The following is a 63,651-nucleotide window of genomic DNA, read 5'->3' as shown; positions in this document are numbered from 1 at the left end:
TAAAAAAAAAAAAAAAAAAAAAAAAAAAAGAATAGCAACTCTTGGGGCGCCTGGGTGGCTCAGTCGTTGAGCGTCTGCCTTCGGCTCAGGTCATAATCCCGGAGCCCTGGGATCGAGCCCCACATTGGGCTCCCTGCTCAGCGGGAAGCCTGCTTCTCCCTCTCCCACTCCCCCTGCTCGTGTTCCCTCTCTCGCTGTCTGTCAAATAAAAAAAAAAAAAAGAATAGCAACTCTTTATTGAGCACTGTGGTGTGCCAGACATTGTGCTAATACTTTTTGAGATTCTTTTGCTCTATCTGCCCCACAAATCTGTAAGGTCCATACTATAATTATTCCCATTTGAGAGATGATTAAACTGAGGCTGAACTACTGAGAGACACAATGGTTTGCCCAAGGGTCCCCAGCTAGTGAATGACAGAGCAATACTGGTTTCTTTCTTTCTTTTCTTTCTCTTTCTTTCTCTCTCTCTTTCCTTCCTTTTCCAGGTTTTTTTTTTTCTTCAAGTTTTTATTTAAATTCCAGTTAGTTAATATATAGTGTAATATTAGTTTTTCTTTCTATAAGCAGTCACCATACATCCCTGTTTGCCCAGGATAGTCCCAGCTTACATCTTGTATCCTGATTATTATTTCCATCTCAAAAATGGATTCAACAACAAATTATATGGTCACTCTATCTCAAGGTTTTCCCATCCTGGTACTATTGACATTTGAGGCTGGAAAACCCTTTGTTGTGGCTGGCTGTCTTGTGTATTAGAGGGTGTTTAGCAGCATCCTTGGCCTCTACCCATTAGATGCCAGTAGCACGCCCATCCAAGTAACAAAACCCCAAAAATGTCCCCAGATGTTGCCAAATGTCCCCTGCGGAGCAAAACTGCTCCCAGGTGAGAACAACTGCTCATCAAATGTAACTACAGAAGGAAAATATAATCTATTTGTTGCGGAACATAGGCTGTGAACTGAACCTACCTCATACAGTGGCTAGCACACAGCCTGTACTCAATAAAAGTTTAATTCCGGGGCGCCTGGGTGGCTCAGTCGGTTAAGCGTCTGCCTTCGGCTCAGGTCATGATCCCAGGGTCCTGGGATCGAGTCCCACATCGGGCTCCCTGCTCGGCGGGAAGCCTGCTTCTCCCTCTCCCTCTCCCACTCCCCCTGCTTGTGTTCCCTCTCTCGCTGTGTCTCTCTCTGTCAAATAAATAAAATCTTTAAAAAAAAATAAAAATAAAAATAAAAGTTTAATTCCTGTGGGCATTATTTGACTGCCCAATTGTAGAGAGGAGAGAAGGCTAAGCAAGTAATGAATTAAGATGAGCGGAGGGCTCTAGTGATAAAAATCGGTTTGTTGCAATTCTTAATAGAGAAGGCTGAAACCGGGTGTTGGGAAGTGACCCAGAAGCTTCCTGGTTGCCCATTCTGGTCACATGGTGGAGTCTGAGTCTTGATTCCACTGGGTGTTTGGCCTTTAGTGCTGAACACAAAAGCCCGGGAGGTAGCCAGAGAGTGATACCGTGGAAGTCTCATACTGCAGACTTCCTTCAGTGACAACAGCTAATGATAATCAGCGTTCTATTTTTCTCCTACTCTTATACTTAGAAATGACCACCATCTCTTTCATACCACCATTTTCCATTTATTAGCAATAACAGAATAAATACCAATAGCACCAATTAAAAATGAATCCACATGACGTGTTTTATCCTTACAGCTGTAATAACTAGTAACTAACATGGACTGGAAAGCACTTTGCAAATGTAAAAAGTGCTGTACAGATACATTATAATTATCATCATTAATAAATTAGCCCGATTCTCCTAGTATTCAAAAGGCACGTAAGGTCAGATACATGGGTTCAATGGGGCAAAATGATCACAACCTACAATGTAGCAATGGTTCACATGTGTTGGCAACAAGTTTTACCCCATGCAATCCTGCAGAGCTGAAGTTACACACCCTTCAAAATATGGGAGAATGAAGCTAAAAGTAGACAAAACAGGCTTTTTTGGGAGATTTAATGTTTTTGTTTTAATAACAGACTCCTACCTCTTTTCTGATAACTTGGAAAAGATAAACTTCTAAATTGTACATTTTAACAAAATTAAAATTTCTTATCTAAGGTGACAGTAAATTTTATTCTTCTATATGAGCTGATATTCCAGATGTCATTAGAATTTCAAAGCATTCTGCGACTTCAGCGAGGTCAGATTGGTAAATTTTGTGCTTGCGTACCCTTAGGGAATAACTACGGTATTCATTCCAGAATTGTTACTAGAAAAAAACAGCTTTATCCATTCCCTTGCCAGCAGGAGTCTTGGCAAGGGACAGCTCTTGGCTGACCATAAATAAAATTCCTTGAATCACCAGTGTCTTGATTTAAGAAAGAAATTTTACTGTGTCTTTCATACACAAAAGCTGATTAAACAATGGTTAAAAAAACACTACTCCACTTTTTCACAGGTGTACAAAAGGAAATATAATGGAATTACATTCAACAATAAAGCTTAAAGTTCACTCTAGGTAATAGTTGCATTAACATTCACATACACAAGCACAGAGTAAGTATATTTCAGGAGTCTTATAATAGCATACAGCATACATATGGGAGATTGATTTCAGGTAACATCATAGGTGTTAGCAAGATTAGCAATTCAGAGTGTTCTAAAAAAGGCAAACTAAGCCAAAGAAAAGGTGTGGGCTAGCACACCAAGACAAACCACAGAATTCGAGGGTTAAAAAGTCGGCTCACTGTGTGTATGAGAAAACAATGATTTTTCTTCAATTTTGGGGTATTGATATAGTTGGCTAGAGAAGGTTGTGTATTCAAAGTGCACAGAATTGTTTCTTAGAAAAGAGAAAGAGAGAGAGATCCTTTTATTTAGTAATTAATACATGCAAGAGGCAGCCCCAGAGTGACCTGAAAGAGTAAAGCTGTGATTGGCAGGTGTCCAGTATAATACAGATGTTTCAGGCAATTCTCTTAAAGCACTTCTGTAGCAGCAACATCATTTAAATGGCTGTAGACTGGATTCTCTTTTGAGGAGAGTTGAGGGGAACTGTAGTCATCATATTTCTCTTTAAAGATTTATAGTTATAGATTTTTCTCTTTTTTAAATAAATCTATCAAACAACAAACAGCATAAAGTGAGGTGTTGGGGTTTTCTTTCACGTTTGCTTTTGCATATGTGTTGGAAAAGGATCTGGCCTTTTCATAAACATTGTGTGCAAAAGAATTTGTAGTAAAGTGAGCACAAGGACATCCACAGCAAACACCTCAGATCTGCTTCGGTCACCCTGGTCGGCCCCATTCATCATTGAAGTGTTGGCTTGGTGTGATGCGGGTTTTAGGGATCATGACACCACAGCCGACAGATTCGAGGCCTCCTAGAGCCTCGTCAGTGGGGGAGAGTGGCCACTGCCTCTTGAGTTGTAAGATTTAGACAGCCTGGTCCCTTTTCGTTTCGCGATCCCCCCTGGATTGGCAACCCCCGCTGTTCCTTTGCCTTTCTTCCCAGCAGCCCTCCTCGTGCCAACTAAGTCTCATCTGGCCCCTCCCAGCCGATGTCCGGCGCTCACGCACCACCCATGACCACACAAAGCCAGTGGCCACCGAAACCCAAGCTGCTCAATCTCAAAGCCTGTGAGCCTGCCCTGCAAATGTCATCAAGACAGCATCCCCGGAACACAGGGCAGAGAGTCCAACCTCTCACTGGCGGGACTGGGAAGCCTCTCCTTTTCGGCGGAGGAGAAAGGAAACTTGGGTCTGCTTTTTAGGTTCTGAAAACAAGCCAGAATGGAGAGAAAGAGTTAACACCAGACTTAGTAAAGCTTTTAAGACAAAACCTGTTCAATGTGATCTACACAGACGCAGGGCACTTTCTGCAGATTTCTGAGGTCTATAGGAGAGGGCTCATGGAGATAGGAGAAGGGAGTGGGCAGTTGCTACATGGGAGAGATTTGCCATTATTACAAAAACTGGCTAAGTGGCTTGTTTCCATGAGGTGACCTCACTGGTCACTGTTGTCAGTCGTGCTGTTCCCTTTCTCTTTTTTTTCCTGGGTCTTGTTACCCTTCTTCTTTTTCTTCTTTTTCTTGGTCTCCTCCTTTTTGCCGAAGGTTATGAAGTCACTTTTGTCAATTTGGCTGTTAGTAGGCTCCTGCCGGATGGAGATGATTGCAGGAGATCCTGGGATAATGAATTTGTCTGGCAACTCACCGGGACCAGATTGTTTGGGGTTGCCTGGTCCGTATTTAAAGGTCCAACTGTTGCTGTTGACACCAGCGCCGACTGGAGGGGACACCTCTCCGGCCTCCGGTTCTGAAAGACAGAACATCACAAGTCAGCAAGAGTCAACACGCGCCTTCCAGGCCCTGCGAGTGGGCGGGAGACAGGGGAAGCTGCGCAGGTGAGCCTGGCGCCCTGAGAAAGCAGGGGTTCTTTCTTCAAGCCTGAGGGCAAGGTCAGAGTTTGGAAACGATCAGGAGGGCAGATTTCCTCACCAGAGGGTCTGGAAATCTAATTTTCTAGTGACATACTTTTGGTTCCTTGGGAAGAATTTCCTAAAGAATGCGGTTGTGATTATTTTGCCTGAGAATAAGATGGGAAATGTACTAGATCAAAGCAGAATAGGCAATGAAAGAAGTAGGAATCAATTTAACCAAGGAGGTGAAAGACCTGTACTATGAACTCAAAAATATTTATGGAAGAAATCGAAGAAATGACACAAATAAATGGGAAGATATTCTGTACTCATGGACTGGAAGAATTGATATGGTTATAGAGTCAATGTAATCCTTATCAAAATTCCAATGGCATTTTTCACAGAAATAGAACAAACATCTCAAAATTTGTATAGAACCACAAAGGACCCTAACTAGCCAAAGCAATCATGAGAAAAAAGAACAAGCCTGGAGGCATGCTTCCTGATTTCAAGCTATATTACAAAGCTATAGTCATCAAACAGTATAGTATTGGCATAAAAAAAGACACTTAGATCAATGGAACAGAATAGAGAACCCAGAAGTAAACCAACACATATATGGTCAATCAATTTACAACAAAGGAGGCAAGAATATACACTGGGGAGAGGGCAGTTTCTTCAGTAAGTGGTGTTGGGAAAACCGGACAGCTACATGCAAAAGAATGAAACTGGACCCCTGTCTTATACCACACGCGCAAATAAACTCAAAATGGATTAAAGACTCGAACGTAAGACCTGAAAGCATAAAATTCCTAAAAGAAAACATAGGCAATAAGCTCCATGACATGAGTCTTTTTTAATCTGACACTAAAAGCAAAAGCGAAAAAAGCAAAAAGAAGCTATACTACATCTAAAAAGCTGCTGTCCAACAAATTAAACCATCAACAAAATGAAAAGGCAACCTACTGTAGGGGAGAAAATATTTATAAATTGTGTATCTGTTAAGTAGTTAATATCCAAAATATATGAAGAACTCTTACAACTCAACAGCAAAAATGCCTACAATCTGATTAAAAAATAGGCAGAAGATTTGAATAGACTTTTTTCCAAAGAAGACATACACTTGGCCAACAGGTACATGGAATGGTCGTTTTCCACTTGTCAGTATGGCAGTCATCAAAAGGACAAGTGTTGGTGAGGACATGGAGAAAGGGAACCCTTGTGCACAGCTGGTGGGAACACAAACTGGTGTAGCCACTCTGGAAAACAGTATGGGGGCTCCTCAAAAAGTTAAAAATAGAAATACCATAAATCTAGTAACTGTACTTCTGGGTACTGATCCAAAGAAAACACTAGCTTGGGGCACCTGGGTGTTTACAGCCGGTTCAGCCTCCGACTCTTAGATCATGATCTCAGGGTGGTTGAGACTGAGCCCCATGTTGGGCTCTGCAATCAGCACGGATTGTGCTTAAGACTCTTTCTCCCTCTGCTCCTCCCCCAGCTCTCTCTCTCTCTCAAATAAATAAATCATAAAAAAATAAAATTAAAACACTAGCTTGAAAAGATAGGTGCACCCTGGGCGCCTGGGTGGCTCAGGCGTTAAGCGTCTGCCTTCGGCTCAGGTCATGATCCCAGGCTCCTGGGATCAAGCCCCGCATCGGGCTCCCTGCTCCGCGGGAAGCCTGCTTCTCCCTCTCCCACTCCCCCCTGCTTGTGTTCCCGCTCTTGCTGTCTCTCTCTCTGTCAAATAAATAAATAAAATATTTTTTTTAAAAAAGAAAAGATAGGTGCATCCCTATGTTCACTGCAGTGTTATTTACATAGCCAAGATATGGAAACAACCAAGGTGTCCATAGATGGATGAATGGATAAAGAAAATGTAAATATTGTAAAAATGAGTAAAGAAAATCTCATTTAAAATGGTGTCAGGAAGGGCATCTGGCTGGCTCAGTCCCTGGAGCATGAGACTCTCCATCTCCGGGTGGTGAGTTCAAGCCCCAGGTTGCAGGTAGAGCTTACGTTAAAAAAAAGGAGTCAGGAAGCCCTAAGCGGGGAACACTCTCGCATATACCACTCCTAGCAGCCTGCACTACCAGCAGGAAGAAGGAAGGTAATTCTTAACTTGACAAAGAGAGATACTTTTCACATAGGAATTTTATCTCCTGCTTTTTTTTTTTTTTTAAAAAAGGACAATCTCTCCCTGTCCTAGCAACAACACACTAACCACCACCTGCAGCCAAAGAGAAACCACCACAATCTCAGACTCTTGTTCTTTTCCAAAGAACTTTTTTTAGAGGGGGAGAGGCAGAGGGAAAGGAAGTGAGAGAATCTCAAGCAGACTCCCCACAGAGCGTGGAACTGGATGCCGGGCTCAATCCCACAACCCTGAGATCATGACCTGAGCGGAAATCAAGTCATACACTTAACCGACTGAGCCACCCATGCGCCCCCCCCAAAGAACTTTTGTTCGAAACAGCCCTCCCCAATTTCCTCCTAAAACCTAATAAGAGGTGACCTTTCCTTTGTCTCTTTGGACTTGCCTGTGGTTTGTCATAACTTGCTTGTCCCAAATTGCAATTCCTCTGCTATTCCCTAATAAACTCATTTTGCTGGTAAAATAACTGGCTCTTTTATTTTTAGGTTTGACAATCTATATAATGGAATATTATTTGGCCATAAAAAGAATGGAATCTTGCCATTTGCAACAACATGGATGAACTCTCAGGGCATTATTCTAAGCAAAATAAGTCAGAAAGAAAAAGACAAATACTGTATGATCTCACTTATATGTGGAATCTAAAGAACAACCACAGTAACAAAACCAAAGCCAAAAAGCCAAGCTCACTGATACAGAGGACAGACTGGTGGAGGCCAGAGGCAGGAAGGCGACAGGTGTGGGCAAAATGGGTAAAGGAGGGGCGCCTGGGTGGCTCAGTTGGTTAAGCGACTGCCTTCGGCTCAGGTCATGATCCTGGAGTCCTGGGATCGAGTCCCGCATCGGGCTCCCTGCTCAGCAGGGAGTCTGCTTCTCCCTCTGACCCTCCCCCCTCTCATGCTCGCTCTATCTCATTCTCTCTCTCAAATAAATAAATCTTAAAAAAAAAAAAAATGGGTAAAGGAGGTCAAAAAGTACAGACTTCCAGTTATAAATTAGTAAGTCATGGTGACGATAGTTAATACTACTGTATTGCATATTTGAAAGCGACTAAGAGAATAGATCTTCAAGTTCTCATCACACACAAAAAATTTTTTTGTAACTGTATAGTGACATGTCAACTCGACTTAATGTGATCATTTTACAACGTATACAAATATCAAATCATTATACCGTATACCTGAAACTAATATAATGTTATATGTCTATACTTCAGTAAAAAAAAAAATATTAAAGAGAATCTCTTTCAAAAACAGAAACAAAAAACCACAAGACCTGAGGTTCTAAGAGCTGTTGTAAACAGGGCATTCCCTGGAGCAATTAGTGTTGTTAACTTTTTTTAGCCTTTCTACACTGAAAGACGCCCTGGGCATTTGTTCTTGTAAACACCACTGAAATACCTGAATCTCATTTGAAGTCAGGGACCATACTACTGTTTCTCCAGCCACTTCTCAGGGCCTCTGGGGTCTCACGTTTGCTGTCATAATTTTCAAAATGGAGGTTTCGATAATGCTGGTAAACAGAAGAGGCAGCTGAGTAAGTAGACGATGCCCCCCAAACTAAGAACTGCCAAGGGATTGCAGAACATTTGTCTGCAATTATACTCAAAGTGCTTTAATTGTCTTCAGGTGATGGGGAAAAACCTACACAAGAGGTACATGATGCAGTTTCAGATGTGAAAAGAAGGAGAAGAATATGCTAATTCTTAGCATGTGAATTAGAGAACATTTTGGCTACACATGTATTTTGACACCTACTCTGTCCAAAACACAGGATAAATTAGTTGAATCCTAAAAATAAATAATTTGATCCTAACTGTATTACCGTAACCCTGAAGGCCCAGCACAGGAGAAGATCCTGTTGTAAATATGCGTCTATTTGGGCAAAGCACTGGGAGTCAACCTTACTTTCCAAACCCAGTCTCCCTCAGTGTGCTCAGCGTCTAGTTGGGACAGACATTCAAGTGATTATAAGGCAATTGGATAAATGCAATGACCAACGTACATGTGAAATGTTTTTGGGATTCCAGAGAAAATTATTAATTATACTTGAGAAAGTCAAAGGAGATTCCAGAGGAGAGATGAAATTTGGAGTGAGACTGGGGGAAATTATTATGCATCCACAGGGGTTTTTGATGCAAGACTTTCCCAAGAGTCCAGCCGGGAGACACACTGACTTCTAGAAGAGTAAAGGTCAGAGCTAGAGAGGAAGAGTAATGATCTGTCTGGGCAAAGTAATCCCAGTGGCCATGACATTGAAACCCTTTGACATCATAGTAGCGTTCTCGTATCTGACACTGCTCCTTCGGTGGAATCGTGAAAAGTTCTGCCAGAGAAACTGTTAGTGTTTGATTGCAGTTTGGGATTCTCTACATCTGCTCTTTCCATCTCCTGACCTAGCACTTCCCTGCCTCTTCTAATCTGGCATCCGTAAGCACTACTTTTATAACAGTGCTCATGTCAAGCCCACTAATCACGTTATTGTCAAAGCCAGTGGTCACAATTTACTCTGTGCTGTCGTGAACCCCTCAGCGGCATTTGTCAGTCCCTTCTGGAGACACTGGGTTTTACGAGTTCCCTGTCCTGACCTTCCTCTGTTGGCCCTAGACCTTCTTCTCTTCTTTCTCTTCACTCCTGTCGGGATCTCAGCCATGTCCATGGGCATCCACACTGTCCAAATATGCTGATGAGACACAGATTTCTATCTAGAGCCCCTCTTATCCCTCTGTGCTCCAGTCTCATGTCTCCAAATGCCTATCCCATATCTCCTCTGGAAAACCTCATGGAGCATCTCAAGCGGAAGGAACTCCTGATTTCTCTCATCTAGTCCTTTCTACATCTCTCCAGTCTCAATAACTGGTACTCCACTCACCTTAATGCTCCAGCCAGCAACTTCAGAGCCATTCTCCATATATCATCCATCGATACCTGTCGTTCCTGCCTCCTAAATACACCTTGACTTTGTCCTCTTCTCCCCGTTTGAACTGTCACTATCTTTTTCCTGAGAACACCATTATCCCGAACGTGAATTACAGCAAGAGCCCCTCGTTCAGTCTTCCCTCCAGCCCTCCACCCAGGAGCCAGACTTCTCTTCACTCCTTAAGTCTTTCCTCCTTTTTAAAAAACTGAAGTATAACATACATACAGTAAAATCCTTCAAAAATAGAAACCAGATTACATCACTCCCTTGCTTAAAATTATTCAGAAGCTTTCTACTGCCTTAACAACAACAAAAAAAGGCAAACTCCTTAACACGGTGTATAAAGGCCTGCAATAATCTGATCTTTTTTATTCTCCAATCTCATCTACAAGTCTCCCTCTTACCACACAGGCCTTCTTTCAGTTCCTCAAACACCCCTTGGGATTGTTTTTGCCTCAAGTTCTGTACAGTTTCCTTTTGTCTAGAATGATCTCCCCTCCATTCTTAGCGTGACTCCTCGTTCTTCAAGTCTGTGCTTAACTGTAACTCCACTGCAGAGGCCTTTTCTGACCCTCCTAGCCAAGCAGCGACCCCTTCGCCTCCATCTGACACTGTAACATTCACAGAGGCAGAAAACATATCTGTTTTATTCACCACGACACAGCCAACATCTAGCACAATTCCTGGCCCCTAACAGGTGTTTAATAAATACTTGCTAGGGGCGCCTGGGTGGCTCAGTCAGTTGAGCGACTGCCTTCGGCTCGGGTCATGATCCTGGAGTCCCGGGATGGAGTCCCGCGTTGGGCTCCGTGCTCAGCGGGGAGTCTGCTTCTCCCTCTGACCCTCCCCCCTCTCATGTGCTCTCTCTCTCTCTCATTGTCTCTCGCAAATAAATAAAATCTTTAAAAAAAATAAAATTAAATTAAAAATAAATAAATAAATAAATAAATAAATACTTGCTAGGTGGATGAATGAAAAGACTGGTATGAGAAGTGGTAGCCACCCTGGCAGATCAGCAGCTCTCTGCTTATTGCACTTCTGCTGCCCTTAAAGACAGCGAAGTCACGTGTGGAAAGTGCTAAGCCTGATCGCCCGCTTGATGTGACAGCCCAAGAAGCTGAATCACATATGGGCAACTATATATGGCGCAGCTCTTGGGACCAGGAAGGCAGGTTAAGAATATTGCAAATTTAGTCCAAGCTCCAGCAAGCAGGAGGGAAACAAAGCAAGAACCTTTTTTCTCTCCCCCAAATCCCCTTCCCTACACCATGCTTCCCCTGGTGGAGCTTCATCTATAGCTCTTCGGACATAGGGCCATAGATGCTTTTCCTCCAGAACTAAGACTAATTTCTTTGAGTCATCTAAGATAAATCAGCACTTGAGTTCAGCCAGAACCTACCTGTTTACCTTTAAAATGCAGGCCCTGTCCCTGAGAGAACGGAAACAAAAGCAAGACTGGTATGCAAAAGCCTGGGATTTGGCATCTAGGAGAACTGGGTTTCAGTACCACTCCACAGTCCTTGAGTTGCTCTCACATAGCCCAGGATGGAAATTCTTTCCAACCACAGCCAGGACTCTGCGTGAGGCCTCAGGACTGTCATCGGGAGATGCCGAGCTCAGAGATATCTTTATCTTGCAGAATTAAAGGACATTAATGGCCCTGCCTGTTGGCCGACTGAGTCCCTCACAGCAGGACTGCTAAGAGTTAATGAGCTGCTTTTACATGTCATTGAGCTTCTCGGCCTTTGCTGGGAGTCTTGGTTGGTCTGACTCAGCCTTAAACTCCAAGAAGCAATCAGAGAGATCCATTCCGGTGCATCTCCCTCTTATCCAGTTTCTGCAGAGCAGAACGAAATCTGATTTGTCGAGTCTCTCACAGACCATTGTGACTCACCTGTTCTGGTTGATGTGTAAGCAAACATCTCTGGGGGCTCATTCAGGTGAAATAATAGCTTCAGGATCTGACAAACAACATTTACTGACCTCCTAATCTCCAGTACTAGAGACCCTTGGCCGGCTTTGCCTATAAAATGCTGGGACTTTGGGGGCTGAAGCAAGGAGAGACTCCCCTTTCAAGAAGATGAGAAAGGAAAAGACACCAGGACTAGTACCAGCAAATAGTCCATTAAGGGAATGTTTCCTCATTTGGTGCTGCTTCCCTTCCCCCTCCTGTGACTTCCCACAAGTCCCTCTTCTCTGGTCCCAGGGGATTTAGCTCACTGGCAAGGACAAGACTGACAGGTAGTCAAGACTCTGTTAGAGCCCAGGAAGAGGACTTCGGGTACACATCAAGAAGGCGGGGGGGCTGGATTCTTAGGCAGAGCCCTTTCCTGACATTCAGATTACAACCCAGTGGGATTTAAAAGCGTTAATAGCATATAATCATAATTACAGTAAATGGCTTTGCTTTTTTTTTTTTTTTTGGTATTGGCTGATTTCTCCACCATAGGTAGGAATACATTTAAAGATCAGAACAACATACATATTTTTAAAAATGTGTATAGATCTGCAACTTAAAAAACTGCTCTCTGGAGGTAACTGGCCACTACACTTAATCCTATAAGCCACTTCAGACACCTCCCCCCTTAGGCACTGCCCAGGGTCTTTCTGGCAACATTCCCCCACTTTCCTCTTTTCTGCTAAAGGAACTCTGGCCAGAGTTTGCTCAGGGACTGGGAATGAGTGGGCTGGAGTCTGAGCCAATGTAGATGCTGGGGAAGGTCCTGAAAATGGTGAAGCAAATGCCAGACTTGTAAACTCACCCCCAACCCCTATTCTGAACTGCTCTGGACAATCAACTAAGACCAGCACAGCGTTTTTCTGATTTACACTGATCCTCCCTGAAAGAACAACACCAAGTTATTTTGACCAAGGATAGTGTTTTCAGAAAAGCTCTTGGAGGGGGCACAGGCTGGAGGATGCGGAAGAGTAACTGAATTCTCTTTTCCTCCGTTCATCTTGCTTTGCTCTTCTGAACTTAAGAGCTTGCCCTGACTCTCTCACTTAATAGTACTAAGTCCTGGGCAGTTTACATGAATATTTCTGAACTACGGTTTCCTCATCCATAAAATGGAGATGATCACCTTCCTGTCACACCACAAGATTATGATTGTATTTTACATTTACTGGGATCTTCCTTTGTGCGTGGCACTGGGCTAAGCAGATCTGCATGCAATAAAATTTTTGCTCCTCACAAGAACCATAGGAAGTAAATATTGCCAATATCCGTGTCTGTTTTATAGATATATCTTTTTTTTATAAATGAAGAAACGAAGGACCAATGGTCTTGAGGTTACTAACTGGCAGAGCCTAGGACCGGATGGAATCTAGGCAGCCTCACTCCACCCCATCCTGAGCTGTATATGAAGACCCTTGGAAAACCCTGAAGCATTATACAAATGTAGCAATTACTTTGATTCTATTTGTTTTGCCATCATTCGGGAGACAGAGATGCAGGCAGGAACCTCTAAGCTAGAATCAGCAGAAAGGAGTGAAGGCTGGGGGAGGGGCACAGATGCAGGAGTGACAAGCTCAGGAAAATCGCAGCCCATTCTGCAGGTTTCAGCCTTCCTCTTCCCTCCCCATTCATCCCTTTGTTGCCGTCTTTGGGATTTTGGTCCTAAAGTTAATAAAGAGCTTCCAGAAAACCCATCATTTTGATTAAAGCCCAGGCTATCTTGCCAGACAGCACTCTGGAGCCTGCCTCCCGCCCACTCTGCTAGGTCAGTGCAGCCAGCAAAGGCTATTAAATGATTCCAGCCATTTCCGGCCCAGCCAGACAGCTCCCCTGGATTGCTCGGGCTCCGGCTCGGGCTGCTGCTGCTGCCTCTGGCTGCCCAGGGGGGAAAGCCAGAGCACAGATGGTTCTGCGGATTCTGGGTTTGCAGGTGAACATCCAGGCTTTCTGTGTAGGGACACCCTGCTTCTCCCCCTCCTTGACTCCTCTCCACACCCGAGCCAGCCACCGCAGCTCAAGCAGCTCCGAATTGGTTTGTACCCTCCTGGTTTTGAGCAACCATTTCATGTGTCTCTCTCTCAGTCGTGTGTGTGTGTGTGTGTGTGTGTGCGCACGCGCGTGTGCGTGTGTAGCAGAACTTGGCAGATTGTAGAATCATACACGCTCAGCCTGAGCAAAAGGCAAAACCCATCCACCACCAAACCTGTGGAAAGACCAGGCTGTACAGCATCCCTGGCTCCTTCCCCACCCCCATCCTACCATCTGTGGGGCTTGTGGGCTGCTTGAACAAGCTCCGCCTCCTCTTGCTCACTCAGCCTTTATGAATTGGGCAATGTTAATCTGAGTAATTACAGCCCACAAATCACAGGACAACTGCAGTCTGCAACCCAAATCCTGTCCAGGATCAGAGAGAGGGGGAGAAAGCTCAAGCCACCTGGGCTAGCATTTCCACCATTTCCTCATGCTTCTTAGATCTTCAAATGACAGTGGAGAGATTTTTCCATGGAAACAAGACAATGTACAAAGATACTGCCTGTTCTCTAAGACATTAGGCTCTATAATCAGAATAGCAGGTTTAAATATGGCTATACCATATAAATTATGTGATGTTTAGCAAATCATTTAATATCTCAGTTTTCATGTGAAAAGGAGATAATATATCTCTTTATATATTTATATATGTATATCTCTGTATATTTACATATGGAAACTCTTATATATATATATCCCTTATATACACACATACACACACACACATATATGTATATAGAAAAGGGTTTCCATATTATAGGTAAGGAAACTGAAAGCATAATTTACAGCAAGGTGATTTGCCCTAAATCACACAGGGTTTGGTAATAAAGCTGAAAAATTCTTGCACGGATTCCCCAGCTCAGTAATCGATGTGTTATTATTATTTTAATTCTGTGAAGCCTTGACGATGAGGGAGGAGAGAGAGTTGAGCTCATTCACAGACCTAACATTCTGACCCCTAGAGTAGCTGGGAGGGGGTGGTATGAGTGTAATGGGAGACAGGCTGATCTGAATCCACTCCCCAGGGGCTGCCACTCCCGGGTGTTCCGCCTCCTTTGGGGGTGGGGGTGGGAGGGTCTGCATGATCTGGAAGGAGATTTTGTGGCTATTTGTTGCCTCGGGCCACAGCTGGGCTAATTTTCAGTAATCTTGGAGCGGAAGAGATAAATACAGTGGCATATTTTTAAAGCCACAGCTCTTGCTTTGTGCCCAAAATAACTCTACCATTTCTAGGTTAAGAGTATAAAGACATCATGTGCTGTGAACCCAGATTCAAAAACTGGAATGGCTGGTTTCAAATCTTCCAAGCTCTCCATAGTCAGCTACAAAAAAAAAAAAAAAAAAAAAAAAAAAATTCTTTCCATGACCCCCTAACCCAGCAGGGCTCAAACTACAAGGTTTTCTGTACCTTATTCCTGGTTGCTAGAGTCCGCCACAGTCCAAAGGGCAATTTCCCCTTATAGCCTTCTTCTTAAATTGCCCCCAGCCTCAGCAGGCTGTTAAAACCTAGAGGTAGCAGAAGGCTTAAAATGAAGGTTTGGGGGACACACACACGGATTGGAGTTGGAATCTCAGCTTTATCACTTATTTGTTGTGCAACCTTAAGCGAGTCACTTGGCCTCTCAGCCCGCATTCTTTCATATGTAAAATAGAGATAACAATATCCATCTAATGGGACCGTGCGCATTAAGAAGACACAATGGTCGTAAATCACACAGAACAATGCCTGGCATGCAGAAAACGAAATAGAGGATAGGTATTACTATAATGTAGCATTCCTCTGAGGAACCGGACTCCCCACAGACCTCTGCACCAACAATTTATTCTTAGATGCAGTACTTCCAGGAACTCTCTTTTCCAGAGGCCCTCTTCCCATCTGGCTCTGCCCCTCCCAGGGATCATTAAAGAAGTCTAGCTGTGAAGTTTTCCAATTTAGAACTGGTTGCTGGGTAGGGAGCCATTCTCCAGAGCCCTCGGAGGCTGGCGGGAAGGAGGCAGCTTGGACGCAGTGGACCACCCAACGGATGAGGCATCAAAAGCCTTGGGTTCAAATTGCAGCTCTACCATTCTGCTTTCCACTCTTTTCTACTACCCCAACTTGTGGTTTCTTTACCCGTAACATGGATACAGTAGCCACCTCCGAGAGGCACGGTTATGCAACTAAACATCTTTATTATGGACAATAAATAAGACATTGTGCTAGGAACTAGGGACAGGGATATGAATAATATTAGGACACTGAGCCCTGCTCTCAAAGAATTAAAGCGCAGAAAAAGGCAAATGAATAAATACAATATTGTTTTAAGTGAAAGGGGACTTCCACTGCCTCTACCGTGACCTCAGTCGGTACTTTCTGATTAAGTTCTTCCTTCCAGCTTATCTTTCCCAGTGGTCAAAGCGGCCGTGATGGAACTGTAACTGCCCCCTCAAGCATTAACTAAGGCCCTGACTCCAGTTAGACCCTGCGTGATTGACCCCAACACAGTGAGCCACCTGACCTTTATTGCCCAGCACATGTACCCACCGACCTTTGTCCCACTGGAGACGGCAGCATTTTGGAGACAGTCTTTGAGACACTAGTCTGTTGGCCTCCCGGAAATAAATTCTGGTTTCCCCACCCCTCGTCTCTCTGCCTTTGGATTTTGTCAGCAGCGAGTGACGAACCTGGTCTGTTTGGGACCCCCGGGGCCGGGTGCTCCTGTACCCTTGGGCCCCAGGTGATAAACGAATTTTTTTTTTAAGATTTCATTTTTAAGTAATCTCTACACCCAACATGGGGCTTGAACTCAACCCCGAGATAAGAGTTGCATGCTCTTTCAACTGGGCCAGCCAGGCACCCCTGAATGTTTTTTGCTTATTAAAAAAAAGTAGGTTTTCAAAAAGCAAAATAAGGAATAAACAAGGTAGAGAAACTTTGGCAAAGAGATGGCATTAAACTTTCTAGAGACAGTTAAGAGCACTAGCTCAGAAGTTAAAGAACCCTGTTTCAGATCTTGTCCCCACCACTTAACTAGACAGATACGTCGGGACCTTACTGAACCCTAGGTACCTCAATTTCCTAGCCATTAAAATGGGTATAATAATAGACTTATCTCGGGCGCCTGGGTGGCTCAGTTGGTTATGCGACTGCCTTCGGCTCAGGTCATGATCCTGGAGTCCCGGGATCGAGTCCCGCATCGGGCTCCCTGCTCGGCAGGGAGTCTGCTTCTCCCTCTGACCCTCCTCCCTGTCATGCTCTCTGTCTCTCATTCTCTCTCTCTCAAATAAATAAATAAAATCTTAAAAAAAAAAATAATAGACTTATCTCTGGGGGTGGTTATACAGAGTAAAGGGGATATTACATGTAAAGTACTTAGAACAGTGCCTGGCTTAAGTAAACAAAACAGCTTAAGTGCTCAATATGGGTAAGCTATTACCATTTTTATTCACAAGCAAATTATCTCATATTTCTGCTCCAGTATTCTCAAGCCTGAGGGCTAAGTCCCTTGCTGGTGGGATCATTAACTTAAGTGATATAGTGACATACAGTACTAACTAAGGGTGAAGGTCAGAGGGAAGTGTAAAACAAATGCAGTCCAATCCTAGATAGGAGCATGCCAAGTAACCCAGTAACCACACTTCTGTAGTGCATAAGATATATGTATAAGAATGTACATTGCTTTGTTTAAAAAACATGGATACCAATAAGAAACTGGATAAATAAATAATATAGGCATACAACACAGTATGTCCTTATTAAAAAAAAATGAGGTGGGTCTATACGGACTGACTCGAAAAGGTGCTTATTAAAAAACAGCTATATATTGGTATGTGTAACATCTCATTTTGCTTTTTGAAAACCTACTTTTTTTTAATAAGCAAAAAACATTCAGGGGCGCCTGGCTGGCTCAGTTGAATTATGTGATTAAAAATTATTTTGAGGGCGGGGCGCCTGGGTGGCTCAGTCGTTAAGCATCTGCCTTGGGCTCAGGTCATGGTCCCAGGGTCCTGGGATCGAGCCCTGCGTCGGGCTAACTGCTCAGCGAGAAGACTGCTTCTCCCTCTCCCACTCCCCCCGCTTGTGTTCCCTCTCTCGCTGTGTCTCTGTCAAATAAATAAATAAAATCTTAAAAAAAAAATTATTTTGAGGGTGCCCGGGTGGCTCAGTTGGTTAGGCAACTGCCTTCGGCTCAGGTCATGATCAAGTCCCGCATCAGGCTCCCTGCTGGGCAGGGCGTCTGCTTCTCCCTCTGATCCTGCCCCCCTCATGCTCGCACTCTCTCCCTCTCTCTCATTCTCTCTCTCAAATAAATAAATATAATGTTTAGAAAAATTATTTTGAAAAATATTTGGAAGAGCGAATCCTAGTGTAAACGATGGACTCTGGGTGATAGTGCATGTCCTCGTAGGTTCATCGAATGTAACAAATGCACACTGTGGTGCTGGATAGCAATAGTGGGGAATGCTGTGCGGGTGTGGGGATGGGGCCGGATGGGGACTCTCTGTACTTTCCACTCAATTTTTCTGTTGAACCTAAAACTGCTCTAAAAAATTGAGTCTGTTAACTTAAAAAAATATTTTGAGGACACACAAAATTGTTACCAGTGCTGCCTCACTGAAGGGAAGTGGGGTTGAGGGAAATGAATCTTTTCATGCAAATGATGCTGTATTTATTATATTCATATCAACAATATAATTACATGTTGTTTTATTATACAGTACTTTGAATTTTATATTTATAAAAAAGCTGGGGGAGGGGCGCCTGGGTGGCTCAGTCATTGAGCATCTGCCTTCGGCTCAGGTCGTGGTCCCCGAGTCCTGGGATTGAGCCCCACATCCGGCTCCCTGCTCAGTGGGGAGCCTGCTTCTCCCTCTGCTCCTCACTCCACTCTCATCCTCTCTCTCACTCTCTCTCTCTCAAATAAATAGATAAAATCTTTAAAAAAAAAAAAAAAAGCTGGGAGATACACACTAAACTATCGGTAGTGGTTATTTCCTGGGAGCATGACTAGAGATGGGAGGTAAGGTACTAGTCATTTTACTGTAGTTTTGTACAGATTTAATTTGTCACAATTTTTGGCCTTTTATAATTAAATGAGAGAGAGATTAAAAAGATGACTAGCCCAGCCTCTACTTAATCAGCTGCAAATTCAAAAACTGGCTCAAAAACTAGCTGAAACAAAACATCGATGCCCTAGACAGTCTGGACCCAGGACCCGCTACATAACTTGCAGGGCCCATAAAAAATTCCTAAGTACTCAAAGATGGCAACAACATACTATTAAACCGAAGAGGTCTTTCTAGGCCCAAGGCCCCATGAAGCAGCCCGGCTGGACCCAAGAGCCCCCTGCTGGGTCCCTCCTACGACAGGGACTCTTCCTACAGCTTTCACGCTGCCTGCCCCACCTGAAACTGGGAGGCACAGTCCTTTCACCCAACAATAAAACTGCTTCTAGGTGGGTCTGGTTGGGTTTTCAAACTTTTCATCTCTACCCTTCCCCCTCACTTGGTTGCAATCTGCGCTTCTTAAAATCTGGCAGCAATCCCAGGCCGTGTTGCTGTGTCACTTTTCAGCCTTGAGCAACCATTTCTAGCCAAGCAGTGATCTCCCTGCACGGAGGGTATAAAATGGAGGTGCCCTCAGAATGCTACAGGAGAAGGAGGGCAAGAGAAGGAGTACCATCTGGGAAAAACCCTCTCCACCATCACTACCCCCCGACCTTGCACTTCCTATCCCATTTCATTTAATTTAGCAAAACCATTTTGAATCCTGTTTACTGTGTGCCAGGCATTGTGCTAAGTGCCAGGAATATTAATTGAGTAAACATTTTTTGAATGTTTACCATGAGCTAAGGATAGCACTAAGCATTCTGCATGCACTGTTTCATTTAATCCTTACAGCAGCAAAAGGTCTTTCCTCTTTTACACACTAATAAATCTGAGGCACAATGACTGAGCAGTACAACAGGGACCTGAGGCACTCTGCAATGTTGTGCTGCCTCCCTTAAGAAGCAAACCAAGGCAAAATTTAAACAAACCTAGCCTCCCTCTCCACATTTTCTCAGACAAGATCAGATCAAGTCCACCAGCATTAGCTCAGAACATTTCCAAGGCCAGTCCTTTTTACAAAAATGCTGTCATCACCTCCCTTTTGGTTCCACATTTCTAGACAGTTTCCAATCCTACTAGAAATGAAAAAGAAATTTAGGATACAAAATCAATATACAGAAATCTGTTGCATTTCTGTACACTAATAATGAAGTAGCAGAAAGAGAAATTAAGAAAACAGTCCCATCCCTTTTACAATTGCACCAAAACAAAACAAAAAAACCTGCAAACCGCTAGGAATAAACTTAACCAAGGAGTCAAAAGACCTGTACTCTGAAAACTTTAAGACACTGATGAATGAAATCGAAGATGACACAAACAAATGGAAAGATATTCCATGCTCATGGATTGGGAGAACAAATATTTTTAAAATGTCCATACTACCCAAAGCCATCTACAGATTTAATGCAATCTCTATCAAAATACCAGCAGTATTCTGTTTTGTTTTGTTTTGTTTTTAAGGTTTTCTGTATTTATTTGATAGAGAGAGAGAGCACAAGCAGGGGGAGTGGCAGGCAGAGGAGAAGGAGAAGCAGGCTCCCTGCTGAGCAGGACCCTGAGATCATGACCTGAGCCAAAGGGAGATGCTTCACCGACAGAGTCACCCAGGTGCCCCTACCAAGCAGCATTCTTCACAGAACTAGAATAATCCTAAAATTTGGAACCACAAAGGACCCTGAATAGCCAAAGCAATCTTGAAAAAAAGAACAAAACTGGAGGCGCCATAATCACAGATTTCAAGATACACTACACAAAGATGTAGTAATTAAGACAGTATGGTATTGACACATAGACCAATGGAACACATAGATCAATGGAACAAAATAGAGAGCCCAGAAATAAACCCATGATTATATGGTCAATTAATCTTTGACAGAAGAGGTGAGACTGTGCAATGGAAAAAAGACCATCTCTTCAACAAATGGTATTGGGAAAACTGGACAGCTACATGCAAAAGAATGAAAATGGATCACTTGCTTACACCATACACAAAAATAAATTCAAAATGGATTAGGGACCTAAAGGTGAGAACTGAAACCATAAAAATCCTAGAAGAGAACACGGGCAGTAATTTCTCTGACATCAGCGATAGCAACATTTTTCTACATATGTCTCCTGAGGCAAGGAAAACAAAAGCAAAAATAAACTATTGGGACTACATCAAAATAAAAAGCTTCTGCATAGCAAAGGAAACAACCAGCAAAACTAAAAGGCAACCTACTGTATGGGAGAAGATATCTGCAAATGATAGCCAATAAAGGGTTAGTATCCAAAATATATAAAGAATTTATACAACTCAACACCCAAAACCCAAATAATCCAATTAAAAAATGGGCAGAAGACATGGACAGACATTTCTCCAAAGAAGACATTCAGATGGCTAACAGACACATGAAAAGATGCTCAACATCACTCATCATCAGGGAAATGCAAGTCCAAACGACAATGAGATATCACTTTACACCTGTCAGAATGGCTAATATCAAGAACACAAGAAATAACAAGTGTTGGCAAGGATGTGGAGAAAAAGGAAGCCTCATGCACTGTTGGTGGGAACGAAAACTGGTGTGGCCACTGTGGAAAACAGTATGGAGATTCCTCAAAAAATTAAAAATAGAATTACCATTTGATCCAGTAATTCTACTCCTAGGTATTTACCCAAATACAAAAACACTAATTCAAAAAGATATAGGTACCCCTATGTTTATTGCAGCATTATTTACAGTAGCCAAATTATGGAAGCAACTGAGTGTCCATCACCAGATGAATGGATAAAGAAGACATAAAAATTTTTTTTAAAAAGATGTGGTATATGGGGTGCCTGGCTGGCTCAGTTGGTTGAGGGTCTGCCTTTGGTTCAGGTCATGATCCCAGGGTCCTGGGATGGAGCCCCGAGTTGGGCTCCCTACTCAGCAGGGGTCTGCTTCTCCCTCTGCCTCTCCACCCCCTGGCTTGTGCTCTCTCTCTCTCTTGCTCAAATAAAAAAGAATAAAATCTTAAAAAAAAAAAAAAGAAATGGTATATATGTACAATGGAATATTACTCCGCTATAAAAAAGAATGTCATCTTGCCATTTGCAACATGGATGGATCTAGAGGGTAATAATGCTAAGTGAAATAAGTCAGAGAAAGACAAATACCATATGCTTTCACTCCATATGTGGAATTTAAGAAACAGAAAAAAGAAAAAGAGACAAAATAACAGACTCAATTATAGAGAACAAACTGATGGTTACCAGAGGGAAGGTAGGTTGGGGGATGGGAGAACTAGGTGATGGGGTATTAAGAGTATAATTATCATGATGCTAAATAATGTGTAGAATTGCTGAATCACTATATTATACACCTGACACTAATATAACACTGTATGTTAACTATACTGGAATTTAAAGTTTCCAGTCCTTGGTTTAGGTGGGGAAAAACACTAAGTTGATAGTTCATGAGCTTGTCCTGACATATTATAGGATGATTTCTGAAGATTCAGCAGAGGTAAAGGGGCTCAGTAGAGCTTCTTTTCTTAAAAAACCAACCAACCAACCAACCAACCAACCTTCTGGTGGCTCTCCACTGTCAACAGATGAAACTTCAAGATGTTTAGCAGGATTTTGAAGGCCCTACAAAATCTAATTCTTGTCTACCTTCCTTTTTTTTTTTTTAAAGATTTTATTTATTTATTTGAGAGAGAGAGAATGAGAGAGAGCAAGCACATGAGAGGGGGGAGGGTCAGAGGGAGAAGCAGACTCCCTGCCGAGCAGGGAGCCCGATGCAGGACTCGATCCTGGGACTCCAGAATCATGACCTGAGCCGAAGGCAGTCGCTTAACCAACTGAGCCACCCAGGCGCCCTCTTGTCTACCTTTCTGATCTCATTTCCCAACAGTCCTTTATCCCTTCCACCCACCAAGTGTACTCATTCTATTCACCTAGATTATGCATTTCTGATTTTTGTTGTTTTGTTATTGTTGTGTTGTTTTGGGGTTTTTTTTTTGATTGGTTGGTTGGTTTGTTTTCTAGAGAGAGAAAGAGCGCATGCATGCAGACTCTGACATAGGGCTTGATCTCATGACCCTGAGATCATGACCTGAGCTGAAATCAAGAGTCAGATGCCAAACCGACTGAGCCACCCTGATTTTGGTGGGTTTTTTTTTACAGGTATTGTTCACTTTGTCCAGAACTCTCTCTCTTCCATTCCATATCCTACATACCATCCTTCACTACCCAGTATTAAATGTCATAGTCTCTGAGATGGTCCCCTAAATCCCCAATCCCATCTTCTGGGTTTCCACAACATCCAGCATTCATGGTTGCTGAAAGAGGGTTTAGGACCCATGAAAACAATTCTGGGAGCCCTCTCAGGAAAGGTGGACCAGCTTATCACATTTCATGTAGTTTGTACTGATTACAATATAGGTAGACTCTGGGTCCCATTCTGGACTGACAGGCCCTGGTGGTTTGTCCCAGCTTCCTTCCTCCTCATTGGCCCTGCCTGTGCATGGCACTATCATGGTCCTTACCACATGATACTCTAATATTTCTACCTTATTTCCTTACATTTCTATCTTCCCCCACTAAAGTATGAGGACAGGACTGTGTTACTAGATAGGCTAACTTTAAATAGGTGCTTAATGTTTGTTTAATGACTGTACAGAGTGTTCTAACCAAATTCTGTATCAAAGCCAAGCCAAGGAAAGTACTGTTGGATAGGATACTCTAATACTTCACACGTGTGTGTGTGTGTGAGAGAGAGAGAGAGACAGACAGACAGAATGAATGAATGAATAGGGAATTTAAAAGAGAATGCTGGTGGTGGTGAATGGTGGAGTTCTAGGAACCTGCCTGTGAGGTGGGTTTTGTGAGGAGGATCTTTCTAGTGCTCCTCAAATTACAACCATTTAAAGGGTTAGTATCCTAAATGCAGGGTTGCAACCTTGAGTGAGAGAAGACAAAGAAGTAATTTAGATCTCTAAATCCTTAGATTTACAGAGAGCTCATTCTTACTAAAGAAATTTTCCCAAAGCAACTATTAGAATCAATTTATACTTGGTCCAACAGTGGGAAACTGACATGGTACTGATGACTGAAACACAACCCCACTCACTGCAGGCTGCACGGACAACAGCTGGATTAACATCTTGGTGATGCAATCCCCTGTAGAGGGGATGCTGGCCTCCAAGGAGGTTCTTTCATGGGTCTCATGCCTAATCATTGTCAGAGGCATGGGGAGTGATCTGGTCTCCAGTCAGAGCTGCTGAGGATGCTGAGAGGCTCTAGGCTTTGGAGCTATCCAGTTTGTTTGGATCTCAAGGAGGTAGCTAGTATGAGAATAGGTCTTTTATGCAAAACGCTCCTAAAAAACACACAAACAAATCCTGTGTCCTGTGTATCCACAGACCTAACCCCTGTCCCTGAGACAGGACGTCACACTCAGGAAAAGCATGTGAATACTGGCTGAAGTATCTCCTCCTCCGAACTGCCCATAACCCCCAACACACACATGCACACCAATCAGGCTCTGTACTTTCTTCTTCAGGGAAGTCCTGAATACATGTTTCAATCTGTTTTCACCCAGACACAGATGCTAGATGCATACACAGGGCAGGCGATATGCACTGTCCCTATCTCCTGGCCTCACCCCAGGGACAGTGACTTTTCCACTGGCTACCATGCCCTTTAACTGACTCCTTCCAGATCAGGCTGTGGGTGATCCGAAGAGTTCCTGTCCTCTCCTGTCTGGTCTCTAACTCTTGGGAAAATACTCTCAGGCCTGGGGCAGAACAATATCTCTAAGCCTTTAACATAACAATGTACCATCTTCCTCCTGTCTCCCCATTTTCACCTCTGCCCATAGAAAAGAGACACCCAGCAACCAATACTTTCATCCTTAGGCAAGGGCTAGGAAGGGGGCTCTCACCTTTAGCTCCATTTCCATACTTACTCTTCCCAGGAAGAAAAAGTTATCTGTCCAGCTGGGGAGATTACCATAAATCATATTTCAAATGGATCATGCTTTTTTGATTGGGGAAAGTTAGCACTAACAGTCACTGTTTTTTCATAATATACCTCTCCTCTGACTCTTTTCCACTCTCTGCTCTAGCTCTGTTTGGTAATCAAACCAGGACAGTTTCCCCTCCTCACCAAGGGAGTGGTCTGCCATTCTTGATTTTCCTCCCTTGTATTTGGGAGGTAGAGGCCCTGCCATATTCTCCAGACCATCTTTACCAATAATAAATCTGATTCTGAACTTTGATTCCTTAGTTGGCTCCTTGTATCTATTCTTAATTAGTTAAGACTTAGAGGGAAAGAAAGGTGATTAATTAGTCTCCAGCAAAGTTCTGACAATTAATAATAGCCTTCAAAGCTGTGTAAAGTCTGGTCCACACTGGACTCTCTTTACACCTCTTCATGGTCCTAATATGCACTTTATTTTACTTTCACCTCTACTGAAGTTTACAACACACAGATGCACACAGCCACGTCTGCCTGAACATGAAAGACCCTGTGGTAGGCAGATAATGGTTCCCCAAAGACGCCAATATCCTAATTTCTGAAACCTGCGAATGTTATGTTACATGACAAAAGGGACTTTGCAGATGTGACTTAACTGAGGATGTTGAGACAGATTATCCTGGATTATCCAAGTAGGCCCAATGTAATCACCAGGGTCCTTATAAGGGGAAGAGGGAGGCAGGAAAATCACAGTCAGAGAGAGATTTGCAGATGCTATCCTGTTGGCTTGGAAGATGAAGAATCCAGGAGTCCAGAAATGCAGGCAGCCTCTAAAAGCTGGAAAAGACAAGGAAAGAGACCCTCCCCTAGAACCTCTAGAAGGAATGGAACCCTGCTGACATCTTGATTTTAGTGCAGGGAAACCCGTTTTGGACTTCTGATTTCCAGAACTATGAGATAATAAAGTTGTATTGGTTTAAGCCACCTAGTTTACGGTAATTTGGTACAGCAGCCCCGGGAAACTAATACAGATTTTGGTACCTGGAGGTGGGGGTCCTGCTATTAGAAATAACTAAAAATGTTGATGTGGCTTTGGAATTGGGCAATGGTCAGAGATTGAAAGAATTCTAAGAAGCATGAGATCAATTGCCTAACTTACTTTGAACAGACTCTTAGTAGAAAAGTAGCTACTAAGACTCTGCTAGAGAGGACTCAGAAAGACATGAGAAATGTTAGAGAAAACATACCATCATCTTAAGGAATACCTAAATGATCACGAACAGACTGTTAGTAGAAACAGGACATTAAAGAGCCTGTCAGTGACAGCTCTAAGGCAAATGAGAAACAGGTTATTGGAAACTGAAGGAAAGTGGATACTTGTTATATAGTAACAGGAATCCACCTTGATTTTAGCCCAATAAAACTTCTGACCTCCAGGGGCACCTGGGTGGCTCAGTCGGTTAAGCGGCTGACTTCTGCTCAGGTCATGATCCTGGGGTCCTGGGATCAAGCCCCACGTCCGGCTCCCTGCTCAGTGGAGAGCCTACTTTTTCCTCTCCCTCTGCCTGCCACTCTGCCTACTTGTGCTCTCTCTCTATCTCTCTGTCAGATAAATAAATAAAATCTTTAAAAAGAAAGAAAAAACTTCTGACCTCCAGAACTGTACAATAGTAAATTTGCATTGCTTTAAGCCATGAAGTTTGTGGTAACTTGTTATAATAGTAATGAGAAACTAATACAGACCCCACAATCAGCCTGGAACTCAGACAATGAATAGTCCTCTCCAAGTTACCAAAATATTCCCTTCATCTGGCATGTAGGACAAAGTATCAGTAGTGTGTTAGTTAAGAGCACAGCGTTCACCAGCAGGCAGACATGGGTCCAAATATTGCCTTTGTCATTGTATTCATTAATGAGTCATCAGATATTAAGCATCACTGTGTGCTAGACACCTTGCTCGACATTGGGAATAAAACAGTGAGCAAAAAACACTAAACGTGTAGATGTATGGAAGTCACTTAATTCCTGTGAGTCTCAATTTCCTTATCTAAAACATGGGAATAACAATGTGTTTCTCTCCTGTTTAAGTATGCAATGCATATAAAGTGTTATCATAGTTTTAATACACAGTAATTCATTAAGTCTTCCTTTCTCTTGTTCTAAAAGACTGTTTTACAACAACGGGGCAACAGCACAGGATTTAAAGACTCTGAAACTTCAACAACAAAGACCCTCTCATCAACATACATACTTCCTTGCTAATAGGTATGTGTATCCCATGGCTCATCATCAAACACAAAGCCAATATCATAGGCTCAAAGGTGTCCACCTCAGGGCTGTCTACGTACCTGGTGATACTCTTTTGCCCCCAAAACTCTCTGACATGCAATTTGGTGTGCATGATGTAATGTAAATCATCCATTCACACAGGCTGAGGCTTTTAGCCTTGCTACAAACTTTTGGGTAATCCTAGATGATTATGGGAACAGAGATGTGACACATGTGTTTTGGGTGAGACAGCACCTATAGGGCAGAATCAAAAAACATAAAAGAGAAGACTTGGGAAGTGTCACCTCACTATTCAGCCTGGCACATGATGCTGACACGGGATTGGTCCAATGTCGGAAGTAAGCACAAACTGGCAGACTTTCTTGGACTGTCAGCAACAAACTTGTTTGTTCAGACTTTCTTCATTTTTTAAGTTTGTTTGGGTTGTTTTACATTCACTGGCAGCTGTAATCTAGAGGCCCAGGTACACTGTTTGGGATTCAGCAGTCAAGAGCCACAACTCTAGTAACAATAAGCTTCTCATCATCCCTGTTTTCTTGCAGATACAAATTTAGTTCCTAAAAATTGCCTTTTTATACCCTAACCTTCTAGAGTTACACTTGTGAGTCTGACTTCTATAAAGCTCTCAATTTCTGTTTCCATACTGATACAAACATCCTTTTAAAAAATTTATTAAGTTTTAATTTTAATTCCAGTATAGTTAACACACGGTGTTATACTAGTTTCAGGTGTGCCCCTTTCCCCCTTTATTTCTTTTGGTATTGCCATCCTCAGGACTGTCTTCTCCCATCCTTCACCTAGCCCACTCCCCTGGAGATAGACCATTCCAGGCAGGGCTACTGCTGAGGAAACTCTTAGTCTCATTGAGATAAGAGTGGAATGGCATTGATCTCTGCTTCCTCTCCTTTCTTTTTTTTTAAAGATTTTATTTATTTATTTGAGAGAGAGTGAGCAAGAGAGACAGCATGAGCAGGGGCAGAGGGGGAGGGAGAAGCAGACACACTGCTGAGCAGGGAGCCCAGTGTGGGGCTCAATCCCCAGGACCTTGGGATCATGGCCTGAGCCGAAGGCAGACGCTTAACGGAATGAGCCACCCAGGTACCCTCCCTCTCCTTTTTTGACTGGGGGTAACAAGCTCTAAGTGTAGAGACAGAAGACGCTCCTCTCCAGTCCACATGCTCAAGTCCAGGTCTCCCGGCAATGAACTCTCTTATGGCCCTTTCCTAGGGGCCCTTAGGCTCTAGCCAGTGCTTGACCTAAATATGTTTCTCCAAATTAGGCAATGACCTTTTCAACTCAAAGTTGACTGCTTCTGTGAAAATGAACATTTCAAGTTCTTTTGGAATCTGGGCTGAGTTTCTCTGAAAATATTTGTAATTAAAGACCCTTGTTGGGGCGCCTGGGTGGCTCAGTTGGTTAAGCGACTGCCTTCGGCTCAGGTCATGATCCTGGAGTCCCAGGATCGAGTCCCGCATCGGGCTCCCTGCTCGGCAGGGAGTCTGCTTCTCCCTCTGACCCTCCCCCCTCTCATGTGCTCTCTCTCTCTCATTCTCTCTCTCAAATAAATAAATAAAGTCTTTTAAAAAAAAAAAGACCCTTGCTATTGCTGGGGACAGGCTTTCATTTCTATTTTACTAGAATTAGTGAGGCTTCAGGAAATGCTTGCTAGAGCTGCAAGCTTAAAGTAATTACAAGCCATTACCTCTCTTCTGCCCTCAACCCAGGTTATAAGTAGGTACTTTTTGTCTAAGCACCTCTCAGGAAGGAGCTCTGAGCCCACCAATTCCAAACAATCCAAGCCATCTTTCCTCCAGAATGAAGTACAGACTCTCACTTCTACTTTGCCACAGGGCTCTCAGGCTACACAGGTAACCTGTCATCTTTGAGCCAAGTCACGTGGCAGACTTGGTAACCGCTGCCCTTCCTTGATCCTCTGAGACACTAGAATCTTCCCGGTAGAAACCTGAATTTCCCTTTTGATAAGGGGTTTAAAAATTTAGCTACAAACTATGGTGTACAGATAAAACTAGGAGAGAAGGTAATTTGGAAAATCTATTGTCCCATGCAATACTCCTAAACAAAAGAAGGATAAAAGTGTATTATTTTCCTAAGACATTATTCAAAAGTTGTTTCTCATGATGAAGTTTTCAGGGGCCAGACTGTATACTCCAGTGACACATTAAATGGATCAATGATAACCTAAGGAACTATAATGAATATCCATTTCCTGACCCTGCATTAGCTGCTTCTCTGCATCTGTGGGATTTGAAGGAAACTGGAGGCTAAGGGAACAGTTCTTGCTACTCTTCTCTCCTCACTACACCCTCTAAAATGTATGCCCAGGAGCATACACTAGAGTGCAGATGGGACTTGATTTTCAGGAAGCATATGAGCTCTGTTTTGGGCCACTTTTAAAGAAAAAATTTATTTATTTTGTATCATGTTTCCAACCCTGACTATATTCTGCCCAGAGCTAACCAATCCTGGAGAAAATGGTGTAGAAAAAAAATAAGAGCGGTGGAGGAAAAGAATTATCTCAGAATCAGTTTATTAAACAAAAATGTTTAGGGATGCCTGGGTGGCGCATTTGGTTAAGTGTCTGCCTTGGGCTCGGGTCATGATCTCAGGGTCCTGGGATGGAGCCCTGCATCGGGCTCTCTGCTCAGCAGGGAGTCTGCTTCTCCCTCTCCCTCTGTGCTTGTGCTCTCTCTCTCGTTCTCTCTCTCTCAAATAAATAAAATAAAATAATAAATGGAAATGTTAATTTGGTGAAAACCAGAAAGTTTTCATTCTAATTTTTTATTTACATGACCATTAAAAATAGACAGTGCAGGGTGTTCTTCTAAAGGAGGAGGCAAATGTGAATGAATAAAGCCAGCAAAGACTTAAGTTTCATTGCTTCTCCTAGGTAGAGGATTCTAATTCCCTTTTCCCACCCTGTCTTGCTCCCTCCCTCCCTCCAGGCCAGGTCAGAACACAAAACACAAGGTACACAGAGAACTCCAGCAGACATGATGAGACCCAAAGCCCCAAAAAGTAAAAGTGCACCTTACAAGGACTCACATTCCTCAGCTAGAGACCTCTCAACCAGGCTGGCACTCTGGCCCCGAGATGCAGGTGGGAGCGGAGGACGCCAATGCCAATGCGCGAGCTGCCTCACACACACAGATCACTGATCTCATTTTTTTTCCTAATAAGTATCTGTACACACCTCCCAGGTCTGTGATTGCCATGACAACAGCCGAAGTTGAGGGTGAGCAGGTTAGTGGAACAGCAGGCTTTCTAAATTCTCAAACAAGGCCTGAGGCTGCACTCACTCAAGAAGTGGAAAAATTCGTGTTGGCAGTGCTCCTATATGGATTCCAAAAAAACTCAAGGGTCATGGCTTCTTTCTGAGAAGAATCAGAGATGGAGTCTACGTGAAGCCCCTTCTTGGAAAGTTGATTTTGTCAGAGGTAGGAATCCCTAAAACAAATAAAAGCATGAATTCCCCGCCCCCATAAAACTAGGGCACATAAACTGTGTCCATCATCCACAGAATAAAGACATATGGCAAACCAGGGCAAAAACAATCCCTCAGGGACATAAAAAAACAGGCGCGTTAAGAAAAATCTCTAGAACAGAGCTTTCCCACAGAGACTACTCAGAACAAATCAGACCTAAATTCTCAATGTGAAAGACAGACTCATACCTTGAAAAATCCCCAGAAATAGCTACCATCTACCAATCGTTATTCTCTAGGTTCTGTAACATGCGTGTATTATCTCATTTAATTCTTGTTACAACCTTACTAAGTGGACACTACTACTATCTTACAGAGAAACTAGGAATCAGAAAAGTTACATAAGGGACTTTGAACTGTACAGTGACAGAGATAGAATTCAAAGGAGGGTTACTTGACCTGGAGCCTGAACTCTTAGTGATTCTTTCTCTGATACAGGAAAGGGTTCCTGCTTCCTGCAAGAATCATGAGTCGATGCCTTCCTCGCACGACTTCTGGGCCTCCAAAGATATCGCACAACCTCAGGAATATTTACTCTTCATTCTACACCAGTTCTTAAATTTGGGGTACATTGGGATAACACGGAGGGCCTGTTAAAACACAGATTTCTGGGCCCCACTCTGAGAATTTCTGACTCAGTAGGAATTAGGGCAGCTGCTCCAAGTACTATACTTTGCGAACCACTGTCTGGTCACTCTAAACTAAGGTCCCCTCCGCCTCCCTGCCTGCGTCATCTGGCCTGCCTAATTAATCTTCCATTTCCTAGGCCCCCAGCCCCTGGGGTCTTCCCTGACTAGCTACGGCGGCGTTATCTTCGGCAGCGCGGTGTGTTTTGGAATTCCCCGAGCTCTTCTGAAAATAGTATCTCCCACTCCAAAAATAATCTGTTGCCTTAGGTAATGAAAAGTAGAAAAGGAGACCCCTGGAAGAACCAGTAGGGAATAGCAAAGCAGCCTGGTGCACTGAAGCCTGACTGGCTCTCTCAAAGGCAGGAGCAGTCTTCTTATAACCTCTCAGGCTTCCCTCTAGGAACTGATCACAAGAGGGCACTCATTAAAACCTCTTCAGAACATTCACATTGAGAAAGTGAGAGTTGCAAATGTGAATGACTGGCCCTTTAAAGCACCGCCCCCAACACATCCCTCCCTCTGAAGAAGAAGCTGTAACTGGATGCCGCGCTCTCCCTCCTCAGCCCATTTTCTTTCTCTGCTCGGTCTCATGGGAAGCTGCTCAAGAAGAAGCCCTTCGTCCAGGTCTGCTCACACAGAGGCGAGGCTGGAGAAGGGGGCCAGTAATCAGGATTAACCGATTTGATGCCTGACTTGTTTTTCCTGCCAGGAACATCACCTGGTGATGTCCCCATTGATCCTTTCAGAGGGTGACATCTTATCCTAGGTTTTTGTGGACTGTGAAGAGAAATGAACAGTTTAGTGACAAAGCAAAAGAATGCATCAGTGGAGGAAAAACAACCGCAAGGAAGACATGTGAATGAGGACTGGTGCATAGCTGGGCCCTCTCTCTTCATGCCCGCTGGCTACAGCTCTTTTAGGAGTGAGAAGGTAGTGATTCATTGGGGGGGGGGGGGGGTGTCTCAGACACAAGTGTAAGGAGACTCAGGCAACAGGAGGAAGCCTTCTGGAAGCAACTGCACCTTCATCGTGAGGGAGCAACAGCATCAATGAAAGGCAGACTCTTCTTGGGACTGGAAACAACCAGGTTTCTTGAAGCATTTTCCTTTTCTTTGGGCAGAACTAATGAAGCCTCCTCATTCCATCCCCAGAAGGACAGCTGGGGTTGGGGGGTAGGGAGAGTGCCTGGACTGTGCAGATGTCACGATGATCCAGACAACCTTAGAGGGTGTGTCTCTGGGTCCAGAAATGAGAATTACTGAATTCTGGCCACCAGGTCATCAGCCAAGGCCACATCATAGATTGCACAAAACTATTCCAGAAAAAAAAAGAGTGAGAAAATTAGGCATTTATTAATATTATATGTCAAACACTATATTCAACTTTCTTTCTTCTTTAGTAATCATGGCAACTCACTAAGATGGGTGTTATCATTATACCCAGTTTATAGTTGGGGTAATTAGGAAAACATGAATTTAAGCAATGTGCTTATTCAGCTGACTCCAAATCATAACCTTAATCCTTATGCCATATTCCCTAATGACAGCGCAGAACATATTTTGAGTCCTAAAACCTGAAAGTGTCAAAAGGACAGAGCAGAAGGCAGAGGGGCATCCTTTGAACTCTATGTCACCGGTGAGGAGGTGTGCTGAAAAGTATGGTTAGATCACCCATGGGCTACTTGCAAGACGGAAGCTCTGTCCAGCCCAGTCCATGAGGACTGTGACTCATGAGGCAGGAACCAGGCACAGTCCTGGACAGAAGGGATTAGACAAGAGGGGTTGGGACAATAGAGGAGGGGAGCAGTGGAGACTCCTTCCTTATCTTCTGTCAAGAAGATGGGTTCCTAACATTCTTTCAAATCTGAAGCAAAGAGACCTGGGCCAGATGCAGATGAAATAATCAGCGGACAGTTGCTATTGCCCATTTGCCTAGGAATGTACACCCACCAGCATCATCAAGGAAAGGGAGAATGTATTCAGACTTAGTTCCTGGCTCTGTGAGAATAGGAAAGCCCTGAAACGAAGGCAGGTGAGCAGGACATGGGTGTAAGCTGCTTAGCTCTTACCATTCCAGATGCCTCCCAGCCTGCAATACTTGGCAGCCCAACGCCCCTTCCTCCTCCATCATTTCTTCGCTCCATCACTGGCAGCGGGGCTGCAGATTTGTCAATGGACTATTTTACGTCCCTCTCCTTGCCATCTGGCAATATTACCCTCTAATGAATTGCTTTAACTTGTGCATTTGTTCGGTTTTTTTTTTTTTTGACAAATGTGACTTTTAGTTGAATCATGCAACATTCATAAATAGCAAATGCTGGCTGATTAGAATCAACGAAAGCCCTTAGTGTTGCCAGCAAAAATGGGCCCTTAGCTGCACATGTTATTCGGATAGCCCAATCATTTGAAAGGCACCTGATTATTTTTGGAAAGAATGTTTCACACGCACACTTATGTCATCTGTAATGTATGTATTTGAATTTGGATGGGTTCTTGCAAGCTAGCCATGCTAGGAATATAAGTGCTACATACACTTGGATTTGGAGCTAGACACACTTGGGTTTGAATCCTACCTCTGCCACTTACAGACTACATCAACGTGGGTATATTTCTTACCCTCTCTGTGTCTCCACTTTCTCATATGTGTAATAGACATAATAAATCCCTTGCAAGGTTGTCATGGGGGATAAATGAGATCACATATTTAATGTGCTCGGCACAATGTCCGGGTAGATTATGGCTCAATAATCAGGAACTATTATTATCATCATGATGTTCTATTAATAGAGGATTATGATAGACACCATTTACAGTCTCTGAAATCTTCCTTTATGAAAACTGCCACAGGGATGGGCCTACATAGCCATATTTTTATTATATGACATTGCTTTAGTGATTAGGCAAGAGTAAGGAAACTAAGGAAATACGAGTTTAAGGAATTTTTCTATGCTCTCCCAGCCACTGGGTTCTTGATCCAATTCGGCAGATTCTATTTCCTGAAAGTATGGATTAGGAATCAGTCCCCATTGGTCCTCTAAACTAAGAAACTGTGAGATGGTCACATGTGTAAATATACATGTCAAGGCAGTAAAAGTCAGTCTGCAGATTGATGTAGATATGCAGAAAGAAGCAGGTCTGACTTTGACCTGAAGTCAAAGAGAGTGGTGCCTCTCATAAAGTTTTCATAAAAAGTTTTCATAACTTTCCACTTCCACGAGAAACTCCATTGCATCTATGTATCTATCTCTAGATCTATGTATCTCCCTTTTGCTTACCACTTTGAATGGGTTTCCATTGTCTTCAACCAAAAGATCTTTGCTAACAGTGTCATCTCTGTGCGTGAGGCCACCAGATCTTCTCTGTGTGGCTCAGATAGCCTAAGCATGTGAAAGATGCCTGGTTATTTTACAAAAGAACTTTACACAAACACACACACACACACACTCTCTCTCTCTCTCTCTCCTGTTTTCAATTCTTGAAGGACATTAAGTTGAAAATCAAAATAATCATGTATGTATGTAAGGAAAAGAAGAAAGACTAAAAAGAGAACCATTAACATTCCTGGTCTTAAAAAAAAGCAGGTCATCTGATTGCCTTCTAGAACCCAGCAAGAAGAGAGAGACTTTGCGTCTTTACCTGGTGTCGCGCTGGATACTGTTGGCCACTGCTGATCAGGCCCTCCTGGACCAGCCCGTAGGATGCCAGCCTCCTCTAGGTGCACAGAGCTGAGTAAACACACAGACCCAAATAATGGTTAGACCACAGACGACTTTCCAGATCTCCTTCCACCTGAGAAAGTGCATGCATCTCTGAAGGCAGGGCTGCAGCTAACACACTCTACTCCTACTTGAACCGAAGGAATTACTGCTGAGCAGTCACCTCACACAAACTGCAAAAGCACTGCTGACTTACTGCTTGCCATACTATTCAGGCAATAAACATGTTTTATCTTTATGGCAGTTTTGCTTGTCATTAATGCCACGTGGTGTTCAGTAAATCTAACAGGAAGCCCATCAGAGGGCTAACGCCATTTTAACATCTTAATGCTGAAGCAGGTGAGGTGAGCTTGTTCTCAGAAGCCCCAGGCCTCTCTTGCTGATTCTCTTGTTTCTGGGTCCTCTACAGCAAAGACGAAAACACATGAAAATTATTTGCTGACAACTGTAGCATCACTCCAATTTAGTTACCCAATTACTTCTTAACCTTATTTTCTGTTTTATTCTTTCTGTATCTTTTACTTACAGACAACCCACCCTCCATTTCCTGGAACCTGAGGAAGCCTATCGCCACCACTCACAGATCCCAGTTCAGAAGAGATTAATTCGGCATGAACTATTGCAGGGAGTGAGACACGAACTGGGACACCCTTAGAGGCAAGCAGAGATAGAACATAAACCGTTCAGGGATGGAGCAAACATCATATTCATTTATGTATGTCTAATGCTCGCGTATAGGAGACCCTCCTCTATTTGTGGGATGGATGAAGGAAGGAAGGAACAGATGGGACTCTTAAGAGTAAACATCATCCGGGACGCCTGGGTGGCTCAGTCGGTGGAGCGTCTGCCTTCGGCTCAGGTCATGGTCCCGGGGTCCTGGGATCGAGTCCCGCATGGGGCTCCCCGCTGAGTGGGGAGCCTGCGTCTCCCTCTCCCTCTGGCCCTCCCCCTGCTTGTGCTCTCCCTCTCTCTGTCAAATAAATAAATAAAATCTTAAAAAAAAAAAAAAAGTAAACATCGTCCAAGAAAATCCTCATCAGGATTAGAGGATTCTTTTCAAAAAGACATTGGTTCATCTTGCAAATTAAGTTATAAAACTTAACTTTATACTACTATCTGAAGGGTTATATGAGGCAGCAGAGCAGACAATCTTGAACTATTGTGGGGGAAGCCCATCTATCAATTGAATACTCTTTCACTCTTGACTCCGAATAACATATCTAATCAAAATTCACTCATTAAGCTCTGCCCTGCTGCGATTCTTCCCTTCACCTACATCCTAGAATCTTCTTTTTTTTCAAATATTAACATCCTTCATGTGTTCCTGGATTCTACCAGCAAATTCTACGGGTTCAATCAGATTCATTCTGGAGATGTAACTACCCTGGAACCAGCTCAACTCAAAGCAGAATTTTCAAAGAAATAGTTGCATGATGTCTGAGGCTGGAACGGCCAAGAAGCCAAGCACATGTGTAAAAAGAGAAGAGTATTCTGTACGTTTACATCTCTAATATATGTTCAGTGTACTCTACTGTGAGGAATAAGTTACATTTAGCTTCAATTTTTATTTCATTCCTTATCCTACTTGTATCTCATGGTATCTTAGTTGAAATCTGAATAGGAGCACACTTGGCTTTTTTTTTTTTTCCCTTTGGAAATGGAATAAGGAAGTGATATGTTTTAGCATTTTGTTTCAAATGTAGTTTTTTTTTTTTTTTTTTTTTTAAAGATTTTCTTTATTTATTTGACAGAGAGAGGCACAGCGAGAGAGGGAACACAAGCAGGGGGAGTGGGAGAGGGAGAAGCAGGCTCCCCGCAGAGCAGGGAGCCCGATGCGGGGCTCGATCCCAGGACCCTGGAACCATGACCTGAGCCGAAGGCAGACGCTTAACGACTGAGCCACGCAGGCACCCCTCAAATGTAGTTTTAAAGGCACATCTCATGGCTTTGATACTTCTCAAGTAAAACACTAGTTCGACTAGGACAGAAAAGGCTGGTATTATAAACCATGCTTTTTCCTGATGTATGGTTTGCAACAATAGCTCAGATATAGGCAAAAGCATAAGCTGGTCACTAACAAAGAGAAAGAACCCTCCTGACACCTAATATTCCAGCAACTGCACAAGTGTTTCTGGGCTAAAATTATGACCCAGGTTCCAATGTGACATCTCACTATGCCAACTACGGATCTTCGGGCCTTCACTGATTGCTTCTTGTTCAGAAATAGCACCCATTATAATGATTTCTGCTCGACTTGCAATGTAATGCTTGAGAATATGTTAATTTATTTTACTTTAATGCATTTCTAAGTGGACTCAAAACTAATTTTTCATTAACTTAACACATTTTGTAACATTTTGTAAGCTCTCTTTAGAAACTGATGTAGGTTTGGTAAAGATCTACTGAAGTGTTGCCCAGACATTTTGAGGGGCTTAAGTTTAGAGTTTATTTCTTCCTTAAAACTAAATCCTTTTGCTGGTAGTGATCATTAGTTTCTTGGTTTCCAAAGATACTCAAAAATAAAGAATCTTTTATTTGGCCCTATGGCACTAAATCAGCTCTGGGAATAATGGTAGTTAATCAATTACTGTCAAAGAGACAAAGTAGAGACAGCAAAATTATATTTAATCTGAGTCTTAGAGTAATGCTATTACTCTAGGTTCATTTAAAATAAGATAGATTTGGTCTCCAGATATTCAATAAAGGCCTTTCACATGGCTCATCCTCTACTGACAGCAACGAGAGAGTAACAAGATGGAAAAGATAAGGAGATTCTAATATGGATGAACATGAACAACATGTTGCCAATTATTGTGGTTAATGGATAAAAGAGTCGATGTGTGACAGAAAACCAAGGTAGACAACACATACCTATATTCAGATCTAAAAGCATCGGTATTAATTATAATTTCTAAGGGAGGGACAGAAAGTATAGCTGGGGAAGGGATAAGGGGAGTTGTAATTATTTCCTTATAGAACTTTCGATCAGAGAAAGTACACAGCAGCCTGTCTCTGTAATTTTACAGGGAACTCTCATTTGCCAGCCCCTGATAAGCATTTGGCACTATTTCCAATGTTCCAAGGAATAGACATGGAGTCAAAAGGAACTACATTCCCCTGGCAAAGTATCTGAAGCCTCTCAGTTTGACAGCAGTTTCTGGCCTCTAGACACACCATGTGTCTGAGCCATACAAAGTTAAAGTTCTTCTGATTGAAAAGAGGAAGGAACTACATACCTGTGCATTCCTGCTCGGAGGGAGGCAGAGTAACGCCAGTCAGGGTTGGGCTGTCGCGGCTGCAAAATCACAAAGGGAGGTTTTGTTAATAAGGCAAAGCGGTGATCTCCCCATGACTGATTAGCTGTTTCTAGAATATTTCCGTGTATCTGAAAAAAGTTTTGAAGGAGCCATTTTATGTGCAACTCTAAGATGATATCCATATATATAGCACTTCAGGAGAAAATTAGCTCATCGGGGTCCTTCCACAGACTCAATATCACGGAAAAACCAGATTTAATGATGCTGTAAGGACCAGCTGTGGCTTCGCCATGCTCAAAACAGGTCTATGTTCCTAAAGCAGCACTAGGGGGAGGGCAGTCTATTTTGAGACCGGGAAAGCGTTCATTGTTTTTGCCTTCAAATGCTTCACACTAAAGGAACGTCTCCCATTTGGTATTCTAGCTGTAAGGGTGTACAAACTACACAAGTTCTGCTGGTCTGGCCGGACTGCAGAGGACTGCAATCTGCTGCTGGCTTTGCAGAGTGCAGCATCTTCAACCCAGGATGGATGTGCCCCGTCCGCACACCAGCGACTGAGAATTGCCTCTTCTGCCGCTTGAAGGGGAATCCCCAGGAAGGAAAACAAACCGCGACAGGAGTTTGACCTTGTTTTGCTACATAATCCTTTTCATAAAATCCTACTCGCTCCCTGCTTTTCTGAGTGTTTTGCCTCTTCCCTCAATTACTGTTCGCTCGGCTCTGATTGCTTAACAGGGAGTTGCTGAAACCCAAGAAGAACCTGGCTCAGTCTGCACCACCTGCGTACCAGCACCACCTCTGTCCACAGACTGGCAATTCCAAGTGGAGGGGACAGAAAAGGAAAATATAGGCCCCCAAAGACTGCTGGAGGAGTTATGGGCTGCTTAGAAGCTACTCAGGCATTCCTGGGGACAAAATGAACCACCATCATAAATACATTTTTATTTATTAGCAAAAATTTTGTTATAAAAGAATCCTATGAGGGGCGCCTGGGTGGCTCAGTCAGTTAAGTGTCTGCCTTTGGCTCAGGTCATGATCCCGGGGTCCTGGGATCGAGTCCTGTATCAGGCTCCCTGCTCAGTGGGGAGTCTGCTTCTCCCTCTGCCCCTCCCCGTTTGTGCATGTGTGCTCTCTTTCTCTCTCAAAAATAAATATATAAAATCTTTACCAAAAAACCCACCTGTGATAGATGTTCCTCTCAACGTGTTTTCATGGGCAGAGATTAAAGTGGTCCTGCCACTAAATACTGAAGTCTATTTGAGTGGAAAGATGAAGAGATGGAGGTTGTATTCTATAAATTGCTCTGGATTATAATGATCATATTTGGTAGACACAAAGCCATAGTAATACCAATAAACTACTTCAAAATGTCAGCAATTCTTGTTCTTATCCTTTTTATTGTTTATTCAAAGGATGCAGAGTATTTCCTAACCACGCTTTTTCACAACACCTAGGAAAGAAGTGATCAGCGTCTCAACTTGCAGACAGACTTCGAGGTGGTTGGATGGTATTCAGAGAGTTAGCCGAAGTCAAGGCCCAGAAAAAGCTACAACTCTTGGATACTTGACCTCAAATGTCCCCATACGCTAACTGCCCTTTCTGGTCCCTTCCACTCTGCTGGCAAGATATGAACATGCAAGCTGCTTCATCCTCGGTGGTTAAGTTCATAGCATGGTATGGATGCTCCATATAAAGTAGCATAAAACTCTACACATGAGATGAAAGGGTTCGCATTTTCCACCAGTGGTGTTGCAGGGAACAAAAGAGAAACTATTTGCAAATCATTCTGTAAAGCTGGAAACATGGCTGAACTATTTCCTATCAATCCAATCATCACCATCTCTCCCCTTACCATCAGCAGCACTCGTGTCAACCGTAGGAACCTTCCTTTAATAAAGACTTGGACATCGGTTAGGCAAATGTGGCCAATTTCTGTGATTGGCTAACATTCGTGATGAAGACTGCTGCGACTTCATCGTTGGAATGAAAGCACCCACCTCATTTTGCGGAAAGGCACAGTTCTAGCAGGACTGACCAAGGAACTCAGTTCCCTACACAACCTCACTTCCTCAATGACAATTTGTCATGCTGCTATTTTCTGTAACAGTCCATCAGCAACAAGGCGCTTCTCAGATTCATTTATCAGAACTGTAGTTAGGACATGTCTTAGGGTAGTAAGATTGGGCAGGGAGAAGAAAGGAAGAATATACAGTGTTTTAAGTCTCCACACAGTATTGGGCAATAGGATAAGCACTTTAAACATATTGGTGCATTTATCCTAACACTTCTTTTATTTTTATTTTTTAATTTTTATTTATTTTTTAAAGATTTTATTTATTTATTTGACAGAGAGAGACACAGTGAGAGAGGGAACAGAAGCAGGGGGAGCGGGAGAGGGAGAAGCAGGCTTCCCGTCGAGCAGGGAGCCCTATGTGGGGCTCAATCCCAGGACCCTGGGATCATGACCTGAGCCGAAGACAGAAGCAAAACGACTGAGCCACCCAGGTGCCCCATATCCTAACACTTCTTTTCTTTTCTTTTTTTTTTTTTTTTAAAGATTTTATTTATTTATTTGAGACAGAATGAGAGAGAGAGAGAGAGCACATGAGGGGGGAGGGTCAGAGGGAGAAGCAGACTCCCCGCCGAGCAGGGAGCCTGATGCGGGACTCGATCCCAGGACTCCAGGATCATGACCTGAGCCGAAAGCAGTCGTTTAACCAACTGAGCCACCCAGGCGCCCCTAACACTTCTTTTCGACCATAAATTCTATAAAAGGCATATCTGTTTTGTCCAGAAAACATATGAATATCCTCAGATACTCATAATACATAGCTATGTCCTCAGAGCTTTGCAGGGTTCAGGTATTTGGTACCTTTTAAAAATGTTTCTTTCTTTTTTTTTTTTTTTAAGATTTTATTTATTTATTTGACAGAGAGACAGCGAGACAGGGAACACAAGGAGGGGGAGTGGGAAAGGGAGAAGCAGGCTTCCCGCCGAGCAGGGAGCCCGATGCGGGGCCCGATCCCAGGACCCTGGGATCATGACCCGAGCCGAAGGCAGACGCTCAACAACTGAGCCACCCAGGCGCCCCAAAAATGTTTCTGAACAAATGAACTATCATGCAAGGGTAATATTAATGTACTTAAATTTATAGAAATAAGAAATCTGAGCTTTGGAAAGATTAAATCATTTGCCTGATTGGTGGGTTTGGCTGATAGTTATATTTAGGTCTCCCTAACACAAAAGTTTGTGCATTTTTTAAAAAAAGATTTATTTATTTATTTGAGACAGAGAACGTGAGCCAGGCTGGGGCGGGGGGCGAGGGGGGGCAGCGGGCGGCGCGTGACAGGTGCAAAGGGAGAAGGAGAAATTTTCGCAGACTCTGCACTGAGCACAGAGCCCGATGTAGGGTTTGATCCCAGGACCCTGAGATCATGACCTGAGCCGAAACCAACAGTCAGCCGCTTAACCTGAATGAGCCACCCAGGTGCCCCACAAAAGTTTGTGTTTTAAACTAATTTACATGGAATGACATATATTATTGACCCTTGAACAACATAGGTTTGAACAGCATTGGTCCACTTATATGTGGATTTTTTTCAATAAATACCATATATAGTACTATAAATGTATTTTCTCTTCCTTATGATTTTCTTAATAACATTTTCTTTCCTCTAGCTTACTTAATTGTAAGAATACAGTATATAATACATACAATATATGAAATATGTGTTAACCAACTGTTTACGTTCTCGGTAAGCCTTCTGGGCAACAATAGGCTATTAGTAGTTAAGTTTCTGAGGAATCAAAATTTATACTTGGATCTTCAACTGTGCATGGGTCTGGCACCCCTAACCCTTATATTGCTCAAGGGCCAACTGTACTTTTCTTTTTTCTCTTTGTTACATCTGAGTTTCCCAGATACAAATCTATTTTTAAATGATACAAAATATAAGGTAATAAATATATGTGGGTTTCACCCAAACTTGATTAAAATCAGAAAAACTCAAGTTTAAAGGTTGACTACTGATATGCCAGATACATTGAAGACATATCCTAAGGATTTGAATTAGTTTTCTAACACTTGGATGATACATTCCAGAACTATGCTTAATTCCTATTGGTGGAAAGCCCCATTATGTTCTGTTTTTTCAAAGCTTAGTCCTTCAGGAGACTAACAGCCACAAAGCTCCAGATGTGGAAAAACTGAATTAGGTAGTCCATATGGGTGATGTAGCATTAATGAAGAACAAGAAGCCGTTTAAGTTTCTATCAAAATTATAACAAAGATTTAACTTATCCTGTAACAATATTATTTATTATTTACACCATAGAATATCTGAGCTACAGAAGGGTGAATCACTCTTTCAAGACAAATTTAAAATAAAATAGGTTTAAAATACCTTATCTCCTTCAAAAAAAAATCATAGGACCACTCAGGAAATGACACTCCTTGTCATGGAAATCCATGTTGATGCTATCAGTAAATGGCCCTCTGAGACATGTAACTACATGCTGCATCTCCTTTTGCTTCCTATTAGGACTCTATTAAGGATGTATCCACTGCAGATTTTTCACACTGATATTTTGAGATCATTGATATAAACTATGAGGGGCCGAATCCTAAAATGCCCCCCAAGATCCTCACACCTTGGTGTATGTGCCTTGCATAATCTCCAAGAATAAATACAATGGCTCTTACTTTGATTAGGTTATGTTATATGACACACTTGGCTTTAAGACAGGGAAATCATTTGGGCCGGACTGACCTAATCACATGAGCCCTTTAAATCTGGGTCTAGAGATCAGAGACGGAAATTGGAGAGATTTGAAGCATGGGAGGGATTCCACATGAGAGAAGATTCTCCACTGTTAGCTCGAAAGATGGAGAGGATCATGAGGCAAGGACCTGAGCACAACCCCTAGCGGCTGAGAGTGACCTCCAGCCAGCAGTATGTAAGTAGGTAGTCCACAAAGAAGTAAAATCTACCAACAGTCTGAATGAACTTGAAAGCATGTTCTTCCCCAAAGCCTCCAGAAGAGAACTCAGCCAGGGTGCCATATTGATTTCAGCCCTGTGAAAACCTAAGCGGAGAACCCGCTTACATCCTGCAGGACTCTGAGAGAATAAATGAGAGTTGTTTTTAACCACTAATTTGTGGTAATTTCTTACAAAGCAATAGAAAATGAATATATAAACTGTTGGTCAATAAGGCAAGAAGGAGTATAACATTTAAAATAATCACTGTTATATTACCTATTAGTCTTCTAGTAAAGCAACTGAAAAGATGAGAAATATGAGAATTCAAAATGAAATACTTTCCTCTGAAGTCACTTGCTAATCCATGAAGCAGGGAAGTAAAATAAACATAATATCGAAACATACTAATGGGTTCCAGCACAACAGAAAATGCTAGGTTTGCTTAATTCTGGACGCAGAGTCTGCTAGCACAGCAGTTACTCCCTCCCTCACAGTTTCACTTCCCTGGAGCCCAGAGTTCTGACCCTGCAAGGCCAGAAAGGAACTGATGTTGCTTATGTGCCAAGGAACTAACATTTTTCTTCACCTTTGCAATGTCAGATATTTCTTTACATTTGTCAAGTTCATATTCCTGAAAGAAAAAAATTGTAATTTTTAGGTGAGCAGATTTGAAATACTGCCTAGGAATCCTCTTGCCCTTTGATTTTTGAAATCATGATTATAGATTATAATGCTCAAAATATGATCGTATGGATAAACTAAATTTATAGTCATACTTATTATGCACAGGAAATTTGAGCCAGGTGAATTCCTAACAAAAGTCACATTCAAAGACACCTGGAAATCTCCATTAAATTCATCTAAACCTCTGGGCTCTGTGATGGCAAGTTTTCCTCAAATATTTGTGAACTGACATCTTCCTAACCTCATTGAGAGCAAAAATTGGTGGCAAACCAAGGCAAGTATCCAGAACTGACTCTGCTCTTCTGTCAAGCAGACAGCATGCCAATAGGCAATTTATAATACGCCAGGCTGTGTCCCTGCAGTGTTTGGAGGTAGACCAGCTGCCCATGTGACAGCTCACTCCTGGGTCAGAGGAAAGGGGAAGCCAATGACATTCAAGCTACAATAAATAGATTTCTTCATCAGTCAGAATATGTGCAAGATAAAGAGACTGAGAAGAGCTCAGCCATAATTCCATCTGGCTCAGCAGATCTGCAGAAAAAGCAAGGAAGGAGGTAATTTGAAGAAATTATTATATTACCAGACCAAAGAAAATAAACCTTTTCTCAGAAGAACAGTCCTATAACCAATATAGAAATGGCAAAACAAAGGAGCCCACCCCTCAAAAGTGACCATGAGAGGGTGAAACACTGGAATGGAAGTTCACAGATAGAATTTCTTTGCCTATTCTGACCATCACACACTTTTTATGAATTCACCACCATGTCCCTTTGCACTAAGTGTAAATTCTGATACAGGACAGAGTCACCAGATAGAAAAGTTAGTCCTAGGGGAAAAAATTAGGCTCCACTAAAAGAAGGGTTAGCTCTTTCAGCTCATCGCATCTGCAACTGGGGTGAATGTATATACACAGTGGCAGAAATACTGAAGATCTGATGGCTACAAATTGCTTGAAAAGAAATGACAGCAAACTTATTTCTGCTAGTCTTTTGTGATTTCCACATCTTATGCCACCTGGTCCCACGGAAGCACAGTTGGACAAATCTGCCCAGAGCACTCAGAGTGACTCATGAGGAGTCACAGGACCACACACACAGAATCTACCTTAAGATTTGGTTTCCTTTTCTTGGAGGCTCTGAAAGGGGTGCCAACCACATTCAATATCAGGTTTTCAGAAATCTCAGAAGAGAAATTCTGCCCCATTGCCAAAAAGTTACTTCAGAAACCTCATTGCACAAATGGCTCATGAAATAGGCTCACTGGGGGTGAAATCTATCAAAAGATTAGAGTCTGATGTTAAATGCTGTTTAATAAGCAACAAAAGAGAAATCAGAAAAAGAACCGAGATGAAAGATCATCACAGGCTATGCCAAAGTGAAACAGATAAACCGATAAAAAGATATCAGCTTGATAGTAACAATTTTACTCATCGATCCTCCCGCCTGTGACCTACTTTTATGCAAGGAATTACTCTTTCTCCAAAAGCAGTCAATTTACACTAGAACCCGTAGTAGGCAAATGCCAGATTATCACATAACAAAAGGAGTATAAAGATTGGGATTTCTGTCTACTCATACTATTTCAAACAGCTTAATCTTTGGAATCAGACAGACAGGACTTAAAATAGACTAACAGAATGACTGTGTGTGTTACTTAACCTCTCTGAGCTTATTTCCTCGTATGTTAGATGTTGGTAAATGTTTCTTTCATGTATGATTTACAGGGAATGAAATCACACATATATTGCAAAGCAGAACATTTTTATATAACATAGTGGTCACTGAGTGCAGATTCCCTTACTCATCCTTTATAATCTTCATCTCATTAACATAGGCACAGGGCATGAAGTGCACCCTAGGACTCTTCTGCCATCTGCAGTAACTAGGTAGGGAAAAGAGAAAGCCTAACGTGGAAGTTTAACAGGTTGATCTAGCAGTCATGACTTTCAGAGCTGAGTGATTTTTGTTTCCATATTGCCACGCTGACCTGACTCACTCTCTCCTCTTAACTGTAATAATTTCAGGAGCTAGAGACCTTAGGGCTCTTCACTGGATTTTTGAACGTGGCTGGCAGAAATCTGCCTTTATTAAAATCATGCATTCATCCTCCTGGTAAAATCCCACAAGAGCAAGGACTTATCTGACATAATTTTCTCCACACAGGTCAGTGTAAGACAGAAATAGTTCATGTATCAAACTGCCCCACGCTTTGAGCCAGGAGAAGGAGGGGAAGAGTGTCTTGCAGCTGAGCTTCCTGCTCAAGGCTGGTGGCAAAGCTTGCCCGGCCTGCTCTCCCAGCATCTTCACCACCTGCAGCCCACCCCAGGCCCAGAGGGGCTTCACAAGAATTTGTTAAGCAAATGTCTACAGCATCCTTATTAAGCCTTTTTACAGGCTTCCAAAAGCTATGATCTAAAGAATTCTGGAAACTCCTTGATTTTGTCTCCCTGTTTTTCTTAATCTGCAATCTGCCTCCGGTGGTTGCTCAATATTGACTAAAAGCAGGCTTCTCTAATACACCTACGTACAATGTACATGGGAAATACTCTCTATCCATCTGGGCTTTTTTCTGTATTTTATGCATTACTTTCCTCAAGATTAGCATGAATTTAGAATGTGAAACTATGGACATTAAAAAAAAAAAAGACAGCAGTATGTCAATGAAAATACATCACAAAAATATAGAAGGGACAAATATTATTAATTCCTTTTGTAGTACCTCTGAAAGTCCTAGCTACAAAGTAGTTGTTTGGGAAGATAACAATTCATCACTATTGACGGGGCAAAATTTTGGCTTCTGAAATACAACTTTAAAGTATCACAAAGCAGACCTCTATTTTCAAGCATGCATATGGAGACACACTACACAAAAACATCCACACATTCAGGCACTGTCCAATAATTTATGTACATTCTTCATAATAATGAGCGAAATGGCCTCTGCCTGCTTAAAACTTAAGGGGCACCTGGGTGGCTCAGTCAGTTAAGTGTCCAACTCTTGGTTTTGGCTGAGGTCATGATCTCAGGGTTGTGAGATCGAGCCCCAAGTCAGGCTCAGCACTCAGCATGGGGTCTGCTTGGGACTCTCTCTCCCTCTGCTCCTCCCCTACCCCCCACCTCCATGCTCTCTCTCTCTCTCTCTCTCTCTCTCAAATAAATAAATCTTAAAAACAAAACAAAACAAAACTTAAAACCCATGTATTTACTAACACTTGTCTTTCATATACAGCAAGCCATCCACTTTCCAAGGCTTTTCTAGCTATTGCAAACTAAATCCTAGATACCGAAAATGAACATGTACTTTGGAATATGTTGGAGTGTTGTCTGAAGTATTGTCATTTAACTTAAAGATATAATGGGCTTGAGAGGCTACTTCACATCTCATTAAAACCTTCGAAATTGTCAACAGGAAATCAGGAAATCACAGATTGCATTTAACCTACTGCAGGGAAATCATCTTACAATGAACTTGCCCTATGCCAAGAAAGGTGACGAATGGGAGAGTTCTTTTCTCCTCTTTCTCCCCAATCCCAGCTTGTCCTGTTATTCATCACATCCCCACATCGTTGATCCACTTGTTCTAATATCTCCTTAGTCCAACCAGACAAATTCATTCTCGGCCTCTTTGTCTTACCATCCTTCATCTCCTCAGAAAACCCCTACAGTAGAATTACCACAAAGCAAACTTTGGCTTCAAGGTGAGATCCACAGTCTATGGCTTTATCACCTCTGACCTGAATTGCCAGAAGATCCTATCACATCAGTTCAGTGCAATTACTGGAAATAGTGACTGGATATATAAACAAGGAAAGCATGCAGAGTTGACCACCACAACCCCTAGAGGTCTCGGAGCTTTTTAAAAAACAACACTCCTATAGCATTTCCAAAGAGAACTTTCCCTATAGATGATACAGCAGAAGACATTTCTCCTTGAATCTCAAAACATTACCCAGTATGGCATCATCTTATTCTCAAGCCTGTTCCAGCCCTCTGCAGAGCTATGTTTTAACATCAAATATTTAAAACCAATCCTTACTTCTTAACAGCCTTATGGTCAAGGCTTCATATATCTGAAAAGAAAACAAAGTAAAACAACTCTCTGATGTTACCTTCCTAGAGTGGAAACAAAGTAGGTGATAATCAAGTCACAGGTACTATATACATTCAGTTTACCAGATAACCCCTGTCACTGTTAGTAACTCAATAAAGCCAATGACACTGGCGCGGGGGAGGGGACGTGTGCAAATGCATGACCCCTTGACTGCTCTCTCACCTCGTTCTGAGAAACAGCATCATTTTTTAGAATGATCAGGTTCCCGGCACTCTGCCCACTTTGGCCTGTGAGGTGCCTGCTCTCACTCGCAGCTGCTTGGGCTCCCCCGGGCCCCAGTCCCGTCTGTGCCCCTGTGTTATAAAACATGAAAGTGTCACTCCCTGAGCCTGCTGTCAGACAGGCCTTGTAGCAGTAGGTCTTGGTGAGGGAGCCATTCCCGCGCACTTCAATGAAGTGCGGCTGCACCTTGAGGCCATGTGGTATCCTGGCCTCGATATTGTTGTTGGCCTGTTTGTTTAGTTCAGCGGGGCACCGCTCCCTCACTCCACAGAAGCCCCCGCAGCACGCGGTCCCATACGCCGTGTAACGGTAGCACTTGATGATGCTCAAAACAATGATTGTCAAAAGGAATATAAAAGACACTGTGCTTAATGCTATGATTAGATAGAGTGTAATCTCAGAGTATGTCCGAGGACTCTTAACATGTCTCTGCGTATCAGGGAGGATTCTGGAGACTCTCTCCACCACAGCCACTGTAATGGCCACGGAGGACGACAGTGATGGCTCGCCATTGTCGCGGACCACCACCGTCAGGTTGAAAGTCGTCCCACTCTCATCTCCCATCTTCCTGGTAGTCCTAATTTCTCCTGTGTGTAGCTCTACTTTAAAGAGGTCCAGCTCAGAAGTCTGGGCCAGATGGTAAAAGAGCCAAGCATTCTGGCCAGAGTCTGAGTCCATGGCTATGACTTTGGTGACCAGATAACCAGCAGGGGCAGTTCGAGGCACCATCTCCATGGCTGCTGACGCATTAGTTGAGGTAGGGTACAGGATGTGAGGGGCGTGGTCATTCATGTCCACCACGTACACATTGGCGGTCACAGTGCTGCTCAGTGGTGGACTCCCCTTGTCCTGGGCCTCCACAGTCACAAAGAACTCCCGAAACTTCTCATAGTCAAAGGAGTTGACAGCATAAAGGCTGCCACTGGCACTGTTAACGGAGACATAGGAGGTGACCGGTAGCCCTTGAACCTCCCTCTCCAGGAGGGAGTAGGTCACCTCCGCATTCTCCTTTTCGTCCGGGTCTGTGGCTTGCACAGTGCAGAGCAACACCCCTGGCAAATTGTTCTCCTCGATGTAGATGGAGTAGGAGTCCTGTCGGAAGCTGGGTGGGTTGTCATTGATGTCAGAGATCTCAACCTGCAGCGTCCGCTGGGATGTGAGCTGTGGTACTCCCCCATCCGCGGCTGTCACCGTGATGTTGTAGGCAGCCACCCGCTCCCTGTCCAGAGGACCGCTCACCACCAGCGTGTAGGAGCTTCCAAAGCCATTCAGTCGGAAAGGCAGTGAGGCCTGCAGGCCCAGGCTCACCTTCCTGTTGAGGCCCGAGTCCTGGTCGTTGACACTGAGGAGGGCCACAACGGTGTTGGAGGCAGCATCCTCAGGCACTGGGCTGTACAGGTCCGTGAGCACCACCTCTGGTGCATTATCATTCACATCCACGATGTCCACCAACACCTTGCAGTGACCCACCATGGGCACGGGCCCCTGGTCGGTCGCCTGCACATAGATCTGGTAGGAAGAGGCCTCCTCATAATCCAGTGCTCCACTTACCCGCACTTCCCCAGTGCTGGCATCGATGCTGAAGAGCTGCCTCTCCCGGTCCGACGTGTAGCTGCTCAAGGAGTACCTGAGCTCGCCGTTGGAGCCCTCATCCGGGTCCGAGGCATTCAGCTTCACCACCAGCGTGCCTGGGGGGGCGTCCTCCCGGAGCTGGACGCGGTAAGTGGACTGGTCGAAGGTGGGAGAATTGTCGTTAGTGTCCAGGACACGCACAGAGATCTGTGCCGTGCCCGAGCGGGCTGGACTGCCCCCGTCCACAGCTGTGAGAACCAGGTGGTGCAGCGCTGCCTGCTCGCGGTCTAGGCCCTTTCGCAGCACCAGCTCCAGCACCTTACTGTTCTCCTGCAGGGGTTTAAGGTCCAGCTCGAAGTGCTCGCTGGGGCTGAGCTCGTAGGTCTGCACCGAGTTGGCGCCCACGTCGGGGTCCTGCGCGCTCTCTATGTGAAAGCGCGCTCCAGGGGCCACCGATTCGCTTACCTGCAGCTGGTAGTCGGGCCGCGGGAAGCGCGGCGAGTTGTCGTTGATGTCCAGGACCTCCACCTCCACGGCGCTCACCGCCACGGGGCTGTGCGCCAGCACTTCCAAGCTGAGCAGGCAGCGAGGCCGCTGCTCGCACAGCGCCTCCCGGTCAATGCGCTCGTTGACGAAGAGCGCGCCACTCGTCAGGTCCAGCTCCAGGTAGCGCGGACTGGGCGCACCCAGATGGTTGATGCGCAGACAGCCGGGCCCCAGGCGCCGCAGCTCCAGCCCCAGCGCGCTAGCCACGTTGCCCACGGGCGCGCCGGGTGCCTGCTCCTCCGGCACCGAGTATCGCAGCTGGGAGGCCGCTGGGCCCAGCAGCAGCAGCAGGAGGGGCAGCGGCGGCAGCAGCCAGGACATGGGCGGCCGGAGTCGCGGATGCTCTGTCGCCCCAGGTCTGGGGCCCGCCAGCTCCATAGCCACCGGCCGCGGCGGAGGCAGGAGCCGGGCAGGGCCGGAGGCAGCAGTTTTCCCAGCCGTGCTCCACGCCCGGGCCCCGCCTCCGCCTCCGCTAGTGCCACCGTGCGCCCGCTCCCCCACGGCTCACGCGCTAGCAAACGCCGGGGGCCGCTCCGCTCGTCGGCCCCCCGGAGGGCTCCTGGCCCCACCGCCCCCGCTGACTCCCCATATCCCAGCTCCTCCGCTCGCCGCACAGTCGCTCCGCCTGGCTCCGCTGCCTGCCCGTCGCCGCCGCCGCCGCTCCAGGGGGAGGGAAAAGGAAGCAGAAGGGGAGGGGGAGGAGTGCTCAGCAAGTCCGGCTCCGGTTCCGCACCGAGGTGGCAGCCGGCGACCTGGAGTGATCGGTCGCTCCAGCCACTCCAGCTCCGGCTCCTTCACCCTGGACCCGCGGGATCCCCGCGGACCGCGGGAACGCGGCCACTCCCTTTCTCCCTGCCCCCATCTCCCTGTTCAGCCAGTCTCCACCGTCCCTCGGCCGTTGAACGGGTTTCGTAAGGAGATTATTCTAGGACAAGCAGTTATGTCTCTAGGACTTGGGCTATCACCTTCCCAGGAAAAGATTTCCAAGCGCAATTCAGGAAAATAAACTCGGGGCCTTAGCTAAGTATGGGCACCTGGGCGGCGGCTACACATTCAAAAGAAACAAACGCAAGGAAGGCGCTCTGGGGTTGCTGATGACGGGAATTGTTCACCTGACCCCAACCTTTTCCCTACAATACTCCTAAATAGTGCAGAAAGTGTTCAACTCCTGGGGCAAAGGGAGGGGGATGGCAAGTGCGGTGCTCTTCTGCGGAGCAAGCCTAAAACTAACATCCTGGGATCCCAGTACTCAGTTCTGCTGGTAGCCAGGGGCTTGCTTTCAGTGTGTACCTTGGCAAATAACCAATATTTCAAGTTTTAAATTTTTCTTTCAAAAATGGCTCCATGAAACTGCAGGCTAAGGTCTTATCTGACCCCTTTATATCAGAGTGGGGAAATCTGGTAAAATTTTAAAGAAATTCTTTCCTCAAGCTTTTCCTTCTTTTACTCCAAATCTTTTAAATTTATCATCCAAGACATTTTCTTTGTTCTTTCAAGAGTGTTTTTAAAATTTTTCTTTAACAGATGACAATGTCATCAAGAGCCTGCAAAACCATTACATCAAGAGGGTTACTCTTGATCTCCCAAGCCAGGCTGGAATTTGGACTCCACTGAATGCTTTGCAGTGAAAAATCTGCTGTTATTTATTTATTTATTTTTTAAATCTGCTGTTATTAAGCAAACTGTGGGAGGCTGGGATTTCTCTTACAACAGCCAGCAAGTTTCAATGGCTACGGCTCCCCTTCCATAAATATGAGGCTCCTTTACACCTCTGGCCCTCCTTTCTTCTAAGACTCAACCTTGTATTGCTACAGAGAAAACAAAAAGACAACCAGTTTTCTCTTCAGTGAACAAGAAAGCAAAAGGATCCGAGGAAGTGTCTCTGTGCTGTGTCACGGCTGCTGCTCTGCTCCAGACACCCACTCTTCCCAGGCCTTCTCCTCTCTTCCACAGGAATTTAAAATCCATTGCCCCACATGCAAAAAGCACTCACCGAAAAGTCCTTTCCCTTTCTCATCTCCCAGCATCCTCTCACTGCTAAGATCTCCCTCTGTGGGTCATTTTCTAGCTCTGGGCTGGAATAAAGCCAGAATGAGAGCTGACATTTGGCATTCTTCCCTCCTTGAGGGGACAGGTGAAGGGGCCAAAGCAATGATCCTGACACCCAGATTTCAAAGGCCTCAACTAGCACATCCCTTCCTTCCCACCCACTAAGTTCACTTGCTGACAACACTCCACAACCTAACCAGTTTTATTCCAGAGATGCTCCCAGATTCCTCCTATCACTGCTGCTTCTTATTTGTCCTCTTTGTTCCTTCAAGGGTGCAGAGTGGGAAGCAATTTCCATCACATTCTATTCCTGTCTCCTTTCTTAGGTCTCTGGCTTCTCCCCCTCTGTCTGCTTCCTCCCCAAATGTCCCTACAATAACTCTGTCTCTGTTTGCTATGGTAATTTGATCTCAGAAAGCCTTAAACTCTCAAGTGCATGAATCGTAGGCCTGGCCTGTGTCTTCACCCATTACTTATTTCTGAAAATAAATGGCTTATAAGTGGAATAAGTTATAAGTTGTCAGGAAGAGTGACCTTTTCTTCTCTCATCTCCTCCCAGGCCCTGACAGTCATTGCCACCTCTGCCCACAGCTCAGAAACCTGGCCACTGGGTATTGACCATGCATGGATCTGTGCCCCTGAAAAGATCATAGGCACTTAAGAAAGAGATTAAAGTGACAGAGGCTTGGTGAAGTTTTTAATGGAAGCCCCCAAGTGTCACATCTCTAGAGAAAAACCAAGGCTTGTCTTTTAGCAATTCTGTCATCTTTCAGCAAGGACACCTGCCAGGTCGTCCATTTTGATGCGTCAGGATCTTAAGTTTCAACTAGTATTTACTCCCTCAGTGACTGAGAAGGCAAACAGGAAGCGGACGCAAATCAGCCATCTTTTCGAAGACATCCTACTAAAGAGATTGTCCTATATTTGGCACTACAATGATTTTGTTCCTCACACTATTGTACTTAGCCTCTTGCCAACCTTGCTAGTTGGTGGAATGAGGTTGCTTAGATTGCTGGCAAGTGCCCTGTCGACAATATGAATGTTAATGCCTTGACCACTTCTTCCCTCGTTATGTACTCCTTCCCTTGGACCTTCAAGAACCCCTATTAAAAAGCAGAATAGCACAGTGTTTAGGAACACAGACTTTGGAGTCAGTCATACACTCGCCAGTGACTAACCGTGTGGCCTTGGACATGCACTGAAACCTAAGCCTCAGTTTACTCATTTTAATCAGGGAAGACAGACAGTATTAAGTAAAACTCATAGGGTAGTTATGATTATACGAGATGATGTATTTAAAGCAATTTGCATAGTGATTGACAAGTATGTTTTAACTATTATTATTATTAAAATGCAACCATTTATCACCAAATAATACCTTAGTTGATAGTCTCTATATAGCATGGAGGAAGTCGATGATGATAGGAAGCGGAGTGTGCACCAAAGTTAAGCCTTCCCAATTGCTTCTAGAGCTTATCCTATATTTTGAAAACAAAAACCAGTCCCTTTCTAGATCACTAAGGAAAAGGGACTTCTGTCATGAGGATTCCTTCAAGGGATCTGCTTCCTCACAAGAGATTCACCTTTTTTTAAAAAAAGATTGTATTTATTAATTTGAGAGGGAGAGCGTGTGCACAAGTGGGGATGAGAGGCAGAAGGAGGGGGAACAAGGAGACTTCCCCCTGAATGCAGAGCCCCATGCGGGGCTTGATAAAGGGCTTGATGCAGCGCCTCAATCCCAGGACCTGAGATCATGACCGGAGCCGAAGTCAGATGCTTAACCAATTGAGCCACCCAGGTGCCCCCAGAGATTCACCTTTTTAGGATATATGAAAATACTTTAGCAACAGAGCACAGCAGAGTTCCCAAACATGCTGTAATCTCCAGCACATAATACAGTGCTTGGCACTGGATCCCACTAATAAAGTTGTTGGACTTTAAAAAAGGCTCTGCCCAAAAGTATTATGTGATCATTCTTTCTACTTTATATTGTAATTATAAAGTACAAGTATTTGCTGCTTATAACTAACAAGAAAAGTGACAGGTTAAGAGAAGTGCCATGATAGGCAAGGTTTTGTGCCATGGTAGACACAGTTTTGCTTATCCCCATGGTAGACAATAATTTTGAAATAGTATTCCTCAATTGTATCCCTTAATTGTACTTGTAAAATGCATCTATCATGAGGTCATTGGGCACAAGAGCAAAACCAATCACAACCACAACCAAATTAAGCCTATAAGAAAAATACTGGCACTCAGTGAACTCTCCTAATTCACATAAATTTGTCCTTTATTATTGCATCATTACAAATAATTTTACTTTGAAATGATCAGAACCAGGGGCGCCTGGGTGGCTCAGTCGTTAAGCGTCTGCCTTCGGCTCAGTTCATGGTCCCAGGGTCCTGGGATCGAGCCCCGCATCGTGCTCCCTGCTCAGAGGGAAGCCTGCTTCTCCCTCTCCCACTCCCCCTGCTTGTGTTCCCTCTCTCGCTGTGTCTCTGTCAAATAAATAAATAAAATCTTAAAAAAAAAAAAAAAGAAATGATCAGAACCAAACTATCTGGAGTCTTCTGGCCGTAGGGCAAGGCGACATACTCCATTAGTTCGATCAGGCTTTGGGCTGACCATGACGAGAATATCTGCCAAATCAGGAAGGATCTAATTTTCATTTGTAAGATGTATATTTATGTTGAGTTCCACAAACTGAGTGCGTGATATATAATTTAAAAACAGACACATGAATATCCCAATGTTTAGTGCAGTCCAAAGTTATTAAAAATTTTCACTTTGTTATAAAGGAACAGGACTTCTAATCTTGATACATCTCCAGAAGTAAAATACTTTCCTATATGGTTACAGCATTCTCTACAGGTATAGCATCCAGTGGATGGGGAGATAAAAAAGATTTTTCATATAACATGACAGCTAAATTTTTTTTACTTTCCCTTCCCTCCAGAAGGCATCAGCTTTCAGGGAGAGATCTCTACATCTTTATTTCTGAGAATCTAATATACTGTTGATTCTTGACTGAGGCATCTAAAAATTGCTTAGAATAAACAAAGGGACTCAAAATATCTTTGGGTGAGTAACAATAAAAGGGGAGAATAGGTTAAAGGATTAGGGCAGACAGTGTAACATTAACAGATAAAATAAAACTATTCAATTATTTTGTGGCCATGCTTATCTATCAGTATTCTCAATGGAGATAGCCTAACAAAAATCATAGAATGTTAAAGGTTGAGAGATATTCAGAGAGTGTATCACCCAAATTCTTTATTTTTCATTGAAGGAAATGTTTAAACAGAATTTGAACCTCAAGGGCGCCTGGGTGGCTCAGTTGGTTGGGCGACTGCCTTCGGCTCAGGTCATGATCCTGGAGTCCCTGGATCGAGTCCCGCATCGGGCTCCCTGCTTGGCAGGGAGCCTGCTTCTACCTCTGACCCTCCCCTCTCTCATGTGCTCTCTCTGTCTCAAATAAATAAATAAAATCTTTAAAAAAAAAAAAAAAAGGAATTTGAACCTCAAGATCAGTGCCAGAAGTTAGTCAAGTGTCTTTAACAAGATAAATGATCTTCCGGGGTAATGGAAGAACTTACAGATGTGACCAGGGAACCAAATTTCCTTTTTTTTTTTTTTTTTAAAGTGCCATTGAGCTTGATATAAATTCCTTTAAAACTCTAATATTAAAAAAGTGATTGTTTATGAGCACTTAGAAATGAAGGCATTCATGCTAGGGACTACTTTGGCTTAACAAACCTTGAAACATCAAACCAACTGCATAGACTTAAAAAAAATATTTCACATTGGCATTTTAGATTTTCAGTTGCTAGAATCTTTCATAAGGGAAATGCTACAGGCATAACCTCTCTGAAGTTCATGGAGACGGTTAAACAAAATCTCCCAATATAACCTTGCGGACAAAATGAAGAAAGAAAGGCTGCAAGAGTATAATTAGGTGATTTCTTAACTGTTTGAATAACGCTGCCAAAGAGTGTTTATTAATGGAATGCTTCAGAAGGTTAAATCTAAGTGGGTGGATATAGCGATCCACTGACTGGTCTTACTCCATTCAACATTTTATCAATGATTCAAGACAAGGAAGCATCAAGTGTCCAGGCCAATCCAGCAATAAGTTGAGCTCTCTGGAATGAGAACAACTGTCTAGGTTAACCATGTTTCTAATTCACTGAAATTAGTACCAGTATTCTATCTGAGATTCAATACATGCCAGAAATTCCTAAGTTTGTATTTAAGCTAACTTCTGGCTTCTAGTATTGCCATTAAAACTTGTTCCCAGTTTCCATTCATCACTTGAGGCCTCTTATTTTAATAGAAATCCTGGTCTGGCCTTGTTTCTCCTTGTAATTCTTGGGATTTTAGCCATAGAATGAAATAAGATGGGAATCTGGCACTAAAGAACATCTTTGTTCCCAAGTGGCTTTTAGCCAAAGCATTCATTGATTTGGATACTTTTTTTTCTTTCTCAAAAAAAATATACATATTGTTGAGGTTCCTTGAATTTGAACTGTTTTCCAAGATATGACCTGAGTTCAGTCTAAATGAAGGCCATAATTTGCTTGCTGCTTGGAAAAAACAAACAAACTATACCTCTCAGATACATCTCAAAAGTATCTGTTCATATATTCAAAGTATGAGGTGATTGTTGGCTTTTGGGGTCCCTCTTTCATCCTGATGCCTTAGCACTTAACAGTTATTATTTCTATACATATTATCTCATTTAATCCTCACAAGAGCACAGTGAGGTTGGTATTGATAAAGATACTGGATCAGAATCTCCAGGGAACTTTTTTCCATGCCTCTGTTTCTCGAGATTCTACTATAATATCTGACCACTACACATGCACTCCTGATTAAGAATTGTATTATTTGGGGCACCTGGGTAGCTCAGTCGGTTAAGCGTCTGACTTCAGCTCAGGTCATGATCCCAGGGTCCTGGGATCGAGTCCCGCATCAGGGTCCCTGCTCAGCGGGGAGCCTGCTTCTCCTTCTGCCTGCTGTTCCCCCTGCTTGTGCTGTCTGTCTGTCTGTCTGTCTCTGTCAAATAAATAAATAAAACTGTTTTAAAAAAAAAAAAGAACTGTATTATTTGGTCTCAAGAGCTATTAATTTCCAAGTATTTCAAATGGGATCCTATTCAATTCTTTCCATAACTACAAATTTCTTTTTCTTTTAGAAACTTCGATTGGATCTTCTGAATTTTTTTAATGACTAGACTTGATAAAATTGTGATATAAATTTGTATTTCATACCCCAACCTCTCCTTTCAGTATCATCGTACCACCTACGATATTCTGCCTAAATTTACAAATGGGGTTTTACAAATGATTTGGACTTTTCTGATACAAATCCCACTCATGTCTTCCTTGAGATAGATTTTGTTAACATAATTCCTTCAGCTGTTATGTACACAATACATTATAAGGTGGGTAAAATATAAAGCCTCTAAATTAGCTAAGTTAAGATGTAGTGTGTTTTCTGTGAATATTAAAAGATCCTTTAAGGAATTTTGATGAGATAATTAAGGTTATCTAAAAAACTTTCTTCATCAAAGGTCCTTTTGGGGCACCTGGGTGTCTCAGTCAGTTAAGCATCTGTCTTTGGCTCAGGTCATGATCCCAGGGTCCTGGAATCTAGCACCAAGTTGGGCTCCCTGTTCAGCGGGGAGTCTGCTTCTCCCTCTCCTCCCCCCTTGTGCTCTCTTTCGCTATCTCTGTCTCTCTCTCTCTCAAATAAATAAATAAGCTCTTTTTTTAAAAAAAAGCTCCTTTTATTAAAGTTGTTCAGGAAAGACATTTAGATTCTTCAATTTTGTGGTAACCTCAGAATTTTTTACAAAGCATCTTTTAGGTAGTAAGATCTAGGATTAAATTCCACGAGCAATTATAGACCCCCAGCTCCTTCAAGGTTTTCAATCACATTGTATGCTAAAATCATGCACCTAGGTAACGCCCTCTTCTAGTCTCCTGCTTAAAGTAAAACCAGATTCTATGATTCAAGATCTAGCTCTACTGTTTACTGATTATGTGTCCTTAGAAAAGTTGTTTAATTTCCCTAAAACTCAGCTTAGTAAAATAAGAAACACATAGTACTTACTACAAACATTTATTGAGATAAAGCATGTAAAAATTTCAGTATATAAGTTCTCAGTGATTATTAGCCAGAAAAAAGAAGGGGTAGCATAGAGATAGAAGTCTCATGAAATTATCCAAATAACCTGAGGAGAAGGGAGGGATGAGTCAAAAAAATTGGGAAATCCAATCTTCTGCATTCTCTTTTTTTATATTACAAGCAAAAAAACATATTCTACCTGACAGAATAAGGTAGAGTGAAAGAAAATCTAGTACTGGTTCTATTTATACAGGATCTCTGAACTAATGGTCTCAAAATATCTTAAAATCATTTAACTTGATGCATCTAACTTTCAGCACTGAATAGGAAAAAAAATATACATAAAACTCCCCAATCAATCAACACTTTAACCTGTGACTTTTCTTTATCTAAATCTATTGGAGAATTCTCTAATAAATCCAGTGAACCAAAGACAATGGAGTGGTAACTTTAACAAAGATATAAAATTGAGGCATAGAATAGTGCAATAATTTACTAGAAATATGGAGTTGATTTCAAGCTGACATGGGTAAAAATCTCACTTTCTCTCTTTCCAATTCAATGTTACACCTATTATAACAGAGTTGTCACCCTAGGATTTTCAATATCCTTTACAATTAAAATTTTATCACAGCCTCCCATGATTAGTTGTCTACAGTACTCTTAAGCTAGACTAGTATTCCTTTGATCCAATTATTATAAGCTCATTTAAAAACTCAACTGTATATGAAACATTTATTGGTTTATAAATCAATATATACATAGGATATATTGGACAGCTCTGCCTCCTAGGATATGTGGATTTAAGCTACCAAGAGTTGAGAAATAAAGAGGATTTTCAAATTACAAAAAGTCATTCTTTCCAAGGGCCAATAATGATGTGTTAAGAAAGTAGCAATCATCTCGATAAAGTCAGGCTGTGATTTCCTGGGTACAAGGATGAATATTACATCTCTGGATGAAAACGCTGATTATAATTCTGAGAACTTGGCAATTGTAGGATGCAGACGGACACAGAAAATTATCATTAATTATTCCCAAATCTTAATTCCCCCAGGACCAATATATTTTGCAAAAAATTATTAAAGGATTCAATGGTGTTAAACAGGAAGTGCCAACTTGGAAATACAGGAAGGTGGAAATCACATTTATCTCCATATAATTATTTCAGAAACTCTTGTACGTTGGTCTAATTAAGGAAGATTTAAATTCAAATTTATCAAGCACTCATAATCTAGTATGTGCCAATCTCATTAAAGAAATATTTTAATATGCATCAAGATTATTGAGTCAACATTAAAAGTGTATGGAGTAAACTCTTCAGGCAAGCAGACACTGTAATTCTCCAACAAACCCTCATTCATCATTTATCTTAAAGGCAGAAAAGTTTGAAGGTCTAGATAAAGACATTTCTTTTTTTCCTTGATTTAGGTAAGTTTAGTGGCTCTCAAGTTTTGGCATCCATGAGAATTTCTCTGTAAGGTGGTACCAATACAACTAGGAACACTGTACTTGAAAAATTTATGTGATTTTGAAGCTTAATATTATTTAGATATAATATTCACCATACACACTTATTTTGGAAACTTAACCCTTTAGAAATATGCGCATTGTATTTCCATTTAATTTTACCTTATGTTTATTCTTTTTAAAATTTTTAAATCTCAGAATTTGTAAAGAAAAAATTGCCTTAAGTTAAGGTGTAAGAATCTTAATGGCAGAGGTAAGTCAGAACAAAACAATCTCACTGTATTTTTATTAAAAGAAAACATATCCCAGCTGTCTCTCCAATGCAGATCTTCCATCCAAGAACTTACTTGGGGTGTCCAACTGGCTCAGTCCATAGAGCATGCAACTCTTGATCCCGGGGTTGTGAGTCTGAGCCCCACATTGAGGGCAGAGATTACTTAAAGAAAAGAACTTTCTTGATATCTGATATAATAATGAATTGAAATGAACTGTTAAAGTAGAATAGGAATGCTTTTATTCTATGAGCACACATAGGTGATATTCTTGATTTTCTTTCATAGAACCAACATCATTCTAAACAATAGTTTATTCTCCTGATGTTTGGGATATATGCATTAAATACTTGTTTAGACACACACACACACACACACACAACACAACACAAAAGAAAACATGTCCACGTTCAGATGCTGGGGAACTTTTCATTCATTCAACATTTATTGAACGCTAACTTTGTGGCAAGAACTGAACTAAATACTTAACCTCTGTAGCACTTTCCTGGTACCTCTTATGTATAGTTTTAATTTATATATTAAACTGGGGTTAGGTGTGTACATATCTTCCCTGTTCAACATGCTTAAGGGACAGAGTTTACTCATTCATGCTACAGATACTGAATGAATAACTATTATTGTCAGACAATCTGCTGGCTACTGGAGGAAATGGCAAAAGAAATAGACATGATATTGATCATGGAGTAGTGCAATAAAGGAGGTGGATGATAAACAAGTGAACAAATAAGTAGGCAAAAAGTGAAAATGTCATAAAAGAAACAGTCAAGAAATTACGATAAAGGATACCTGAAGGAAATACACTCAGAAATGGATATCAGCAAAGGCCTTCCTTAGGAGGTAACATTTAAAAACTGTGACCTGAAGGATAAGAAGAGGCCAGTCATGCAAAGACTAGTGAGGAGAGCATTACCTGCTGGGAGAACAGCCAAGTGTGAAGGTACTAAAGTAGAAAAAGTCAGGGCACACTTGAAGATTAGAAAGACGGTCAGTGTGGCTAAGGCATAGGAAGCAATGGGAGAGTGGCCTAAGATGGATGAGAAACAACCAGGGGCGGGATCTTATAGTCTTGCTCATTACCATAAAGAGTTTGGATTTTATTCCATTTATACCAAGGTAGTAAGCCATTGTAGGTTTTAAACAGTGCATGAGATGATTAATTGTATATATTTTAAAATACTACCATAATTGCTATATGGAGAATGATCTGTGGAGAGCAGGATTGGGGGTAAGGGTGCAATTACAAGGATACTACGTCTGTCCAGGGGAGGTAAGATGGTGATGTGGACCAAAGTAATGGCTGTTAGTCGAAGATGGACACCTGTAAACTAAGTTTCAGAGGTGGAATTTATAGGACTGATTAATTAAAGAGCAATGACAAGCTACCCTTTAGAGAGGGAGCTGTCAAGAATGACTCCCCAGCTTCCACCATGAAGAACCAGGTGGACAGTGGAATCAGTTTCTAAAAAGACTGTGGGAAGAGATGGCCTGAGCAGGTCTGGAAATCAAGGGTTCAATTTTAGACACGTGTGAACTGCCTGTGAGAAAGCCAAGCAGAGATGTTAGGTGATCAGATAGGAGAGTTTGGAACTCAGCAGAAGGGTCTGGGCTGAAGAATTTAAAATTACAGTGGCACCTGGGTGGCTCAGCTGGTTACGCCTCTGCCTTTGGCTCAAAGCCCCACACTGGGCTCCTTGCTCAGTGGGGAGCCTGCTTCTACCTCTGCCCCAACCCCTGCCTGTGCTTTCTCTCTCTCTCTGCCAAATAAATAAATAAAATCTTTAAAAATTAAATAAAATTACAACTGAATAAATATTTTCTGAATGAATGTGGACACTGGGTAGAGTTATCCTTTATCCTTTAATAGTAGCTTCCTGTACTGGCCTTACTCTCCTTTTCTGCTATAGCAATACTCCTTATTTCTTATATATAGGTCCCTTTGTGAAATACTTACAAAATTGTACAGAAGACCTACCCAAAGCAAAGTGTACTTGGTGTTCTGGATATTCTTAGAAGCAACTAATAAAGGAAAAGACACCTGGGGACCACTAGCCAGTAGAAGTACAGCTTATACTGCTGTAAAAAAAGAGCCTCTATTACACACATATGTGATTTTTGAATAAGTGAATACAACATATCCATATATTTTAGGTTTTTAAAAGACATAAATTTTGGTTATACTTCCTATGTGATTTATTTTTATTTTTTATTGGTCTTCTATTTATTTAATTTAGGTTCAATAATATGTGTCCTTGTACAAAATTCAATTCACCCAGAATTGTAAAAAAACAAAAAACAAAAAAAAAGTGAAAATCTTTCAAATCCCGTTCTCTTATAGACTACACCTTTAATAGACAATTGTATGTCCTGGCAGACTTTTACTTATACATATATAAATGTATAAATGTCAAAATGTAACCATATGTTGAATAATGTCACATGCTTTTCCTTCATCTATTGAGATGATCGTGTGATTTTTATCCTTCATTTTGTTAACGTATGTCATGTTTAATGATTTGTAGATGTTGAACCATATTTGCATCCCCAGAATAAAAACCACTTAATCATGAAAAAAAAAAATGTAACCATACTCTATACAGTATCATGAACCTTTGCTTTTTTATTTTTACATAACATATATGATGGACGGGGTGCCTGGGAGGCTCAGTTGGTTAAGTGTCTGCCTTTGGGGTGCCTAAACTTATGTTTCATTCTTAATAATAGCTAAGAATGGATATCCACCTATGTATGGATATTTCATAATTATTTTCACTCCATGATTGAATATTTAGGTGCATTTCTGAAAGTGTGTGCATGTATATGCCTGTGTGTTTATTCTGAGAGATACTTAGTTAAAAGTATGCATATTTAATTTTTAGTTAGACAGGCCAAAATGCTTCCCTAAATTTTTGTGCCAGTTTATACTCTCAATCAATAGTAAACAAGCCAATTCATTTACTTCGATTTGTCTCCAAAATTCTTAGTTCATGATGTAGTAAAGAAACACAGAATCACCTTCACAGCAGTATTTTGTTTTCCTTAATAAAAAGGTCTCACATTATATTTCATATGACTTGCATAAATCCTAAATGCTCACTGAAAAAGTCTGCTTACTTCTTTGAATTTATTTTACTTAAATCGACTAGTTTCATCATAGTGTTTCATATCATCTTTACCCTATTTCCAACAGGGTTAAAGTTTATTCCTTTAAGAACATATATTTCTTGATATCCCACTCTCCAGCCCCTTTAGCCAAAAATAAAGAAATTATTATATTTAGTTACTGGACAAATGTGATATTTAAGCAAAAATTTAAAACATAAGATCTGAAGCTGAATCCTGTATATCTAAGTAAGGTCACAGCAGGCCTTTCAGAGAAAACAATGTAGCCTCTGGACAAATTCATAAAGTAACTGTTCGAGAGCTCTTGAGAATAAGCAAAAGCAGGCAGATTTGAGGGGAAGAGGGAAGGAGTCAAAATTTGGAGAAAGGGATTAGCATGGAATTTTCATTGCTTTGGCGTGCAGGTCATGATTGTGGCATAGCATGAGGAAGCTAAAGTTCTAACAGATAGCCCTCAGTTTCTCTTGCATGAGGAACAAGAGGAAGGAGCCAGTGGCAATAAGCAAGCAGGGTGGGGGAGGATACTTGAACTAGAGAGAACCAAAAAAAGGGATCTTTGAAGTCTGTACTTG

The 63,651-nt window shown here is 42.6% G+C and overlaps 1 protein-coding gene across 1 annotated transcript; it reads right to left on the bottom strand.

Annotated features, from left to right (window-relative positions):
- Nucleotides 1-4,003: 4,003 nt before the first annotated feature.
- Nucleotides 4,004-50,396, bottom strand: LOC110591032 (protocadherin alpha-C2). The gene is made up of 4 exons (XM_021701926.1): nt 47,841-50,396; nt 37,883-37,941; nt 34,567-34,655; nt 4,004-4,314 (listed from the first exon to the last, which is right to left on the bottom strand). The coding sequence occupies exons 1-4, from the start codon at nt 50,394-50,396 to the stop codon at nt 4,004-4,006; spliced, it is 3,015 nt and encodes a 1,004-aa protein (XP_021557601.1).
- Nucleotides 50,397-63,651: the final 13,255 nt, after the last annotated feature.

Source organism: Neomonachus schauinslandi, chromosome 7 (assembly GCF_002201575.2).
Source record: "Neomonachus schauinslandi chromosome 7, ASM220157v2, whole genome shotgun sequence".
Classification (NCBI taxonomy): Eukaryota; Metazoa; Chordata; class Mammalia; order Carnivora; family Phocidae; genus Neomonachus; species Neomonachus schauinslandi.
Note: the sequence above shows the minus strand (reverse complement) of the source record. Positions and strands in the feature narration are given on the sequence as shown.

Bases quoted from the DNA above. Each gene is read 5' to 3' on its own strand.
- LOC110591032 (XM_021701926.1), bottom strand. From the start codon at position 50,396: ATGGAGCTGGCGGGCCCCAGACCTGGGGCGACAGAGCATCCGCGACTC. The intron at 37,942-47,840 runs GTGAGAGAGCAG...GTGATTTTGCAG, and splicing joins ATGCTGTTTCTCAGAACGAG to CCGCGACAGCCCAACCCTGA. The intron at 4,315-34,566 runs GTAAAGACGCAA...TCTGTCTTTCAG, and splicing joins AGTATCCAGCGCGACACCAG to AACCGGAGGCCGGAGAGGTG.